Below are 72,089 nucleotides of genomic sequence, written 5' to 3' on the forward strand. Positions count from 1 at the left end.
TGCATGAGGTTCAATTTTTTGCCTAAAGTACTCAGTTGAAGAGTAAAAGAAAGAACCACATTAATCATAAGGTTCATTCGACCTTTCAGTTTACCAGGTGAATGTATGAATGCTGCCGTTAATTCTGAGAAGGAACAGGCAGCCAGGTCGTCTGCCTTGAAACAGCAGTATGTATGCCTTCGCTTCTCTACCTAGGTATTTGTCATTTGAGAATGAGGAGACAAAAAAATATGTCAGATTAGCCCTTTGAGAAAGGATCTTCATTGAAGATTCATACCACCTTCGGGCGAAGTTGTGCCAGATCGACACGAGTGTAGAAAATACGCCGATCAACTGTCAGAATTTAGCAACTGCATTATTGTATTATATCAGGATCGTCGAGGAGAAAAATAGGTAAAGGAAAACAGTTCCATGTTGCTCAGCTTCTCAGCTCGATGTCGCCACTAGGCTAAAACGAGCTCTGACTGAGAGTTCCGAAGAGGGTATTGTTTTCCCGTCGTGTGAGCAATCCGGTATTCAAATAATAAAGAATGTAGGTACATCCATAGGACAAAAGAACAGATCTGACAAACAAGGACAGCCTAGACCAGAGCACAATTGGTTGAATATTCGATAGATGCAATTTAGACGTAAATCTTTACCGCGCACGGACACACTTTACGGGCGGCAAGCGGAAACCTCACCGCGAGCTGTTGAGGAGCAGACCGTGAAATATGGGAGCCGGCAGGCTGAACATGAAAACAGTGAAGTTGCGTCCTGTTTGTGTCGCTGTTGCTCTCATATTTACCGAACAACCCCAAACGCTTCTCTCATTTTGTCCTCCAGTGAGCTACCGGTGTGGCTGACGGGTCGAAGCGTGACAGCGACTTAAATCAACTTTGAATTTTCGCGGAATTTCCAATTATGTTATCGACATGTCCAGTGTTAGTTTTATTCTATTTGTAGAGATAACAATTAAAATCTGTGAACGCGTTGATAATAACGTTTCCTGAAGACATTTTGATTCGGCGCGACCGAATGGCCGTGCTATTGTGTGGCCATGTTGGGTAGCCGCTTACGGATTTGTAACCTATTGAATGATTATCTCTAGCGTATTGCTTCTAACGTACGCGGCATCGACATATGCGTTACAAATCTGTATCGAAATTACTTTAGGCTTATTTTACTATTATATTTCGAGAAATGCTACATAAGTTCTCTCTTTGTGCTAAAATACTATCGTATTATATCAGCTTCGAGCCCTGGGCAATAACAGGCTCAGTCGTTCGCCTGCCGGCCAGATTCAAACAAGGACAAATTTTCTGTTAGATTCCGTGCCTGTTGGCAATGATTTGTCGTAACGTTTCGTCAGCCTCGCTCACTATGACGGCTTCGACTCTCCGTAACGTTCTTTCATTGTGCTAGTAGGGCGTTACTGGAGTTCCGCGAACACCAGCCTTGCTCGGGGAACGTGGACAACTTTATTGAATCAATCGTATCGTATTACCCGCGTTGATAGGCTAAGTGACAGGATTGTAGGCCAAATTTGCGCAGGCTGTTACTTCACTATGCGTCAATCCTACTGGACAATTATAGTTGCTGGATAAAAAGTTATCTTCTTTCTTATAGGAGATGTAACGTAGAACAGTGGACTAATATAATCATATTGCGCCAACGCAAGCTGAAGGTGTGCAGCCAAGCACCTGCGGAATATAGCTTGTAACACGAAAGGAAGTTCACTCTACGTATGGCCCTATTATCGATATAATTCTGGTTGGTTAACTGTCCTAACGTGGTGTTAATTAAAATAGAAAAAAAAAATCAACAAATGACCAAACTAAAATGCATTTGTAAGTGGTTTCCTACTATGCAGAACGGAGTTCTATATATTTGTTTACAAATCAATCAATTTATTATAGCTATATTATGCTATAATAACTTGATAACTATGCTATGATAACTGAGATGGCATACATGCTCTTAATGGTGAACGCCGTCCTGTCCTTGCCAACAAGAAGGAGACTCATGTTTTTCATACGGCCTAATTAATACTATCGTATAATGTTGTTTTTCGAACTACATTTACTATTCAATCGTACAAGGGTGTCCGTTTTTCATCTTCTACAGACAAATTAATATAGCTTTTGTGTGAAATTGGCCGATAATCTGGCGTAGCCCGTACTTTAAAAATCAGTTATTGAAACAATGCGAGCCTTGTAGAACTTCTTTGTTCAGAACTTAAATAGTTATTATTTGTATTAATGATCATTAGTAGAATTAATTTTAATATAACTAACTAGTTCATATATCAATGTGCAAAGATTATCTGACACCATTTTTTACGATATTTCACTGCCATAAAAACTTTTGCCACTTCCCACTGATCCCTGCTCTATAGTAATGACACGAGATGATTCATTCACAGTTCACGGCCGTGCGCTTTCGTTGAAGCTGCCTCTGTGTCGAGCCTCGACTGTCAGCTGGGTCCTTTTTGGAGATCTCTAGCCCTTTGGGACACCGTCTTCCGCCAATAAGATGCCGCACGTTGGGTGGGTGGTCATTTGATCGCGTATTTCGACCTGGCTAAAGTATAATCATCGTATAGTTAGCGGTAACAGGCAAGCGTTAACCCTAGTGGTATTAACTAGCGTTCCGAGAGAGTCCCTCACATTTGCCTTTCTGTTTCCTGTATTCGGGGACGCAAAAGCCAAGGCTCCTCCGAAGCGCGTCTCCGAACGTTTAAATTTGGCGCCGCCTTCGATCAGCAGCTGAACGTTCTCAAACAGCTAAAGGCGTCACAAACAGTCTGTCTGGATGCCTGTGACGGGCCAGTCGTGCGCGCCGACTTTCCGCCTATTCACTGTCGACGATGTCCGATTACGACGGATCTGACACTTTTGGGCCAAGATGCGTTCGGCTTGTCGCATTCAGTTGAGCTCCGTTCAATTCGATTAGCGCTGCTTAGGTGGGCGACCCTCGGGTGGATAAAATAAGTCTAAACATGAGACCACGCGCGTCAAGTTGACGTTGGATCGAACGGGGCAGAATCGCAAATACTCGTAAATAACGACTGCGTGGAGAAAGAAGAAACTCGATGGAGTCCTTTGACCTCAAAATGTATTAACGTATACCAACAAGCAGTACGGAAAGTACTTCTACAGTTTTGTAGTTAGCTACTGAACTACTCGCAACGCAACTTAACTTAGCGATTCGTTAGTTTCTTAAATGGACTCGAGCATAAAGTTATACTGAGATTCGATGTTTCACTACGGCTATCGTAGGACAGCTGTATCACAGAGGCTTGCCGCTTATTTCTATAAACAGCAAAAATCACATCTTCCAAATAAAGAGCAACACGTAAAAACTGCCCATTAGCCATATGGAGCCGATTTGCAAACGTATCTACACGAGCAGTGCTAACAAAAGAGCTAACCTCTCTTGAAGATGAAATAACATTAGCTCAGGAACTAGGGAATAAACAGCTCCAAATTACTTCTCAAATTTATTTGCGCCATTCGTCTAAACGTATACCTACGATCAGTTTTCTACTACGATATTCTTTGGAAACAAAGGATATTGTTAAGCGGTCGACTGTCTACTGCGGTAACCAAACAGCACCTAGCTTTGCTTAATATAAACAAACCTAAAATGATTTGCTATCTTGAAGGGCGCGTAGAACCTATCATTCATCCCCGATGAAAGAGATCAGATCTCGTCACAGTCGGAAACCCCTCCATCGTTCGTAGGTCGGCTTAGGTCACGATTACCATCAGCCGTTCGAAGGGTGACGATGGGAAGGACAAATGCATATTTAAATTTTCCATTCGGTCGACAATAACATGCCAATATCGCCATAGCCAATAGGCGTGACAGAGGCATTTGTAACGCGTGCATTTTGAATTTTACCGCCTTTACGTCATCTTCGCCCAATTACGAAACGGTAGACGCGCCACCTCTGTGGCTGCGCTTTCCGTCGTGCGCCGCTATAACATATGGGGTATTGTTTATCTGTGTGACATGTGATCTGCACATGAACATTGACAAACAGCTTTTTCAGTCACTGGTTGATAAACTTGGGGTTCATCTACTCTCGGAATGTTGAGATTATTCTGTTGGGTTCGTTGAATCTGCAATGGATACAACTGAAACAGAAGTGCTGCTCTCTATATAAGGAAGTAAAAAAGCAAAGGCTGAGGAATAATGGAACGGTTCCAGCATATTTTGTAGCATCAATGTAGCATTTAGCGTTGTATAATATTGATTTGATATGATAATAAACTGGTATCAAATATGAATTATTAGTTATCCTGAATTAACTATCCTGAATCCTATACTAATAATGTGATTTTATTTGTTTTTGCCTTTAACACTCCTAATGCAGATCAGTCTTAGGTTCACAAAATGTTTAATTGCTAGAGACATTCGGAATCAGCAGCCCAATGGGCTTTAAACGTATCTGATTGAAATGGGCCGTATTGTTCTCAACTAATAAATACAGTGCTAACATACCTATTGTAACCGATATTTTTTCTACTCGTTGTCCTACACCTTTAATGAGTCAATTTGCTTATTAATATATTGTAAAATCAACTGAATATGACTTATACAAACGCATAAATACTACGACCAAATTTATCTCAGTGTGGAAAAAAGCAACACCATTTGTGTTTCCACGATCGTTCTTAACGACTACCGCAACGACGGTTCCCAGCGGTTCCTTCCGTTGCAGGGACTTCAACAGAAATTGTCGCTCGACGGGTATTCATAGACGGTTTGAGGACTACCACAACTAGACGGTATGTTATGAATAGATTATAGATATCTGTATTTTCTTACAGCCAGCCATATTTTGAGGCCCAACGAAGATAACCAACTGAGAACTAAGACATTTCTAACGATTGTTTTTGAAGAAGAATCAGTAACGAATATGACAACGCTAAGTGTTCAATGTGAGGCTGCGGTGTGATGTCGCTCTTAATATTCGTAGGAGATCATAGAAATCACTGAAGTAATTGCTACGAACCAAAAACACCCAGTCTTACCGAACGAACACGGACACAAATGTGGCCTGGATTTTGCTGGCGCACGCTCCCACGACAAGTCTTTATAACGACATAGTACAATAACGGGAATCGCTTCCGTCAGATGTCAGAAGCAGTCTGGCTGAGCCGGCCGAACAGAAATACCGCATTCGTCCAGTTCCGCTGTAGCTGTCAGTGTCGATATTTGCGGCGCCGATTGTTCACTAATAACATATGTATATGTACCTAAAGGTACGATGAGCTGCAAAGCTTTGTCGACCAAGAGAAGATACTAAGGTACCCAGCCGGTGCGGTTCGTAGGCTTAACGCCGAATCGGCTGCCATTCTAATCGAAAATGATTGACGACTACACGATGAATCGGCCGGCGACAATCAGGAGAACTTGAAAGACGAAAATAGATAGAAAAATTGCATCGAAACGCACAAAGTTATATAGCCTAAACCACTGCGTTTTCATTCCTACAAATAAATAACCACATGCTATCAAATATTACGTAACATTTGACTATTAAACTTGACTAGATACCTTTGACTTACGCCGTTTAAACCTATAGTGTTATCTGTACAGAAACGTCGCTCACAATTACACTTATCAAGTTCACACGTCGAGCAGAATAATGGACATTGTAGTGAATTCGGGTGTTGCATAACAGCTTGATTCGTACCTACAATACGATACCTTGTGCTATAGACTGTCGAAGGCGGACAACGACGTGATGCCGCAGAACATTGTTAGAAGAAAAACCGTTTCCCTTCCTGCCTGCAGCCTAGGCACCATCGAAACGAACGTTACCGACGCGGCCCGCTTTATGACTTACTTAGCATGTCGGCCATATGCAAGTCACAACATCTTCTTGGCGGGCGAAGAAGAAACGTGCTTCTCAGCGGGCAACCCCCCGAACAACTTTAGGTACTCCCTCAAGCGACCGAGGGAGTCGCCACGGAGGTGACAGCAGCGCCAATCTACGCGGCGGCTATTGTGCTGGCGCAAAATTTAAACACTCGTAACAGTGTGCCTACTACTGTCACTGCCGGTCAAACGAGGGTGTTCAAGTTCTTCCAGAATAGACAGGTCACTAGCTGCGTCGCTTGGCGAAGTTTTACCCAAAAATATCGTAGAATAGCCCAAACATCTACGTTTTCTGGGTTCTGCCAGGGATCTGACTATGTACACCTAACGTGTCGCCGTCGCTTGTATCGGGATACCGTATTAGATTACACAAGCGAAGTTTCTCCTACTGTTAAGTAGATGGGTGTTCTATATAAAGATAAAAGAAGGTATGCTGAACATACGATTCTTCCTGCCGACAACTTCTACTGCTACACCTACAACCATTGACGTTCCACCGCTCTTCGTGCTGAAGAGGGTTCCTTTTAGAGCTTTGTTTAAGAGGGTTCTTCAGGGGACTGACAACCACGATTGGGTATGAGGGACGGATCGGCTAGCCAATCGATCATCTCAGACGGTGGTCGCAGACAACGGACACTTCCGAGGGGCTCAAACCTCTGGCGAAACCCCGCTGTAGCTGGGGGTTAAGCGCAGTTGGACGCAGGCAACGAGTGCAGGGTTATGGGTTAGTCTTATATAGGATTGTATGAGCATGACTAAATTGACCAATGTGAAGCCATTTCCTATAACTAGTGTAAAGTTAGAAAAAAAAAAAGCTAAAATTCTTTTGAGCGTCTTTCTTTGAGCGTTCAACTTTGTGTCCCCGATATCACGTGCATAAGTAGTTTGTGATCAAATTTATTTCGTACGTCTGTGGCATTCCGCCCACGTTAAGCCTTTTTTCCTTAAACCGCGATCTATGGTACGTTTGACGGACACTTTTGGACAAATATTTTAACGTAGATTCCGCAAATATGAACTAGTGTTAATGATTGCTACATGAGGCGTGTGTTTGGCCTGCCTCAGCCATTGATAACGTAGACATCTTCAAGCTGTTATTATGAATCAGAAATACTTTTGACCTAAATTAAGCCAGCGACCTGGTTCACGACTCCTTATAAAGAACCCAAGCTCAACCGAAGTTTTCGTGGGCAATTCTTTTAACGAGGCAGCTCTTTTTGACGCTGCTTTTCAGTCACAATTGCATATCAATGGCCGTCGTCTCCTGGTCCCTTTTTCGGTCTATTGAATCTTTTTCCTTGATTCGTCCTTTCTCGTTTCCCACCGCGATCTTTGAGCGTTCTCCAATTCAACCTGTACCATTGCAACTGCGCTTCTAAGGACAACCGTTCCGTGCCGGCCAAGCTGTTCAACCTTTGGCCCTACCGATGGGGGCCAACATCATTAAGAGATACAGATAAGCTACAATTCTGTCGTTAACCGGGGGTTGGAGGTATCCCAACAGCGGTGACAATGTCTGCTACCCGCTGTAGAGAAAAACCAATGGGTGGAGGAGAGTTCAATTGAGAAAAGTAGCTAGCCAATAATGTGACCATGCGACGAAGCTATTTTCGGTGCGCTCTTCGATCCATGAGAGCTCTCGATCGTTTGTTTCTCAAAGAAGATGTACTGTCGAAGAAAAGGGCGCTCACCCCCGGGGCCTCCATCGTCCTGGTCAGTCCAGTCGCCGCTTTGAGTCATCTTGTTTGGCGATGACTGTGACCATTGGGACAGAAAGTTAACGATGAGATCGCCGAGAATGGTCACAGTTAGCAAGATTCAACGTTAACTCAAGTGGTTTGTACGGCGTTAACGTATGGTACACTAATGTAATAATATTGACTATGCATGGAAGTAAGGGCGATCAGGGATTTTTTAAGAGTTTAAGCCTTTTTGGTAATCAAAACGAAAGAGCTTGTTAATATGCTACATTATGTAATACGTTCTTACTGGCATACCAAATATGTTTTTTCGCCCTGTACCTCATTGAAGTTCGTACAATCCCTGGAGTATATATCGATGAAAACATCCGAGGATCAAACAAACTGTAGTTGGCTACAATCCAAACCCAATTCCGATATTGGCTGGCTAAAATGTGTATTTCACATTATTTCCCATCATTTGTTTAGCTTTTTAGTAGAATCCCTGTAGTGGTTCTGCTCTGAATCCCTCTAGTAAATAAATCTACATAAACAGCGATTTGTAGACGCTAAGGTTTGTAACTATCCGTCCTGACCTTTCTACCTCATAAACTTGGCGTTACTTTTTTTTACTTCGCCTCCAGCATATGGAGCAAGCAAAGTTCTAAGCAAAATGCACACAACTCTTTTGCATCGCCGTGGTGTTGCCTGCCTATCGCCTCCTTCAGATAACAATTTTTTTGCAAACCTCCAACTTGTCCTGTCTGCCCCCAACTAGAAAATCCCATTTCACAAGTTACCCCAAGAACCCTCTTTTCCTGCCCTTTCCTTCCTCTAGCCACTTTTTCGACGTTTTCTTTTTCCACCTTCACTGATATATATATATATATATATATATATTATCTGTGAAGGTGGAAATATATATATATATACATATATATATATCAGTGCTAGCCACATTTTGGTCCGCCTTTCCACCGCCAGGCGCCGCTGCTGCGTAGCATTGTTAAAGAGATTCGTGCCCTTCACCGCTGATTGCTTTGAGTTTCCCTCCAGCAGTAGCAGGAGCAGCTGCGCTGCCAGTTGTTCTTTTTCTTTACACCCCCGCATAACCTCAGACTCTCCGAGAAATTGAGCCACATACACTGCCTTACACTGCTTCACAGGCTACAGCTGCCACAGAAATGGAGAGCTAGGCCGAACTTCTGAGCATTTCCTGCTCTTTCCTTTACTTCACTCGGTTTTCCCCACCTCAATTTACTATTTGCGTCTTGGCCACGTCCCTCTCGGCTGAACCCTCCCACCAACGCCTCCTTTGAAACACCCCCCGTCACCCCCGTCCCTGTCCATAGAAATAGGTGAAATAGATGCCGGCCTCCCAACCAAGCAGGACAACACCCATATAGGCTCACACATATCACCCCTAACAGCTCCTTTCCTTTCGAGTTTGGCCTAAACCCAGCTATTGAAGGAAGGCTAAACCTTCTCCTAGGAGTGAGCAAAACCAGAACGAAGAGTAGCCCCTTATTTCGGACTTCATGGTCTACCCTAAGAAGCCTCTAAGTTTTGCTGGCAATAGCAGAAGCTGTCCAGCAGGTTAAAAAGACTTCGAAATATATAGAAAACCTAGTCGATAAGTACGTGATCCGCGCCCAAGAAGCCACCGGTAACAAACAGTGAGGCAAATGAACCTATTTGTCTTATATATGCTAAACTATTCTGTTAGAAAAACTATTGTCTCCACAGCAAAGCTGAATCAGTTCCTTTCCTTAACGTAGACTCATGTGTAGGCATAAGTTTACCTAATAGTATCTTACGACGAATGATGTCGCACAGAGCGATAATCAACATAGCGGAATGATCATCAGACTGTCAGAGTTTAGCCCGATAGGCATTCCATTTTAGGTTTAAGCTTTCATTATTCTTTCAAAGTGCATTTTCAAAAACCTTACGATTTACCTAAACCGCCAAATCGATTGGTGACATCCTTTTCCGGCCGCCTCATGCTCAAGCTTGTTCCTCCCAGTTGTCAAATGCTGTGGCTAGACAGCATCCATCGCCAGTACAAACGTCCGTTAAGGCATATCGCGCCGGTCTGTCAGGCCAGTTTAAGAGGACGAGCTGACTAACAGCTGAATTGTTGTCCTCTTCAGGGGCTGCTCCAGCAGCAAACTCCAAGCTATTTCGTGAAGCCCCACCGGTGACTCAGCAGCGCATGAAAGAGCTCGCGTCCAGTCAGTCCTCTATTCCTCTCTCTGTCGGACGCGCTGATCAGCGGTCGTTGGCCACTTAGTTGTCCTATTTACATTTGACATAACAGGCACATAACAAGCAGAAAAGGCAATCGAAGTTGTGGCTAGCACCTCGACTGCATCGAGGTAGACGCGTCCAACGCACTGCTCCTGCTGGCAAATCCTTATTTTTTTGCACTTGGCAGATGTTGAGATGCTACTTATTATGTAGAAACGCTTTTCAATAGCGAGATGGGGAATGGAATACCCATTTGTAGCTTTCACAGACTGTGAGGGGACCAAACGCTTAAAAGAAGTTAAAAAATTATCGGATCATAGAAGCCTAACATAAAACGAGACGCGGATGGTGAAGTTAATGGACGGCAATTAGCATTGGATTGAACTGAGCTTGTCTTTCAACAAATACTAGATGAACAGTAAATAAACTTCACTCTATTGAATTTATTTAGCTGAAGTGCTTCATATCGTTGACATTCGTTTCCTGCAGAGTATTTCGGGCCAATTTTTCATTGAAGAAACCCCACAGGTCAGCCAACGAAGCGATAGCTACGATCGCGCCTACGAGTCCCATAAAGTCCTAGATAGCCCGCAGCCTTCATTTGCTGACTGGAAGATATCCCGATGATATCATTCGCCGCTTCGATCATCGGTTCCACCCAATTGTCTCAATAAACGTCAAAAAAATATGTATGAACGTAGATCCACTTTGTACTTTTGTACAGGAAACATCGTACGCTCGTGTCGCTGATTACATCCATCTAGGTGATTTTTCTTTTTGTATTCGTATGTACATAAATGCAAATTACTGCACGATAAATATCTCTATTGATTGATTGATGCTTGTTCGAGCAGCGTCAATCAGCTCGCTGGCCATTAGCATTTCTGGGGCATTCTGCTAGCGCACTCGTCGAACAGTCACGGTCGAACATTACAGGAAGGGAAATGGAATCGCTGGATGTCCGTAATGTTTTCTTGCTTGTTCAACTATTAGCCAGCCGCCTCGTGTACAGGGAACAGCTAGCTAGCTAGCTAGCTAGCTAGCTAGCTAGCTAGCCAGTCAGCCAGACAAATTTTTCTGTGCAAACGTCGGCTGATGGCGTGTCTTTGTTTGTTGTCTCTTAATGTTACCTTAGTGATTGGAAAGTGTCGATATAGTGGCTGATGATGGTAAATGTGTCTTTGAGCCGCGCACGCCATCAGCTGCTCTCTAATCTAATCCCGTGGTCAGAATTTGAGCGGTTGAGTGAACAAAACTGTGTTAAATATTGATTGTCGTTGGCTGGCGACGACAACATCGCTTCCAGTCTCTAAGTGCCACCTGTTTAGTCAATACGGCTGCCTTTAGTCTTGCGAGAACTGTTTCTTTTTGTCTCCTCAACGCGATGCCGCGGGAACGAAACGAAAAAAATTGAGACTACCACGAACCAAATGCCAACTGGCCGCCATTATTGTTATTATTACTATATAATAACACTGGAATATAATATAAACGAATCGCTTTATCACCGCCGTGAATTAGTGGCCGGATTTAGACTGTCCGGCCTATCGGAACATGGCGATCTCGGTTTATATTCAATTCGCAATTTCGAACCGAAGTAAAATCAAATCTTCGCGTGAGTGAAGTTTATCAGCAGCATGAACAGGATATTGTTGAAGACAGCACGCTACCGCTTCCAATTACCGAGACATCGACTGACTGTACTTAGCATTGACATAAGATCTTCCTGCGGCATTTCGGCCAATTCCGGACACAAGAAAATTACCTAGAGGGCCTCGCCAACTTAGCATTTGCCTTACTAAGTGAACGCTTTCTACTAGAATAACGATCGATAGCTAATAAAACGATTGCTAAAGACGTCGACAAAAACAACTAAATGATATAACTAGGGAATTCGGAATTAAACGGAGGCGCTTGATAAAAGCTTTTTTCTATCAGCCGAATTGTTCTATCTAAAATCAGCGAATGTTTATTGTTTGATTCGGGCTTTTGAATTGAACTGATCGACAATAATGCATCTTTCCTTTGACAAATCTGTCGCCTCATCGGGGCCATGATCATAATCGTCATCGAAAGAGAATCTAACGAACATCGGCCCCAGACCCTATCGACGGGCTTTTTTGCAATTGGTTCCTAGCTCTTTTCTTTTCCTTTTTTTTTCAGATAAAATAACGCCCGTGCGCCCAGTCACGCTAGCCTAAGCTGCAGCCTGAAGTTGTGTGCGACCCTTCCCGCTCACGGTTCCGTCAGTGCCCATAGACACCATACCTTTTCCCCTTGCCGTTTTCTTAGGTCGCAGGCGTTTTTTCCTATATGTTCTCGTTGCTATGTTTCCGATGCAACAAGTTTCATCGATCCTTACCAAGGTTGTTGACGGTGGCGGGGGTCCGTCTGTCATTCGTACACCAAGCAGCATCTAAGGCTCTCTACGCCCTTCGAAAACAAAGTCTGTCCGTCTTGAATTCGTGACTGCCTTGCCTAGTTTAGCACAGCTTGGAGCTCAGCGGCGCCATCGACATCGCCGTTGGGAATAGTTTCGAACATTTCGATATGTAGCAGTAGCCAGTGGCTGAGTTAAAGTGGAAGTATAAGCGCCACTCGGGCGTCTTACAATGAGCTTATAGAAATTGCTGTCGCCGAGACAAGCCCGTTTAATAAGCACACAACAAAACAACATTGTACGGATGACCTGACATCGGGTAGTAGTGTCGATATGGACAGGTACCGTGACGCGCGAAAATCACTGCATAGCACATAAGCTGTAAGGGAGCGACTTGCCCAGCGAAAACGAAACACGCAAACGCCTATCGGAATGTAGGCTATTGGAATGGGGGGAAGCGTCGTTGGAGACAGAAACCTTTGTTTGTGTAGGTCTCCTCGTGTAGAAAATGGCCCAAGAGTAGACAGGGCGAATAGCCTGATAGTATTACAAGATGTACGGGTTTCCGTCCGACAACGTGCCAATAATCGACGGTGAACAGCTCAGACGGCAAGCGTTTTTTGCACGTCAAGTGACATGACATCGCAACGATCTGAAGCGTCGCCCCGTGAAAAATCACTAATAGGAGAATAGGCAAAGGAGCGTGTGCAAAGGCGTTGAATCGGACCCTGATGTTTCGGAGCTCATATTCCTCTGCAGCAGTCGCCGTCCCTGTCATCGCCGTTGCAGTTGATGTCCTGCGAGAAGCACACGAAACGCCAGACAACTAACGAAAGTTGGGTTACAGATCTACTGCAGCTACGGTTCGTAAGAAAAAAGAAGGCACCATTATAAATGGTATTATTTTTTTTACTAGCGACCACTTATCAAATTGGCGTTGTGATGGCGTCCATAACAATTCGAGATGATCGATACATAATCTTTAACAGCAGAATAAGTAAGAGTTACAGATGAATAAATGTAACTTTAATTCGCGTTCCCTGTGGTTTACAGGCAGTGTTAGAAGTCATTAAAGGCGGTATCACGAAATCGGCAATACTTTGTTTTTACACAAAGCACAATAGCCGTAATCGTGTTTTTGTGATGTTTTCACGTGACTAAGATCCCAGATTCATTGTAGACAGACGGCCGTAAATGTGACTCTTGTTTTTAGCCCGCTAAATAGTAAATGGCTTCCCAACAGAAACGTGCATCCTCAACGTTAACTGCTTCCACAATGTCTGAGTTGGTGTTATGCAAACAAGAAAAACTGACTCCGTGGCCTATGTCAACCAAGAGCGATGCTTACCATGATCAAATCTCTTTATGCGGCAGGTCGAATAGGCATGACAGTCTGAAGGACGGTCGACCCCTCTGATCTATTTGATCGGAGACAGAAATTGACAGATTCCAGCTTCGAATTCAGGATTTGAATCGATCTTTATAGTGAATCAAGGAGTATGGGTTAAGCGTCATATACTAGGCAAAATAGATACGGAACCTAACCGGGATAAACCGATAACAATAGGATCATTTGGGTCTTGCTCGATCTAGATCCGCACACGAAGAACGGAGCACGCCACACACTCGCTTCAGATAAGTAGTGATAACCTAAATCGGTGCCAGTTCACGGTGACAAACAGATATTCATCCATAGAGAACAATTATAATGGGATAAAAATCGCCAACAATTCAACGGCCGACGTCGATACGTAGAACGTCCATCCGCATCAATTATCGGCATTACGCTGCTGTGTGGCTCGCGTTCACTGGATCTTCTCTATTCGTTAGTTTGTTTGACGCTTCGGAAGAGACGAAGTGCGTTTCGTCGTTGCACTATATCGAAATAGTACGGTCGTATTAAAACGGTTTCCCACTTCGATGTATACGAACACGGCGTTCTTATATCCAAGGTGAAGCGTATTGTGCTTGGCGACGCGTCGTAAACAGCTGGACCCTTTGACGACAACGCTAGCCCGCAATGTGGTATACGTAATTACAGTCAAGGTGATTATTCCGTTATACGGCAAACATCCCGCAATATCATTTGTGATACATTAAATCACTTCGTGTCTGACTACCTCGTTGTAAAGAAATTATTTCTTCGGTGTCCTAATATATGTCTATGACTATGATAATGTGGGAATTTGCATTTGTCCATCTCAACAAACAGGCTCTGAACCTCATTATTGGGGACTGATGACGCCACAAAAAATCTGTAGCCATTACAATATCGACATGGCAAAGGAACAGCAAATATCGTGCAGGCAATGGGTTTCAAGTAGGTGATTTATCATACACTAAACAACTAGCCTATCCACAGACAATTTAGGATTGCCACATATGTCATAACTATATGTGCTTCATAATCATATGTCGTGGTCTTTCGTTAGATAAGTGAGACTCAAATGAGATTATCATCTGTATTAACTGTAAATTAAACTGGGCATTGAAGACAGTTCGTGGAACACTATTGATGTCCTCCATACACAATGAGCGTGCATTAAGCGTTATACTATACTCAAAAATAGCTTAAAAACGTTAATTGACGGTATCTTTCTCCAGCTGGCCATAAGCTTCGGTCAAGCTGTTTCAAGTTGTTTTTTACAACTGAACAAGAACTGTCTGGAGTCTTTTGACTCGCCCTATATATATATATATATATATATATATATATCTATGCTAAACTGATATAATTTTTATGTGTACTTTTAAGTGCCCGTGGTTTTAGGGGTGTATCGTTTAAGACACCATTATATCCATGATGACATCATATAATAAACAATTGATTCATCTAATTCTAAACTTAGCACATTGTAGTGTAATTCAACAGGTTTTACGACAAAGACCTTTTTAAACATTCCGAACGACGATCTTATCGGCCTGATGGCAATGGTGTCGTCATCGAAGATCTGCGTTGTGATGAACAGTTTGACGGTGTGATCAATATCCATTCGAAGCTATGTCTGCTGCGTATGCCAGAGGTGGTGCCGGACTACTCTCCTTTGCAGGACTACTCGTTTTCAACGTATACAAAAAGACAAAGTCAACTCCCTACCTGAGACACTGGTCACCGGTTTGGGCCTGAACATCGGCCATCAAAGCCCACAACGAACTCTCTGGTCTTCGTGGCCAGGTTCGGGCCCAGCCAAACCGAACGCGAAGAAAGGGAAGGGCAGTGATCTCTTCTTTTTACTTGCCAAGCGTAACCAGAGTATCACCAACGCAAACACAAATAAATGTCTCGTATGTCATACCCAGCCCCACTAGCCCATCGTGTTAACTGGCTGCACTCGTTCTTCTTATAAAAGGCTAGCTCGTATTCGGGTTCACAGCAACATACGGCGTCTAACTACATCCGTCGACGATGACTACGGAATGGAGAGAACCGAGCGTTGGCACCGAGCATTTACCGTCAACTTCGAGCATGCGGTCCCAATGGATCTCCGGGAAAAATTAGCAGACGCTGGACTTCTCGTAACGAAGAGCTGGGGGAATGTTTGTTGATCTGCTCTTTTTGGCAAAGCTTGGAAGGTGTCTACTGATAGTGGACTTCTCGAAGCGCAGTGGATCATTGGCTGGACAAACAAATACTGTAGAGCAAGAACCCCGTCCAACAGCTTAGTATTATGATTCCTATTTGTGATGAACATTACCAACGGGTGATAGGTATTGACCAAGAAAATAATAATAATCTAGTACAGAGTACATGCGCGTTTCGACTAACAGCTTTCGTCGATACGATTATACATGTCATACGTGCGATTCCTACTCAAACAGCAGAATCGAACAAATTTAACAATAAATTATAGGTGAAACTCCTAAGGTTACAAAAATACTGGCCTCTTTGTCCGTATCATCTAAAAACACACGATAGAAACAAAAAAAAAATTGTCTACTTCCCGACCTTTAGCTTGCCAAAGTTACCTATTAAAAAAGACGAACATAAATTTGAGAGAGCTTCCCATTACACAACCGCTACATAAATCGCCACTATTAGAAATCCTAGCCGAGCTGTTTATCCGGCCTCCCTACGGGGGATGGTCGTGTCATGCCAACGGCTATAACGATGGCGGGACTTAGACTTTTTCTTGGACCGTGGATCAGCAGCTTCGCGGCCATTGGTTGGTTGCTTGGAACACTCCGCTTGCCTTTATGAACAAGAATCCAAGATAGAGACTTGCGCGAAGCACCCGCCAACTCGCGAGTCGCGCCACTCTGTCTGTTACATTTACCTGCATCTAGCAGGGTGCACCAGCGAAGTCCACATAATTCTCTGAAGGATTCAACTATTCCAAGAACTGGCCAACCCATTCGATGCTAGCGCCCTCTGTGAAATCGATTCCTCAAAAACTTAAGGTGGCTGAGCGAGTCAAGTAAGCACAGAGTTCTTTTGAAATCCTTCGATTACTAAGCTCCTTCACCAATGCTACTACTGATGTTCCGTAGCAAAGAGCACTAAACTGCGCCAAACCCTTGATACCATGCCTACTGCGTTTACAAGTATGGCCTATTTTTCGTAAAAGCAAACTACCAGCTCCTGAAGACTCGCCAACACTATTTCCGCCGCTTGAGCGGGACAGCTCTTCGGTTCTCTTAGTTTTCCCAGGTCCCCCAGCTGCTGGCAGCATCGGTTGGTAACAGAGGCGACTGAGGGGTATTTCACCTCCCGGGAGTAAGATAGTTCCCTCTCCTTCACCTCATGCTTCTACTGTCGCTGCACAAGTATGTGTGCACGGAGTGGGTAGAACGAGGGCTGGCCTACTCTACGCGCTTTCCTTTCTTATGCTGCTGCCGCGGCTGCTCCAGGTTTTATCGAATCCGGAGAGCCATTGCAGGCCAGCATTGGCTGGCAGCAGTCGACAGCCACTTACTGCTTCCACCCAATGTCTGCGTTGAGCTTGGCCAACGGCGTACCTCGACCAGTAGTAGCAGCCGATGTTGATGCTGATATCCATGGTATATTGTCGTTCTTCGCTGCTGTACGATTGAAAGAAACAAGGGAACAACGCGGACTCAAGCTCACCCGTATGGCTTAGTAGGCGACTTGCTTCGACCGGCGGGCGATGGTTGTCTGGCCCAGTTTGTTTCATCTAGTAGGAACACACAGGAGAGAAGAGACGAGGAAAAAAGTAGGAAAAGCGCTGCTGCTACTATCCTCTATTGTTGGGGACTTTTGGGGGTTGTTGGCTGAGGTGACGGTGGCTGCTGCAGCAGCAGCAGTGCCGCAACGGCGCGGGGGTGAAGGTAGTACCGGCGTTGGTAGCAGCGACAGTGGTAGCGGGGCCAAAAAGGACGCAAAAAAGGAACCGACCAGGAAAAAGCCTCTTATGTCGACAGAAGGCCAGCGTTCCGGTTGCATCGAGGCCAGCATCAGCATTAGTTGGACGTTTGGGCTGCCCAGTCGGTAGACGACCATGCCAAACGCGCTGGCACTTCGTCTCCTTTTCCTTGTACTAGCGACAGAATCTTTAGTGCCGGTTGAGGTACAATGGCGGAACTGATGGTAACGTAGCTGTCTTAAAATCTGAGGGGCAACTGGGTGGTCCGTAGGATTGAGTCGCACAAAACGTGAAGAGAAATTCCCATCACTATGAGCATACTGCACTACTACTGCTACAGCAGTTGCTACGAAGGAATTTGCCCTCCCTGTTTCTCAGTAGAAATAGGCATACAATGTTGGTAGTGATGACCTTTACATCAATACTGCCGTCAAACAGCGCAAAGTCCTTATGGGGCACATGTGAAGCGTACATATATCTTATAGAGCAGAGACAATGCTCGTGTTGGCTGGGAAAGGAAAGGTCATATGCGTAAAATTAATTTCGGACATAAGCCTCAAGGTATGTTTTTCATTGTAGATAGTAAAATGGTGATAGTACTTGTTTTTATCTTTTCTGTCGTCACCACGATCGATTTCGCCAACTGGCCTCGTGATCTTATAGTGGTTCGTTCGTTCGAGCAGTAGAAGAGGTTCGGAACGAATGGAGGCTTTCGAATGACACTGCTACCGGCTTGTGCTGCTGCTGCTGCTGCCTACTAAAGCACTAAAGGTGTCTAGGTTCCGTGCGTATCTGGTCGTCTGGCTGAGTGGTGCACATACCACTAGTCGTTAGAGGGGATCAATGTTCGGCATGCACTGCCAGGTTCGCCGGCTGCTGGTGAAGGAAAACAGCGAAATCGGCAGCAGGAAAGATGGCCTTCCGTTCAGTCCTTGCGTCCACCCCCAATAGCCTCCCTTTAATCCTCCAGGTCTCCAAGAAACCCCCAGCAGGCCTTTACAACCCAGACTTCATGCCCTGTCCCCTGTACCTGACTTTTGCTGATGCTGCATTCTCTCGTCGATGAACGGAGACAGAATGACGGGGGCAAGCAACGACGACGAAGAATCACCCCACAGCAACGGGCTACGATGGAAGCTGGTGAATGCAGCGCAGGTAGCAGTAGGGCTAGCGCCAGCAGTCCCCACTAACCTAAGCCGGTAAGGGATAATATTCTACGGCTAGCGAAGTTGTGCCCTGTGCTGGTTTGCGCCGCTACAAGTAAAGTCCCATGACCCCTCGTCTTCCTTGGTTCACGATGACTTGGCTTTCTGAGAGTAGATGGATACTAGGATCGCTGGGTACATGGGTGGCTGCGCTGTATGTGTGATATTTCTTCACTTCGTCTTCGTTCTGCTCTTAGAGTGTCCCCTCCTTCTCACCTTTCGATAGAAAATGGCGTCGATACCAACATCGTTGCTCTTGTCGCTACGGCCTAGTGTCGTACAGTTGTCGTCCAGGCCAGTAAAGGTAGCGACAGTAGCACAGAGCAGCCGAGTGAACGCAGTTCTGGAGGCATCGGAAATGCAGTGTAGCGTCAAGAATAGATTTAGATACGGCTACGAAGGAAACACCAGAGATATCAGGAGACATGGCAGGTGCATGCCAAATATAAGTGATACTTTTAAAAATTAAAGCTAATTTTTGTGGATCTCGTTGACAGAAGTGAAGCCGCGACTAGTGCTGGCAGAATGCTGTAGTTTTTTTACTGGCTAGCTGACAAACGACAGGGTGATGGGAAGATGCGTTGCCGGTCTGTCTTCATATGCGGCTCTGGCAACGAAGCCAGCGTTGATCTGGTGACCGGAGGCCATCACTGTGTATAACTCGTTTCATATCCTGTTCGTTTGGTTGAGTAGCTAGTTTAGGCGTTTACGTCGAAAAGCGACGTCGACGAGGAGATGGTGCCGTCAAGGAAACCAACGGGAATGCGAAGGATTCGCTCTCAGCGTTTATTGACCCCCTTCCATATACTTGCTTCCCCAAGGCACTATCTCGGCCAACCAGCAAACATTACCTCACTCCGTGGATTAGCTTAATGTTTCCTCGATTTGAGTTGTCGCGGCAGCGGCAGTGTGGTTAGAGCACTCTAGTTTTTGCTTATTCGTTGCATCTCCTTCTGACTGATGCTGCCAACGTTACGGTCTCTGCCCGACCTGTTCGTAGAGGAAAAAGTCGCTACTACTGAAAAGAAACGAGCTGTGAGTTTGGTAGACCAGGCGTTACCAGGGATAGACCTGTAAGGAGCGACGGAGGGGCTAAACTAGAACGCGCCTTGTGGAGCAGTCGTTGTCCATGTGAGAAATTGTTAGGCTAAGCGGAGCTGGGTTAGGTGAGTTTAGTAAGTTGTGCCTGCACCGGACAGTCGACCGGCAGCGCGAACAGGAGACTCCACACAGAGGAATAGGCTGACACACGAATGGGGGGGTGTTTCGGTGGAGAGAAGCGAACCAATAGCATTAGAGAGGCACCGGCGACAAAGCGCAAGCGTCGTAGGCGAGGCGAGTGTCAGCGCAGCTAGCTATTGCCTTTAGCTTGTAGGTGACGTGTGCAGGGTGTAGTGCGCCTGAAGGACACGCACAGGCATAAACGCAGCCCTACGATGGCGACTGTGAGCTGCCGATTCGCAATCGCTGGCCAACAGCAGCAACAGCAATGGCGAAGAGCGTTCTATGCGAGTTTCTCTGAGAACCGAGAGTTCTTTTGGGTACGACCAATAACTTTGTTGCCTGCCTCCATTGCCATGAGACAGACGGTGCACCAATGATAAAGGATGCCTCCGAGACCCTTCGGTAGAGCATAGGGGATAGTTCTAGATAACGAATTGCTGTTCGACCTCGAAAAGACACAAAGCGAAGGAAAAAAGCTGCTGCTGCTGCTGCTGCTGGCAAATGCTGAAAGTATAACGAGGATGATGAAAATAACAGGATATAGCTTTATAGCTCTGTTATGCTGAAAGGGGCAGACAACGACGTTGTGCTACACGGAGGTCAGTCTGCTCTTTGTGCTTTTATCGCTTCGTTTGCATACATAATGACCTGCTTCGTGAAGTATAGATTCGAGTTGGAAAGTAGACGAAGCATTTACATACATTTTATAGATGATAAAGTCTGATTGGCGTTATTCCCAACACAGGAGGATAGAAAGATCGATGTTGTATGATGCACTTGTACGTAAATAAGGGCATGTAGTCGATCAGATACGCCAAAACACGCAATCAACTTTGGAGGGACAAGTCGATCGCTTCTGCGTATCGAGGGGATACTTTTTTGAGTTTTCCTTTTGTGTGTTATAGTGCGTCAAGCGTCGTTGACGTACAGTCTGGTAAGCCAATCATTACTATGTTGTATTTCGATTGTACTTCAATTGTACCCTATCATTCATCAGCTCTGTGGCTAAATCTAAATTTTTATCGCCAGTATGATTCACAAAAGCCGTTTTGAATCATATCGGCAAATACAATACGATTAAGCGAAATTTATTTTACCAAATGTATTCATTGAATGACCGCATACTCATCATAACTTTATAGTATATCAGTGTCACGTAATTGTTTCAAGCGTTTGTGTACGTTTCATGTACTTTCGTTTATTCGCTCGAACTCCTACGAATTCTCTTTGTATGTGTAACTTGGGTAGAGAGTGGGGTGTGGCGTCCAGCTCAGCTTAGTTTCAGCTCCCCAGCGATGACGATTCCCTCCTTACATCCTCAGATTAGAGTTCCCTTTCGTTCTTTCGCTTGCAAGCTTTCTCTTTATCTCTCACTATTACAATGAAGACTGTGGCGCTGGCGATCAAAGGAGCTCGCGATGAAGAGGAGGAGTGAGATACTTTGCCTTGCGACTCCTTGACTTGCGTCCATCTACTTTTCGACGAGAAAGCGAGCACATCCCGGAGTTGCCACACGCGGTAGAAGCAGCTAAGAAGAAACCCAACCCGATCAAGCTGAGCCGACGTGGCTCGCCGAACTTGCTGACCAGCTACTCTTACATTGGTCACCCCCAGGGAGTGTGCAAAGCGCAGCGCTAGTGTCTAGTAAGCCATCCCAGCAACGATTCGATGGACAACGCTTCGTCGAGTCTGAGAGCCTCGACTGAAGGCGACCCAACCGACTTAACTACTCCCCCGCAACACTTCTTCTATAGCAGGCGCGTGGATAGAAGGAGCAGGACGACACGTAGCAAGAGTCTCTGGTGCTTTCTAACGCTCGCACCCAAGTTTTGCTTTGGTCTGCACAGCGTCCGCCACTGCCCCGCTGCAGTATCAAGTACACAGGGGCATATTCGCAGAGCGAGGGTACAGTAAGGTTCAGTCATTTCTAGGCGAATGGTGGTGGGATGCAGTGGGGTCGGCACATAATACTAATCGAGACCGGGACTATGGCAAAGGGGCGTTCAAGAGCGAAGTATAGCAGGAGCAGGGGTTTGGGGAACGAGATGGGAAATGAGCCCTTTCAACTCGAGTCGTTTTGGCTCCTCGATGTGCCGCCGGAGGTGACGAAGCTCGACGACAGTGAAGACGATGCACAGAAGAAAAATAATGGAGAAAAGGAAATCGGGACGGATAGCAGCAATGGGCCGGGTAGTCGGACCATGATGAACGCACAGAGAAAATAGGAGAAGTAAGAGTTGCTGGGTAACGGCCAGCGTGTGGTGCCCGCGAAATTGCCAAATCTTCGCTTTCGGTGGTGGGTGCACTCGAAAAAGTATAGGCCGGGATAGAGGGAGCTTTTTAGTTGCGATCTTAGTCACATTACCACTCTGCGTAGTCGTCGTTTTGAGCCCTCTGCTGAGGATGACTGAGCATCGGAGCGCGATGCTACTAGAAAGGAAGGTACTTGTTCAGTATCCGTAAGAGTATACGATTTCGCAAGATGGCGACTACTCAAGAAGTGCCTATAGGTCGACAGTGGAGTCAGATAGTATGCATGCTGTGATCATCGGCTTGGTCGCGGTTACGCAAGTAGAGCATGCACGTCGTGTTGAGAACGGACGTTATCGGCCACTATGCCAACTCTTCTTTTGTGCACTTATCCAAACGCGGAAACAAGTTCTTCGAGAAATCAAGAAATAAAAACTAACTTACCATTAGTCCGACCCTCAGAACTTTATTTACTACTAATACTTCTACCCACATTTTTCCTATATGACCCTTCGTCGTTGTCTTCTCATAATTAATGATTAGGTTCTCAAAAGGCGAATTTCAGAACTGAATGTTGGTAAAATATGTCTTCTTTTAGTTTCAATGAAAATACCAAAAATATTTTTAATGGCTTGTCAAATACACAACCGTGTTTTTTGCGCCGTGTTCGTGTTTTACGTCCTGTACCTACAGTCGACGCTGTCTACTCGTACGCAGCGAGCCGATCGCTACGCCCCCTACCAATGGATCGGGCAGCCCTCAGGTCTGCGCTGTGTTAAAACTTTAAAATGCACCGCCATCGCAGCCGCGGCTGCCGCCGCCGCCGCCGCCGCCGCGCCCAGACGCCCACCCTCTCCACTCCAAAATGGCACAGCAGCGGGTGCAGGAGCGGCGGCTTTTCGTCGTATCGTTCTTTCGATCGCAGTCGTGGGTTGGTTGGCTGACCGGCCGGCAGATCGCCGCGTTGTTTCTAGTGTGTCTGTGTGTGTATGTATGTATGTATGTGTATATCTAAGAGTGTATTTGTGTGTGTATGTGGCTGTCAGTTCCTTCGTTGCTGGTGGCGGGGAGCGGCCGCCGTCGCCGTCGCCGTTGTTGTTGTTGTTCTGATTCGTGTTTGAGTCTCCTTGGCACCACCCCCTCCCTCTTGTTTCCTTCTCGCTTAACATTGCTTAGTCTGACGCGCTGGCGCGGCCGCGGTGGAAAGTATGCGAGGCGAGGCGCGTTACGACGCTGCCAAAACAGGTACAATGCTATTGCTGCTGCGCGATCCGCTGCAGGACGCGCAAAAGGAACTGATGCAGTAACACTGCGCCTTTGGCAAGATGAGTCAATGTTGGGAGTGAAGCATAGCAGCGTAACAGTGAAGTATTGCTTTAGTGAAGCGGTACGATATTTTAGAATGTAGAATTATGTGAGAATTCGCTCACGTGATCTGTAACGTTTGTGCAAAGGCACTAAAAAGCTATTTTTTAAATTCACATCAGTCGTCTGATAAACGATGTGTTGCTATCTTTCTAAAGGCTATCCAACATACGAAGTGCCAATTACCTTCTGTATATGTTACATGTAAATTACTTCCGATACGGCTGCCTATAAAGACCAGTTCTACTTGTTAGAACAGTATTCATTATGCTGTTCTAGATTTTGTTTTTCTTTCTAAGCATATACAAATGTACGTTCTTCAAAGCACACTTACCCAAACCGCTGGGCCGACTGTTATAAAATCACACTTCACCACCAGTTTGTCGGTGTTTTTCTGCTGTTTAGTTTATTGCTCTAACATAATACAGCTGCCTGTACTGGTGCATGGTATCTTCGCGTATTACGGCTTTGCATGCTTGTCAAGCTTCAGTATTTACAAGAAACGTTGAGAAGACATAGCTATAGGTCCCATTGGTAAATCTTCTTTATTCGATGTCGTCATTCGATGATCAGAATGACCCGATTTGCCAACGGAGCAACTGAGATCACTGGACAATGGGTGGGGCAGATGCCAGGGCGACCCAGTTTAGCGGTGTTTTTGTCGCTCCTACGATTGTCTTTCTTGAAATCCGATGAACAGTTTGCTCGTATTGCCACATTCGACTGACTATAATCAAGCGAGCTGCGCGTAAAAATGAAGAGATTTTCTTTCTTTTCAGGGGCGCTTATGCGAAACACACTGATGAAACGATACGTATTACCTGTACACTTAGAGAGCTCGTCGTTAATTGCTGCTAAAGAATCCAACTGAAAGAAGCACAACTCCAGCTAATACCTATTTAGACTTTGAATGCCATATTTACATTTCTAGCCTGGTTTCCCCATAATCGAGGAGAGTCTTCCCGCCGACACCTTCGCCAATAGTTTGCTAGGCACAGAAATTACACGAGCGACAGAAAGTAACAGTCTTAATGCTGCCGTAATGCACGCATCAGCCGACTGGAAGCTTTGTCTGCTGGAAGTTAAGGCAGTCCACCTATCAGATCATTACTAATATATAAACAAGTCGCAATTGTTCTCCACAATATCTCGTCAGCCTCACTGCCGTCGGAAACCGGCACCTGCTGTCTATTGACGCCGCTACTCTGGTCACTGCAAGCTTTCTTTGTATAGACGCTCTATAAAAGTGAACGCCCGTTGGTGTTATATTATCCAGCCAATCAGCCTGCCCGCTCAGTTTCTCAGTCGCCTAGATGTTGTTTCGCTAACGTATTTACGTACGTGACATCGCATCGAACAGTACTACTAACGCTTGCAAAGCAAAAGAGCCAGGACGTATAGCGTAAGCTCAAACGTTAAACGTCAACTTGTGTTGACGTCAAATGAACGCGTTCATCTAGGCGATTAACAGTCCTCCAGATTCTGCATCTAGTTCAAACTAGCCAAACAAATAAGGGACAGCATTGGGCCTGCTTTAGATACGATTTTGAGTGCCTCCATTTTCCTAACTCTGTATGCAAATGTAAAACTATCCAGGCACGATTCATTTCAAGCAAGGTGCCTTCCCTAAAAAGGTTACCGCCCTCTTTTTTGTACGTAGCAGACGTTCGGATTTTATCTAACTATGCTGAGGCCAACTGGCAGGCCTGTGTTGAACAAACGCTATCGAGTAAAGAATAATTTTGCTCATTAATTTCACCAGATGGCAGTAAAATGAATGACGGTTTCTCAGCAATAGGTCTAGAGTAATGCTGAGTATATTCTTGGCTTATTGCGCTAGTGGCTCAACGGACACTGATGTCACGAAGGGACGAGGACTCATATGAAGCGCCTCGTTCACCATTAGTCGACAGAGTTAGTACACAAAGATGTTGTAGAAGTGAAACAGTATGTTAGGTAGAAATGCATCGCTTTTCTAGTTTTTTTTTTACCATTCCGGCACATTTGCTCTGTTCATTTATTTGTCGCGGATTGTAGGCCAGCAGAGCATGAAAATAGTGGGCTACTAGTAAAGTATTTCAACAGAAAGAAGAAGAAGAAAATCACAAGGTGCGCATTACTAATTTTTAACTTAATGCCATCTTTAAGTTAAAGAATAAAATAACTTTAGGACTGCTTGGATTAGAAAAAAAAAGCATAGACTTCCTTGACGAAACTAGGACTTGTTGCTAAAACACTGGTTAGTTTGAGAGTATAAAAAAGCCAATATCGAATGGATTCGAGTCTCTCAAACGGGTCCCTGTCGTGGTTAAACCCGGCGTTCACTGTGCAGTTCGAGTAGACCCTGTTGAGGACTCTAAACGCGCCAAACAATAGGCAACAAGTTTCCCTCGGCCAATCGCACTCCTACAGTACGGAGTGCCTTCCGGTAGCAGTAGAGCTTGATGGCTCTGAGACGACGCGCCCCAGAGCTAAAGCTCTGTGTCCAGCCCCTTCCCCGCTCCTTGGGCTTTCCTGACTCTGCTAACCCCCGGTCGCTTCTCAAGTGTCGTTCAACCAGGGTAAGTTGAGCGCGAGGGCCTATTTCCCGGGCTCTCTGTAGGTTTGGGTCCCAACCGGCGGAAGGCCAGTACGCCAAACCCCGGCTAACTCCAACTCTAGCCGACGGTGGGAGCTCCTCTGAGGCAGGCAAAAGCACGTAAACAGGCTCTTCACTTCGCTCGCCCGCGTTTCGCGTCGACTTGCTTCGCCTTTCCCGTCGCCGACACCGGTGCCAGCATCCCTCAGCCTATGCGGGATTCTCACTATATAGGGATTCTTTTTCTCTTGGGGCAAGATGGGACAGGGGTAACTATGGGCAACCGGATCTTAACGGCTCTCTTACCCGGCTGGTCCGACTGCTCTGACACTCTACAGTAGTTTTAGTATAGCGTCCCAACTTTCTTTCTCTTTCGTGCACTCTCTCTCGACTTTATTTTGCCCGCACTTCCCCAAAACAACGTCACACGCCCCGGCCCAAAACAAACCCCGCATCCTAAACATACATGGGCCCGCACACAGACGCCCGTCGACGTCGACCATACGAACAGGCCAAACTGTCAACTCCAGTAAGGACTCAAGTCCAGGTCCTTAGATCCAAGAAGCCGGTTAGGCAGCGGCACAAGATACTTCCTCTGGTTCGCAGCAGTTTGATGTTGAACTTGAAGGAACGGTCGGGACGACGGTGGGAGCCGACAAAGACGGGCCGAGAACCCTATGTAGGTGATAAACTTTCTATAATTAATAGGTGTTTATATGTTGCCGCGTAGTGACATTCAGCTAAACAAATTTATAGAATCAATCAAAGAATGTTATATATATATATATATATATATATATATATATATATATATATAGAACGAAGCGAGTGAGGAAAACGACAACGAAGATTAATTATGTAGAATTATCAGACAGAGCATTAGCGTCATCTAGCAAAGCTTTGTGAGATAACAGCATTTTTTTGAAGATATTTTTGAAACAGAACTGCAATCATTCTAAAGTTGATTTTTTTTCCACAGGTCAGATAAAATCGTTTATTAACATTAGTCTGTAATATTACATTAGCGTCTGTTTTTAGGTAAAGCGTCACTCTAGAACCACTCTGGGCCAAGTTAAGCATATCGTTTTCTGTTAACAGAGCCGCGCTAAATTGTGCTTAAAAATCTATTATAGTTTTGGACAACCGAAGAACGAAAGGACAAATATGGCTGTTCGACAACGGCGACTACTTTTCCATGTAACGCTTTGAGCGGTAACAACAGTTAGGTTACCACACAATAGAGGGCTGAATTCCGTGGGTACAATGCTTGACGCTTAAACCTCGTCGTTCAACCCCGTCAGCTGAGCAGGTCGTAATGAAATCTCGTCAGGGAATTTCAAGCGCTTGCACTCCAACAACACAACCAACCTCTAAATGAAGGACCTGCGGCAAGGAACGGTTGGACATTGAAAGGATATGCCGGTAACAATAAAAGGTTTATGCGGATTCGCAGGATAATAAAGGATTATGCAGAACAGATTTCGATTGGGGAAGAACGCTGTGAAGTTCCAGAAAGATATACGTCAACAGTTAGCTGGTCTTTCTCGTTCAGACATTCAATAATATGCTTCATTGTAGGCGTTCTGTTTTTCAAATATAAATTTTTAAACTTGAAGTTCGTCATTCTAATAGTCTTGCATTTGACAATAAACACTGAATGGACTGTACTGGAGGCCTTCAACCAAGTATACCTCAATAGTACAAAAAACTTCGCATTAGTCCGTAATTGAGGTACGATTTGTTTTGTGATACCTTGTTTTGATTGCTTCTCTCTAATGCGCTTTATTCGAACCCCAAAGTACGGGACGGCGATACGACGCAAGCCCGTAAACTGGTTTAATTTACTTGGCAAGATTGTCAGCTCTATCCCTTTATTTTAAATTCGGTAGTGTAACCCACCTATTTAAAGGCAATGCAATCTCATAAACTAACGCCACTATTATTTGTAATAACATAGATTGAGCCAGAAGCAACTGCAACCAATATTGGACACGGCTAGAGACCAGTAAAAGCAAGCTTTTCAGTAAATTTTGTCTGCTAGAATCATATAAATAAACATTTTGTTCCATATATTTTTCTCCATTTCATGCTTTCTATACAATTATGAGAGTTACATGAATGTGTACATATTGAAATGCCAATCTAATCCGATAATAGTCTCCATAGAGAGTTGAAATACGTTTATTTTGGCGTTTGTCATTAAAGGCTACAGGATTTGGCTAGTTTTCCCCAGCCTACGCTGTCTCTAAAAATCTATTCCTACGTTAGCATATGTTTGTGTCTTGGGAGAAATTTTTAGAGAGGAAGGGACCTACCAATCCAACAGTATCTCAACGGCTAACCCCTATACTTCCATCCTTTTAGTGCGCAAAATAGGACAACCATTATTATGGCAACTATTATTATATAAAAATCGGGTGATCGGGACGGACCAAAAGTAAGGAAACGTGCGAAGAACAGAAACGAAATTGGGTGATGGTTTGCAGGAGCATGGTACTCGATTCTGATAGAGAACGGGTGGAAGACTGGTGCCACTACATTCGTAGAGGCTGAAATAGCCAAATGGCAGAGAAAGCTAATAGCAGCGGCAAAAGGACATAGATAAAGGCACGAGCATGCAGTTCCGGAGTAGAACGGGTGTCTGAGGATATAAATACACGGCCTCTCTATCGGATCGTCAGCTCGCTGCCTTTAATACGAAACATCAACGGGAGCGCTACGCGGCGCCTTGCCCCTATCCTTGCCCCGGACCCCTACAGCAAACCACCTTCTCTCATAAGCTGCAGTACGGAAAGAGCGGAGGTACAAGGGGAATGTCCTAGAGCCGTGGACTTCTAGCATTTACAACTACAGAAGTCCTACAAAGGGGAACGAGCGGCGGATCTCGGGGGCCGACGGCCTGCGCGGCCAATGGATTGCCTATATCGACGACATGGAGAAACGAACACACAAAGAGAGAGCCAAAAGGTTTAATGGTGGAAGGCACCAACTACTTCGGTGGCATTGAAGTGATTCCAAGTTTCGGACGCTAGGCGTTTCGGGTTGGCTAGACCGAGAAAGGCAAAATCAGTTCGGGATCTTTGTGTAGGTGTGTGCATGTATTAGGAAATAAGTTCTTCTTTGTGTGTCTGTTTGCCTGGTGACATAGACAGAGTCGGCAAACGACCATTGGTTGTCGAATCGAAATAAGAAAAGACAGAAAGAAAGAAGGGACGCCATAGCCATGATGATGGAGATTGGAAATTGGGAACATGGTCAGTTTTGTTAAAGAAACGGGGGCTTCTCTGTAAGGACGGACCCATCAGGAGAAATCAAGTGAAGATCTAGATGTTCCATTGAGTGCTCGGACCTAGGGCGGGTGTGCTTGTTTAGAGTAAAATTAAGATTATATAAAATAGAGCATTTCTGTAGGATCGTAGACAGTTGGCTTGATGGAAGATAGGGAATGTCTAGTTGGAAATCATATACTTTAAATAGATGCGACCGGAGGTTAGAGACTTCAGACATGTTAATAAAAACTATTCGAAGAGTTATTCAACTTTTTAGAGCTTTAATCATTTTATTAAGTCTTGCTAAGATTAGCGTAGCTTTCTGACGATCTCTGCTTGCTTTTGCAGAATATTTTTGTAGGATCAACACGAAACATAAAGGACTGCCTCTTACTAGATGCCCTTCGACAAAATCAATTATGTAGCTTCTAAAATTAATAGATTTCGTCACTTTGTGTTTGCTTTAGAAGCTCGTCTTACTTCACTGTGCATCGGAAATCGATAGCAAACTATTCTAATTACTATAAAGCGTGTTATTTAGTACCTTCGTTTAACCCAAATTGATTAATAGGGTTGATCTAGTTATTAAATCTCTTAAACTTCCGGTTGGTATTATTTGCCCTGTTCTCATAAACAATTCACCCCTATTAGAAAGCAAAATACGTACTTATGCAAGAACAGAGTTCGGCAAAAGTGAAGGCCAGTGTTTCATTCTGAAAGCAGGACATTTTTTGATCATTCGAAAGAACCGCGTTACATTATTTGCTATCGTAGTCGATCACCTCACGAATGTCAATACGACAACAAATAGTAATCCTTTCAGGGCCGGTGTAAAATGTATACAATGTCGATGTCCTGCTGTGTTACGGCTTCGTTCCGTTGCATTTGATCTTCGATTTTCATTCATTTCTATTACTACAAAAGATCCTGTTCTTCAATAAACTTGAAGATATGTAGAATAGTAGGCATTAGTCTGAAATAATGAAGATAAAAATCAAGACAATCGTTTATTTTTTCATTATTTGTGGTTTGTTTTCAGTTTTGTAAGAAAGTTCAGATTAACACTTCAGATATTAAAAAACTTAATTGTCAAATACCTAATAAGATAGTGAATACAAAAAAAAGTTCAATTAGTCCGTATTTCCAAGGTTCCAAGGGATCTTTATCACACGTCACTCTAGTTCACACCGGTTTCTCGCTGGTATTATTTGTTGCATTCCGTTCTATTTTACTTGAGTCTTTCCCAGCAGTTTGTCATTCATTATCATGAAAACTAATCAGTGCCCGTCTCGACTGGTTATAACGAAGTCTTTTGCTCCATTGTTGTCCGATCTCTATTGCCCACTTCCTTCGCGCAGCCCTGCTACGAACCGCTTTCATATATCTGCTACGTCCCCTTTATATTGAAACAGTCTTTTAAATTGCGCTGACGTTACACGATTAGATTAATCGGTCGTCGTCATGTTCTTTGTCATCGCTAACGGCAGCGGCTTGCGGTTGGCGACTGGGCATAACCATTATTCAACCTTGCCGCGTTGTGCCGGCGACCGGTCCGGGCAGTCCGAGCAGACGACTGGACCGGCTGACCGAGCGCCCGCCCGTCAACGCGCGGCAGCGCTCTCAAGGTGTGGTTTAAAACGTGTTTTAAATAAAAATAGGCGGTCTTTAGTGGAAAGCGGGGGGCGGTGCATGTCGCTGCTAACGTCACCATTGCTGCCCTTGTCTATCCGTCGGTCGATGGTCCGTTCGAATGCGTTAGACCCAGCCAGTGCAGCCAAGACGCGCCATCAGCGTCATCGTTTAGCCGGCAGGGCAGTACTGCCGTCAGCTCCGCTGGCTGACTGGCTTTACACTATGACATCTATGGTGAGCAGTAGTGCTACGAACCACAGCGATCGCAAGATCTGAAGCGCTTTAAGGGCGACGAACGATGGCGCGCACTGGTGGAAGTAAGAAGTTGTCGGCAGGCGCATGCGTCGTCGTCAGGATTCGTTGACAATGGGATACGCTGATGATGCCAAATAGAAAATGGCACACGCTCACACATACATACGCAGATCGAGGCACTTACTGTGCTCACGCGGACTACAGAAAAACGAGGAGGAGCTAGAGCTGGCGATTGCCTGGTTGGGCGACGGCTTTCTCTGCTGTCGTGGAATACAAATATTCATGTATATTGTCCCCATGGTAGGTTAGCGGGTAACCTATTTGGGCCCGAATTTTAGAGACACTCTGTTCTCTGTCGTGCTGGGAGCCAGCTTATGTCTGGTGGAACAGGCGATACCGGACGTAAAGCTCAAAACATAGATGCACACGCGAGGTTCGAGACTGGGTGGAGGCATAAGTTGTTTTGTAGTGTAAGAAGCCAGCTACTTGATGCCATGCTTCATTACAGCCGTACCGCACATAAATAGTAGTCATAACATTTAGACAACGCGTACATCGTGGCGTCCTTAACAGCGGGGAACCCGGAATACGGTAGTTTCTAGTTAGGCACACGGTTTACATTTTAGACGCTATGATGCGGACCCTGATGCGAGTAAGACGGCTGTATTAATAGCAGCCGCACTGTCAACGGCATCGCTAACAGCATTTTTCCCGTTCGCCGAAAAAAGAAATCTATCGAAGGCATATATTAAAATACTAACCCGTGGTGTTTATGGACGGTGACGAAACATCGACCAAGAAGACCGAAGAAAAAAATAAATAAAAAGAGATAGCTGAGCCGGCCAAATTAGATCGTACTGGATCAGAACGCTGTATGGTAGTAACAGATGGTGTCACATAGCTATCCGTTATGGCTAGTTATCGCAACGGCCTATGGGAACAAGGACAAAAAACGGGATAACAACGACATTGATGATGGTGATGTGTGGTAAACAACGAATAACTAGTCCTGAATGTCAATCGCAGGCTGTGCGTGTCAAAGGTTTTCCTAGGTTTGTGACTAGGTTGAGTAAATGACTTCTTGAGGAAATTGAACAACGGTCTCAATTAGTAATCCCAATGTATTTACTATTTCGAGTAGCAAATGATCCGCATCGTATTCATCGTGTTTCGGCTGAGAGACTCGAGATAATCGAAACGTAATTGTAACGAGAAACTTGTGTGTACTTTTTTTTAACGTTATATGAAACGTTTAAACAAAGTGGCATAATGAACTCTAACGCACATATCGCATGGCCGTATAACTTGCAGCTCCCTATCAATAAACAAAAATAACTCCATGGACTGATATGACCTATAGAGATGCCTAATTCAACTCTTACGAAGTCGTAAACGTGTCCAGTAGAACTTCCACTGACCGCGAAACAGGGCGGGCTGGGTAACGCGCATTCGTACAGGTACTTCGTCTTGATGAGTATAACCATGCGGCTATCGTTGAATCGAACCTCATCGTCGACAAATATCTACCGTTTATGGGTTGGTGGGGAGACGAGTCTAGAAGATCCAGCAAGACTCGTCTGAAGTCACGTTTAATAATTAAAAAACCGGGCGTAGTTAAAAAAAACCCTCTAATACGGTTCTGCCGATGTTACATATCACTGCAGAGATCGCCACAACTGACAGCCGATAATCAGTGAACAACTTCAGTGAATTTAAGGGCATTTTCTGCTACACCTACTATACGCTAGTTACATTATACTCAATATACAGGCGAGTTAATGAGTATAGTCCCATAGAAGGGCGTGCAGGCTTTGAAACTCATGAAAAGGCTCTACGAATATTTAACAATCCGCGTGCTACCTAAATCACGCCGGCCGCTACGAAGTGTCTGTGTGGCCAGGTCCATCGTCTATAGAACTGTCTTACAATCGCTAGCCCCTTTGTGCACGCCTATCCACTATCGGGAGATGTCCAGTTCGAGCAAACCGTACGTCGATCATATCGCCAAATCAGTTACGCTACAGCCGGCATCTAATTAGAAAAGGAACACCAACAAATAGAATCGGTCAAGGAAATGTTTGTCGAACAATAGGAAGCAGCTGCAGAAGTGACGGGTGTCGCAAGCACCCGCCACAAAGTCTGAGCGATTTTGCCCGTTTACTACCGCTGCGACGGCAGCAGTCAACGGCGCAGCCACCGTCGCACAGAAATCTTCTAGTTATTCACGGATGGTGGCGCTGCAATCGAGCCCGGGTAGCTGGGCATTTCTTAGAACATCACCACGGTATAATATTGTGGATAGTTTTGTATACGACGAGACGGCGTACGGTATTAGCATAATAGTAATAATAATGGCAGTTGCTGCTCATATATAATACATAGTATGATAAATTTTTTTATTCTCTCGACTGATAGTTTGTCTCAGCATTCGAAAGATATGCGTCCGCGGTATGTCTGACAATGGCCAATTCTACTGACGATTAGAGGATGCAATCGATGGGGTAACAGGGCAAGGGGATGGAGAAAACGCGAACAGGTGTTGCCGAAATACGTGTACTCCTACGGTGAACATATCATCGTCTCAGACCGTCAAACTATTATCGTACAATTTTTCTTGCTAAGCCAGAGAACACAGTTGTTGGATTAATTCATGACTGACTAACAGAAGCGTCACAAATACGAATACACGTAAAGGCTGGGATTAGCCAATCGGCCCGATAGAAACAGCCACGTTTTTTCTTTGCGGAATAGACCAGTGTGCCCTAAGTAAGTTAAACGTTTTTACGTTAAATTAACTATTCGCTTGTAAAACTTAACGCAACGCTATCGTGTCCCCTTTCTCGTCACGCGTTAACCACTACAAATTTCTTCGAGGAGAATACTAACGATGAATCAATGGTCAGCGGCGGTGGCGGCGAATCAGTGTCCCGCTGTTGACGTTGGTCGGCCGTTATTGAAACAGCGCCTTGTCCTTGTGTTGCAGGTAATTCTTGTAGCAATAAGTTTATGTGGATGGAATGGAGCGTCAGACACATGAGAGAAATTATGCATTTCTTCTGTGACACCTATAAAACGCTAATACATTGCAGTAAACACGACCGATTCCCTAACTTTATCTATATATTAAACACCTAGAAACAGCAGTAATACCGTTTTGACACGTTTAACATTTTGTACATAAACGTATATTCGTGTAAAACTAATCTATTCATACGGTTGTAGCTGTTTTATGTTTGCTAATTCTAATGTATGGCAAGCCTTGCAGACGTTCCCAACAACCGGGCCCAGCAAACAAGCTCCCGAGGCCATACTCCCGCTGATAATGTATGGTCCTACACAGTTTCGTATTCACAGTTTGGCATCATTAATAAATGATGCTGGGTATTTTTCCCACTTTCGGAATTGTTTTCGCTTGCCCCGCTTCGATTGGCCTGTTGTGATTTTTCCGAAAGCTCGAATTACCGCTCTTTCAGGACGCGCACGGAATTCAGCATGCTTCCGTGCGCCGGCCGTCATCGCCCTTTGCGTCGGTGCTACGAAGGATTGATGGTGTGAAATAGGCAGATGAAGGCATAGATCGAGAAACGGGAAGAGGAAAGGCATACATGAAAGGAAAGCAACCGTGAAATCCTCAGACTCCTGAAAGAACTACTACCTCTATACGAAATAACCTAATCGGTGCAGTTAGCCAATGTCAATATCGGCAGTAAATAGTGACTTTAACAGTAAATCAGGAATATGGCTGGCGCCGCAACGAACGCGTAGCTGATACCGGATGACGCCGACGTTCTCGCACCGACTGAACCCCCGATAGTCATAATGTTCGTCTAGCTCCTTTTAGACTCCTGGGCGGGATGTTTGTATTTAGCGCATAGAAATCCATTATGATTGACAATGAATGTTCTTCTTTCAGTGCACAACTATTGGCACTTGACCATCGCTAATATCGGCAGGAGGCTGTCGTTGCACCTCTGGTAGGCTGTCAGAACGTTGCTATTGAATAGTACATATTTGCTCGTATCGCACACGTGTAGACGCAGGGTACTGATTGCGGTAGAAATATGTTAATATATACGATACTGTTGAATCTCCGACAGAGATCGAGCGAAGTGCTCATCTTAAAGCCACTGAAAAATTCTACAGTAACATCTGTTTCGACGGCATATTATTGACCTGTAAATAACATTGTTTCAGCAATTGATTTCAATTTAATTCTGACGTGCCTTTCTTATCCGACAGAGTCGATCCATCGATGTTTATTACCTTTCACCTAACTACTCGGGGATGAGCTTACGAAAACTCCTCTATTGCTGCTGAAAAGCCTAGATCCTATCAAACGATACCGTACCAGCGAAAGCATTTGCTGCTATTAATGAACGGCGTTTCTCGGCATTTCGTGCGAGGCCGCTCGCTTTCGAATGGTGGCTGTAACTGTTGACTATGTACTGCAGCGTTACAATATACCGCAGCTTGACCTTAGCATGTTGTGGCAGGACTAGCTAATTTGTTAGGGCCTTCAACGCGTGGGCGCTCTCCGCCTCTCGCAAAGACAGCAACGGATGCCCATTTTTGTATTGAATATCAAGACGAATAGTTGAATTTGGTCGGCAAAGGGCATAAACAACAATCTAAATGATCATCGTGGTCGGTACTCTTCCATGGTACAGACACGGGTCGATAGCGAAAATCGCTATCAAAGATCGACACCAATTTTCGTCTGCGTGTCGACGCTTCTGTCAGCAAACGTTTCGTTTAGGTCTCGTTATTCATTAAAAGCTTGTCGCGAACACAGACAGGTAGCGTCATGCCAGCTACATGAATGTGAAGCGGGCCAATTCTTGGTCTGAGGATGCTCCGAATACTCGATCAGCGATTACCACTGGCAAAAGATGTGTATGTTGCCGTTAGTCTGGTTTTCTGTGCTTGTTGCAGTGGTAAAATAGCTGCAGCACTCAATGCAAAGCAGTACTGCGCCAATAGGAACGGCGGAATACGAAAGAAGATGGAAGCGAAATGACGTGAATGAAAGGTCTTACTTGTCTTCAGATAGACGATCGCTTGCATCGGTCTGTTTATATTATTAGAGGATTGTTAGGTTTACTTCGTTTGTTTAGAACGATACAGTCATAATAATAATGATTATAATAAGAGAGAACAGTAATGGCTAGAAGAGTTATTATATACTAGTTTTTTTTCTTTAGCAGCTTTATTATTCGCTTGGATCCAGTCAAACAGATCATCTGTCGGCCAAGATACTTTCCATAGTTACTCCAGTAGTGTTTAGATAAAGGCCTTAAATAATGCCAAATAAGGAGTCAAATCGCGGTCACGGCTCGCGTCTATAGTGACTAGTCTCACAATTTCTTTCTTTTAAGGTTTAAAGAGTATTTGCAGGATATCACCTAGAATAAGCCTATAGAAGCTCAGCCCCGGTTCGCGTCGAACTTACGTATCAAACAACTACAACACGTTGACTCTCGCGAGTCTGTCTCATGGACGGCGTTTGATCAGCGCGAATGTCATCGAAGTTATCCGTGTGTTATTCGAAGCCGTCCTTAGAATCCTAAGGCCGAACGGTCGCTAGTCGACGCATTGACTCTAACAGGTTTTCGTTTGCCACAAATAAAAAGCTATTCATTTTTAGCAACAGAAACATGTATCATATCGACACAGATATTTGAGCTAGTTTACATGTGATAAAATGGGGATCTTGTCAGAAGCGATGCCTTTCAGAACCTTCGCATGGTAAAAAATAGCAGTTGGCACCCTTCCAATGCAATGATTTTAGTCCACTGTTATGTCATAGCTAGAAAGGGCATGCGTGCCCCTCTCTCGAGAGTGGACTCGGAATAAATCACATTGGACCTCACTGAGTTTTCTCCGGCATACATCTATGAAACGGCGTGACAGTCATACAAGTAGCTAATAGTACCTCATCCTTTATAATTTCATTTGTTTCTTATGACTACCTGATGACAATTTTTGCCAACGCTGAGATTTAGCACGCTCGGCTATAGTTGTCATGCCAATGCACTCAAGGAGATGCACGTTAATTGCCCAAATTACCCCGCCCTTTGTGGCGAGGCAATAGCGACGAAAATGTACCACCATATAGTTAATGCAATAGGTATATGGCAATATGGAGCGGACGTCTTGCGCTCGTTTTGCGTTCATGCATATGACCAGCTACAATATCACAGCGAAATACCATACTTCTGTCTTTTCTTCTTGTATTCTATTGTAGTTTTTCTTGTCTTTACACAGAAACTTGGCTTTACCCTTTACATCCAACTGGCCAAAAGGCCGATCCTTCAAACACGACGGCCCTGTATCTACGCCGGTTCAACCCGAGGCAAATATGATCCCTCTGTAATCATTCTTGAATACAATTAACAGATCATTTCATTTAAAACCATAGTTTACTACAATCACGACGACGGTCTGCGTTTACGATTGTAGCTCTCACCTCGGTGTCACTATACGCGCCTATACTTTTTTGTCTCAACTTTCTGTGGCATTGCATTCGTTCAATCTTTCATAGCACGACCGTCATTTTTTAACGCATGCGCGGTGAATCCCATGTCTGCTTCGTTCTAGAAAGCGCTGCCGGCCGCACCGCCGTTACCAACCAAAAGAAAACACCAATTCACATATAATGGGCATTAAAGATAGTGAGTGAGTCGGGGAAGCAACGAAACAGTCATAGCTTCCTCGCCGACTGTTGCTGATAGCAGCTGAAGCAGTCGCCTTTAACGTCAGGAACATTTCTCCCGTTGTACACGTAGAGAAAAACCAACGCCGCCGCTATCGAGAGCAGAAATCGCTGCTTTGTGTCCCACGAATAGTCAAATAGTCATTGACACAAACAGACAGATAGAGAGCTGGGTCACAAATCATAAGTATATGCATTCCGCACGATCGTCATCTGCTCGATCGTGCTTTCTCTTCGTTCCATTTCGAACGCTCGACGCGCTCTCGTGTATGGAACACTGCCATTGACGGCGGCTTCATTTAGCTTGGCCCCGCTCCGCTAGCGAGGCTGGTCGAAGCGAAGTCCGTATCGTCATCAGTCCATTTCTGATGGCAATTGCATTTGAAATAATTTCGAATAATTTTGTTCTTTCCTATTCTCGACCGCTGGCTCTACCCGTCGCCGTTTGCCAGGCCTTCGGCCTTAAGTTGCTTCTCCTGCTGGTTTGTCTTTTCTCGGCTGTTTTTTTGCCAAGCGAAGATCGACGAAACGAAAGAAGTTCCCGTAGTAACTGCAAACTCGCCGGCCACCGTCACAACTTGAGCTGTGTTCAAAACGCTAGCTCTAGGAAAGACAACGGGCTTCAATGGTACGCTGCGCGTTTCCTCTATCGCGGTACGGCGACCGCTGCGGCTGCTGCCGCCGCCGCCGCCGCCGCCGCCGAAATAATGGCGGAATCGGATTCGCCGATTTCATTGATTTTGTTGGTTGGTCTCGTTGGCTTGGCTTCTTCGGTTCGTTGCTACTGCGGTTTGTTACATGCTTTTGTTTGTAAGTGTGGCATTTCACATTATACAGTCATCAGCAATAGAGGGAACGTCGACGAAATGGGTAACCAATAAACTACTCTTCGTTGATATGAATCTATCTAATGTTACTATTAAGACAGTAAAAATGGAGGTCCGGCTCTTCGGATTGGCCAGTCTGATCTGTTTTTGCCGGTGGGGTCGAGTTAGTTACAATAAGAGATGATACAAAAATTATACAAATTATACGTACAAATCGATGTACAAAACTGAACAGGGCATACCATGTTGGCTTTCGTGTGGGATGGAATCACACAGTCAATAATGCATGAAGAAAGAACCTCGTCTTCCAACTCACTTCTAGATTCAAAAATGAAACCCATAATGGTAATAATTATCTAATACAGAGGCAGGGTGAAACTAATTATTCTTATTATGTTGCGTTGTTTTAAATTCATCATTAACCGTGTCGCGCTGCGTACGATTATCGCGTTAGCCTGATTTTTGGTGAACTAGACGACCAGCTTCAGATCGAAAAATTGAATCTAAATAATGCGATTAGTGTTTTTAGTGAATTTTTTCCAAAAAATCAAAACAACCGCGTTCGTTCGATGGGCAAAACTTTTGAGTCGTATTGCATTTCATTATAGTTCTCATAGAAGTTAAGGTAAGTTGAAGAGTGGAACGTGCACAAAGCGAATGCTTGAAGATAACAGACAATCGGTAGCAGAGGCGGATACTAATGAAAGATAAAAACCTGGCGCGTGTCAACTTGAAATAGTTTTAATTTTCAGGGTACAGAATTACCACGATACGTTCTTTCATACGATTGCTTCTACACGGGGAACGTTTTTGTCAAGCAAACCAATTTACCAAACTACCGGTTATGTTATGTTTTAAATCGCCACTGCTAGTACACAAATGTAACGGAGACATCATAATAGCAGGGGATCTCATAGAAATCCGTGTTCGCAACATATGACCGGTACAAAAGAAATCGGAAACGGATGGAATTGTTTACACTGTCCAGAGACAACGTTTCAAAACGACCAACGATATCGAACTAAGAGAAAGTATTGGAAATTTGCAACGGTTAGTTTAGGCTAGTGTAAGACAACCGACTGGTGAGTTTGGCACTAGAAAATAGATGGAAAGGTACATTTTAGCTATAGTAAATGCCATTTAACCAATCAGACCTGAAAAAATATGAACAGAATACACGGTTTTCAAACAAAATTGATTGCTACCTTCAGAAGATACTCAAATTATTTGTCGCAATAAATCGGCAGATCTGAATTTACAGGGCAAGTGAAAAAAGGGCTTCCGTATCGAGGCCATCCGTATAAAGCGTACAGAGGGTCTTCCAAACAGATGGGTGGGATGAAGGGGTCGTATAAAGGACCCCCGGTCGTTTCTTGAACGAGCTGTCTACATTTGATGTAGATTCTTGCATAATTCAAATACTAATTATATGTAAGTAAGCCTAATATTATAATCATACAAGCTGTATGTACATTTCAAGTGTCCTTTACATACATTGACATTGAGAGAGAAAACGAGCGTCCTTGTCAGGCTGCCACAACAGAAAAACCATAGAGAAATTGGCCACGAGAGAAAAATTTGCCGTAACTCGTCTCTCAATAAAGTTCAGCATTGCAATGCTAACTATAGCGGTAATCTCTTTCAATTTTCTGCAGCTTCCAGTGAACCTTTTGCGACTCGTGAAGGCCGTTAGCAGACTCTGTAAGTGCAACCAGAGAGCTGTCGGTCTTCCATAATACTGAAATTTATGTTGCTCGATCGACGGCGTTCGTATGCTAGTAAAATGAGCGTCTTATGCAATATATAGAGGCTACATAAAAACAGCCTATTTGTACAGGTGCTTTTCAACAACTAAATGGTCAAAAATAGGAATGGCCTCATAATATTTCTAGTGGTGCTCGAATCCTTTTTTAGGTCCATTCTAGACAGACCCAATTTAGACTACACAAGATAATCTCTCGGCCTTTGTCGAGCGCATTTGTAACATATCAGTCAGTTAGTCACCTGTTTTAAGTTCTATCGTTCGCTACTGCCCTAGGTAAGCGTGGCTTCACACTACCGGTTCCCACGACAAAGCGAAGTATCTGCGTCGAGTTTTCAACTCAGATCAGTACGTGTGCCTAAATTTATTACGCCCGCTGCGCCATCACGGGTAAACGTTAGTCACTCTTGTATCAGCAGTTTGGCGTATATTTTCTGATACGCTAACGAAAGACATAAAAAAAAACCGTACTGATCACAAACGTTAATACTACGTTTTCATTAATGAGTCCACTGATTGACGACCGTTTCGTCACTCTGCGTAGCATAATGTAGAGTTGAATTATCGACGCATGGGCTAATGTGTCTGCCTGAATGGCTGGGTTCCAACTGACGCCTACGAAGTTCAGTAGAATTAACAAACTAAATAGTTCGAACTTGGCCAACCCCCCGAATGGCTCAACTCCTTGTGTCACCTTTACTGAGCCTTGACGGCAGCCACAGATTTCGCGGTCACAGTACCGCATTGGACTAGTAGCAGCTTTATCTAGAACTCGTCACGACGGTCACGGTAAAAGCCTGAGCAGTGTCCGATCAAACGCGAGGCGAACGGCTGACTATAACAGACATTGAGAAAAATAGGCTTAGGTATGTAATATTATGCAATTGAGAATAGAAACGGTAACATCTGACTGGTCGAGGCCGATGAAATTGGCTGATAAGCCAACCTTTCTTGACATAGTTCACGACTAGAAATACGTTTCGATACGCTTTGTACCAACTTCTCTTTGGTGTTAGGCACAATGGCTACCTTGATTATTGTACATTAACGGCAAAAGGCTAGAATAGCATGGACAGATTGTTTGGAATCAGCAAAAAATCGGCTATTTCAAAATTAGGTTCACTTAACTCAGTGATAGAAGATCAACGCCGTTCGAAGACTCATCCTAAAAGCAATGTCACATATTAAACAGTACCAGCATAAGTCAGAACGACCAAAAATTGTGTTTGTTTCAATGTGTGTATGTTTCAGATACGTTATTCGATGCCCCCAGTTCAAAAGCCGACTCATCGCTTGTCGTTTAAAACGACAGGTTACGTAACGAATTACTACAGGTATAATGTTGTTCGAGCTTTTCGAGAGGTCTTTCCAGTGTATGAGAACACGATTATTTGAAACAAAAATTCACAGGAAATAAATATGTCCACGTTGTAACATTTCAAAATATTTATTTAGAGAATAGCTTTATTGAACTTCAAACCGGCCAAAGAATTTTAATGAATCCCCGTTTCAACTGAATTTAATGTGAACTCGAATCAAGCTAAAAGAAGGAAAGAAACAATGATATCCCTAAACGGCATCGTCGAAAAGTCCCCAGTTCCTTGCTAGGATCGCCATTCATACCTCACCACCTCAGCTAGCCCCTCACATGACATGTATATCGCTAGCATCCCAGCATCTAAGTAGTTCAATTTGCTATTAATTTCATTGTAACATTGTCGGTTAACGTGTACGACAGGGGTTGCTTTCACAAATCTCCCGTTTCGCCATCTTATTGACTGGTATCCTCTTTTGTTGCAGTTGTTTTCAGTGGATTTTGTTGACGTTTATCACCGCCGCCGCCGCCGCCGCCGCCGCCACCGCCGCCGCCGCCACGGACCACAACTAACAAACGCCTTGAATACGACTTGAAAGGTCCACTTCGACATCATCCGTACCGCTCTTTCGTCGTCGATTGATTTCTCACAGACCCAACTGCTATATGCGTCTGCATATGCTTCGAATGTATATATCTGTCGGATTAGGGCATATATCACCATTAGTGTTGGGTGTGGACGAACAAACCGAATAACGGACGGACTGATAAATGGATAGCTTTGCTAACAGGGGAGAAGTAAAAAAATTCGAATTCTACCGCCGCAAAACTTGATAACAACAACAACAACAACAAGCGGAGGAATCCCGCAATCACATCTCGTCAGCACTAGAGTCACGTAGGCGATAAGGGACCACAGATGCAAATCGCAGAAGAAGCATTATTATTATTATTTTATATTTGTGGGTGTCGGAGTTGGCTGGCGGTTCAACTGCCGATGAGTGGCCTAAATCAACTCTCGGCCTGCTTATATGTTCATCCCTAACAAACGTCCTGCGGTTGATATCTAAATAACGCGCGGTCTGCGCTCCGTAATCCATGTAAGTAAGCAGAAACGCCTTCGGTCTTACGATGCGACAGCGCACTTCGAAGATTTCATCATAGGCGCTGCAAAGCATTGCCATGAATCTATCAAACATATTATACTCTACAGATGCAATATTGAAAACGAACTTTTCCCCCAACCGCATCGACATGGTCCATCAACTCATCAAGGATACGTATCTGCAAAAACATGCTTTTCCTTTAAAATTCAATCCATAGAAGCATTTGAATGTTCTTTCAACCCATTTGTTAGTGCCTTTCAAAAGAATGGGACATGCTCGTCAAAAAAAAACTTAACAAATTCGATGAATTGAAAAAGGAAGTGGTATGTTCTATTAAAAATTGGGGGCCGACCCAGTTGAAAAATTGTGTCTTAACGTTTAGCGTTGCATACATGTGTCGGACACATGGGTGCTTATAGTTGATGGGTGTCGACGGGCGACGACGAGATCCTGAGTCAGTAGTTTGACAAGATGGACGCACGCGCTAAGTGCCGTTAGTTACGGCATAAACTTAAAAACTCGACAAGAATCATACCAGCTTGTGTCGTTGGTTTTCCGTAATTCATGTCATCGTATTGAATTACGGAAAGGACACGTCTGTGGTCTCTAATGCGCAGCGGTCCAGCATAACATATCGCCGTAACAGTTGTTTCTGCTGTACGTAGAACAAAATATCTCTACCCATTTTTGCCTGTATTTAGAATACGAGCTGCTCTCTACTCAGCCACTGCAAACAAATAGGCTCGAACTATTTTCAATAACAATTTTTGCTGAAAACCTTCTCATATTTGTCGTCGACCCAAGGACCTCGATGCCTTGTTCCGTTATGTGGCGATTATCGTTGCTCCGCTATTTCGAGATACTGACACGCACGTTCGTCGTTCCGCCAACGGACGGCAGCTGGCGACGGCAGCGCCAGCCCAAATCGTCGTTGTACAGGTCTCATTCATTGACAAACATATCGGACATCAGCAGTGCAGTAGCGTCACGCTGTGCGCCGAGTCTCGATCAACGCTATGGCTTCGCCCTTGCAAAACTGAATCGGGACGCAGAATCGGTCCGTGACACGTCTACGCGTATCGATGACAATGGACAACGCAACACTCTACAGGTTAGGCGCTGCCATGCATCTAGCAGCAGGAAACGCAGGGTCGAAATCTATACAAACCGTTGCAACTGCGGCGGCTGCTGCTGCTGGTGAGGAATAGCAGTAAAATTGAAAAATCCCCTTCATGAATACCTTCTGCGTACGTTCCGTGCAACAGAGTAGCCATAAGGAGACGCAAAACGCGCATAGTAACGCCAGCCGTCTGAGACGGTTTTTAGCGATGACAGGGACGATTGCTTGTGTCTCGTGCAATCCTTAAACATACTCACACACCGATCGGCGCGACAGACGCGGAAAGCTATGCATACAAATATATCGACGAAAATGGTCACGGTGATAGTGGCCGTTGTACGTGTGTGCATCTGGCTAGATGATTCCCATTGCGGGTTATCTGTAACGGTCAACTTTCGTCAAATGTATATTTGTCTTGATCAGCAAGCAAAGTAACTTTGATACGATTCTTTATCCAGGTGGACTACACGGAACATGTACGGGCATAACGATTCTTTACTTAAATACTATGCCAATATGCTTTTTTTCTGTTTTGGAGGATATAGATCAAATAGTAAGTATAATGCAATTGTACCCATACGTCTTTCTTACTGGATACGTTATACCATTCGGTCAGCGGCGTTGTTGAATTTATCAGATGCTATAATTATATCGATGGGAGAAAAAAAAGCTTCAGAACCAAATTATTTTCCGTTGTTCCGTTAGTGAATGAACGATACCTTAGCTAACGTTGCCCACCCACTATCGTATCAAACATGTACGTTTGAATAGATAAACTTGTAAAAAACAAGGTTCCATTTTTAATTTTTTTTATTTCGCTCCTGGCCGGACACAACTTGTTTCAAAAAACAAGCTTTCGCGCCTCCGCCGCCGCCGCCGGATACAATCCGACAGCTCCGATTACAACCGCCGCCAACCGTTCAGATGCCCTGGGGCAGTTTAGCGTCTTGAGCGGCGGCGCCCCGCTGTAGGCAGCGACGCTGGCGGTAGTAGTTTACAGCGCGATCTACACCATGCAACGCCACTCCCCCCGCGTTTTGGCCTCTGGCTTTTCTTGACGTCATGGGAGAAACAAGTTTATAATTCGTTCAATTGGTATATCAATGTACCGATTGTTCGACTGGCCGGGTTTCGGGCGGACGCTGCAATTAAAAAAAAGGGAATTAAAAACGTCCCGGCACTATGATCAAAGAGCTGGGGAACGTGTCGGACATTGTCTTGCACGTGCGATTACCATTTATGTATAATAATAATAGTTAGTAATCGATCGGTAAACGTAGGCCATAACCATATCATGGCGCAACAATATAGTAGTTCAATGTTACAGCATTAAAAGCTGCTTTTCATGAAATGCGAATTAATTACGTGAAAATGAAGGCTCCAATCGCTCAGGACTGGGACGAGGAAGTTCCGTTATCGTTATTTTTTCACGAGATGGTTGGGTACTCTTAGATTTCGGAATCACCCAAGTTTGACGCGTCCTAACAGAACTTTTCGTGTTGTATCAAACATTTTTAGTCACGAGTCGGGCAAGTTTGGTACTTGGCATATCCGCTTCAAGTGATTTTCATCGTCTGTTGCGTAAATCCATAAATGGATTACTTACAGCTAAATTAAACGTAAAACAAAACGAAAGCAACCCGGAAAATCGTTTCTTAGATAACACCAAGCTCTGGCTGGACAAATCTCCGATCGCCGGACCGACCTTAACCGAAGCTTGACAGTTAACCGCTCTCGCTTTTCTCGATGTTTTTCTTAAATTTTAACCTAAAAACAACTGCTAAAAAAAAACTGTCTAAATATGAATTATGCAGAATGAGGACCAGAAATGATCTTTCGGAGCGGTTATTTCTTGCTTCTTCTCCCATAAGGTGTCACAGCTGCCCGAGCAGTTTGTATGCGCAATATTCTAGGCATACATTGTTAACAAGTTGTACCTTTTCGTCTATTTTGCCAAATGTCATCCCTAACATGTCGTCGCTAGTCTGGCTGATGGCGAGAAAAAGGAACAACATCGTCCGCTGTTTTCCAGACACAGTTCTGACGACAGTCAATTTCTTCTATCAGTTAGTAAACATCTAGAAGGGTAGCTTATTATTTCATAATAAGTTTCGTAATAACCCAGTTCTCTTCACAGTCGGTCTAGAGTTAAAAGATACGCAGACTAACGTCGATTAGAATCAATTGTTGCTGGGTAATCATATTGCCTATTTATCGAACGTGCGCAAGCAGCTCAAATGGCCGGCCGTTACGAAGCCGTTCAGAGTTCGTAGCTTTTCTCCTTGCAGATACGGTTTTTTTTTTAGAGGTATACTAGGATGGCACGAGTCGGGAACGGATATTGCGAGTGCCAGCTGACGATGATCTGTAGCGTTCAAACTGTTGGCTTCATAAACCACAATATAATCTGCCAGCACTTGTTGACCGTTTCAATACTCGAAGAGATTACGGGTTGATCGACAAAAAAAACGTTCCTCGATGTACCTATGTGAAATTACATAATAACGATACATTTATTTACTATAACTGTGTATCATTGTTCAGTTGTGAGGGTTTGTGGACATTGGCCAATTCACACTGATGCTGTAAAAGGTGGACGCCTGCGTTCACCTTTTACAACATCAGTGAAATCGCTAAGCGATGAAATCCCCAGTGACGTAGAGATGAGCATCAGCAATTATATTCGTTGCCTCTACTTGATCACACGGAAATACAGCCTTAGATGTTAACCTTTATTTGAGTTATTATGGATCAGACTGAAAAGGTCAGAGAAAGCACTGTGAACGAAAAAAAAAAAATCAGACGAACTTCATGAGAAGAACTAGATCAAGAGTATCTACAAGAAAAAAGTATCGATCAGTATCAGTAGCGGACATTATTGACACATTTCCGACGATGAATTACTTGTATATATATATATATATATATATAAATAAAGAGTACTATAACTAATCTGAACAATGCTTCCATCCTTTTAATATGTCCTTTTAGTAACAGTTGGCATTTTGGCCTGCACGGTACGGATTTGTGAATGTGACAGGCCCTTCATTCGATGCAACTATCTGCTGTTGAAGTTTACTTTTGAGCCTGGCAAGCAGAAAGCAGGAAAAGTCGCCAGAAATGTCCAAATCTGATGAATAAAGTGGATGGATCTCGACTGGTAAATTTTTACCATGGCAACCATTAAAGTGTTAGCCTAGCGCCATCTTGGTTGGATAGCACTTTATTTATTTTTTTTAAATACGACCGTTTTTCCGCATTTTTTGTCCTTCGCTTGTCCGATTAGGAATTCGTTATTGTTTCGCTTTTTTCCGATTATTCGATTAACACAACTTCATAACTATCTTCATGAAGAATTTTTTCCGGCGGATGAAGCTGCCTTTGTCTCCACGAAGTTCTCTGAACTCGACTGTTTTAACTGTACTTTGCCTTTGGGCGTATAGGAATGAGTTTTTTCATGGTCAGTATCTGATGAACACGTTTTTTTCGGAACGTCGCAGCCTTTACGACGCCACTAATCTCTATTCGACGTTCGTCTGGGATCACAGCTAAAGTTTTCCGATGCCGTTTATAGTTGTTGAAGTTTTCGCTTGCCCCACAAGTTCATCGTGATCATTCAGCTAATCAGGTTGTCTTTTAAATTGTTGCCCGACATTTTACGAGGACAAACACTAATGCAGAATGTCCATCTGGGTTTTAAGTTGGGTGATACCTTTTAAATTCGGGTTTTCAATGGCGGGTTGATTTTCGATAGATCATTAACGTCGTCTGGCGCGAACACGACCGTTCAACAACGGCTCGCAGTCGTTCAATGTCAGCCACCACTACCACAATATTATTGACGAGTAATAGTACCTTTATGCTGAGACCGAAAACTTTTCAGACCATCATTACATATATATATATACATATATATATATATATACATATATATATATACATATATATATATATACATATATATATATATATATATACATATATATATATACATATATATATATATACACATATATAGTTTCAGGGTATGCACACACGATAGCAGAAAAGTTCAGCAGCAGCAGCAAGCAAAAACAACACAAAATGTATTGTTTACTAGCAATTGTTTTGTTAGCATTGGTTATGCGGTTTTTAGTACGATGATATTGACATCGACAGAAATCTATGCGGACCTAGACATATCAGACTAATCCGCCTTCGAGAACCTTCCAGAAACCATTCATTACGGATCACCTCTACGTTGCGTAGATCAAAATACGACAATGAGAGGAGAAATAGCGTGCCAGACTTTCGTCGTGTTCCACCGCGTCGCGTTATCGATACGCGCACAATGGGCCGCAGCGCAGATCTGCGATTCGGTTCCGCTCTCGTCTTTGGTTACCGTTTCGCTGTTAATCGAACCAAAGTCGCCAGCAGCAATAATAATAAGCAAGAAGTCGCAGTGACCGCCACAGTCTTCGACGTCTGCGCATGCCTGTTTGTGTATGCCTGTTTTTTTTTTTTGTTTGTGTGTGCATACCTATCAGTTTGCTGCTAAGAACGAGTTAATGGCGGGGTAAAGTTGTGGCTTTTCACCACCGTCCACTACGGCCCTCCTCGCCCCCGGGCTCCGTTCGTGGTCCGTGTAGTCTATAACATCGCGATAAATGAAAATAATCATTGATAACGTGCATGTTGATTTTTCTTTTTTTCAGTTCACTTGACGGCAGTTTGTCGGGTCGACTCGATAGTCAGTTCCGCGCAGTTTGTTTGCTCTACGAGTTACGCCAACGTAGATCGCACGTCCAGCACCATTTGTACCCGCACAATACATTGCTGTAGAACTTCGACTATGACGATACCGTAACGTTGGCAGTGGAACAGCTGTGACCAAGACAGCCGCGTCCGAAGCTGTGTGTCGTATACGTTCATGTATTAGCTTTGGCAATATGGTTCGTTCGTTCGTATCGATCACTAATAATATAAAAGTTTATTTCGCCTCGGGCCGATCGAAGCAGCGGAAGGATAAAAGTACTATGATTACATAGACCCGTTGAACAAAATGGTTGCCACCTAACGGCAATCGAGAGCTGGATAAACGAGTGAGTGTACGTGCGAAGCCGCAGTTGTCGCTGCAGTCACCGCCGCCGCCGCCGCTGGCGCCACCACCCCCAGCGCAGAATTGAGTCTTTAGTTGAAATTGTCGCGTTCGTTCGGCGTTTCAATGGTCGCCGTTAGAAGCGGCGAGCTTTCGAATGAAGCTTCGATAGGGGCTACGGTGAACGCTACACAGATCGAGTCATACGGCCGCTGTTTAATTTAGATGTCAAAAGTAGTAGATCGTTTTATATGGTTAACTTTCACAAAACGCTGCCACAGCAGCTTCGGGCAGTCCTGTGTTTGCGGCAAAACCACCTGTAACGGCCGTTTAGGCGAAACGCTCACCGATCGTAACCGTTGCTACAAATGTCGCCTAAAGATGGTCAGCACATGGACAAAATAAAACAAAACAACGTACCGACTCGTATGACGGTGAATAGTCATAATAATTAATTTTATGTTCTAACGTAATTATAATTTTGTGTATTTTTGTACGCATATACCCGTCAAGCAAGGCGAACGCAGACAACTAAAAACAACGACCTCGACCAAGCGGTGCGTTGTGGGTGAATACGCCGCTCGCGTATCGTATCGCATTGATATCGCGCGACAATAGCGTAATTGATAAGTAGGTCGGTATTAAAATAACTATGCACTATTAAATATGGACATTGTGTGAAACGGGGAAACCTTTTCGCCAAGGTAGAACGTTTGATTTCCTATTTGGAATAGAGATGTGTATCGCTGCGAAGTCCGCTCGGGCATCAGAAGCGAACAGTGCTGCTAATTCAAGTACTCTATTTAAACGGTACCGTTAGTCCAATCATTTACGGTACGTTGAGGAACATGCGAGAAAGGGCCCAGGTCCGGGATCTAGTGAAGGCGGAGATATGCCTCTCTTTGCGTAGGGACGGGGCAGATGTTTGACACAGTGCCTAACGGCAAGTGAAGCTCATGCAGAATTTTGGTGCTTTTTTTTTTCTTAGAAAACAGCTATGAAAAAAATACGGAGACTTTTTTTTCTACAAATAGATAGTCGATTGACTTCGAACAGCTGGCGGAAATGCCTTACTCAAGGCAAGTAGCTTACTTAAGAGATAATAGCTTAATTTATCAACATTGGATTTTATTCATTCGGGTGCTTTTTTCAGCGTTGCTCGTCAGTCTTCCGTTGCCTTTTTAATGATCGCCGGGTCAAAATGCCGCAGACCGTAGCCACCACTATTACTTTCCTTAGTTATGACGAGGTTTTTTCTACTGTTAAATATCTGCTACTTTCACAGCTGTACTCACTCGATTCTTCATACGCATTAATATAATGATAGATACGTTTCGTTCTCTGGGCGTCGTATTCGAGAACTCACCATTGCATCGCCATGCTGATATTTATCTGACTGTAGCCATGACGAAAAGTCTCAAGCACAGCTCACCCGCATCATCATCATCATCGATAGCATTTTTTCAGAAATAATTTTCTCATATTTTTTTTTTCTATTGTGATCTTCTTTTTTTGGCAAAAAAAAAGGTCAGCATTTTCTACATCTTTGGTTTTGTTTGGTCCGTGTGGTTGTTTTTTTTTTCGATTATTTCTTGTTGGCCCGCCAAATAGCGATTGCGTTGCAATAAAATTCCAGGCCATTAGTGGAAAATCAAAGATAGTATCACCGAGTCGATGCCATTTTCGATGAAGCCAATGAGCCGCCGCTGGACCGGGCCGGCTTTCGCTGTCAGAACCGTTGTCGTTGTCAATGAGCCTACCACTCGTATAGCTACCGCTGCAGTTCTATGGATGTAATTTTACAGTTTCTTTCCAAATATATCTCACTCCTTTTGTCTTTCTTTCCGTTTCGCTGACAGCTTCTAGAGTAAAGCAGCGGCTCGCTCCGGGTGTCCCTTCTGTTGGCGCGTCGCTTAGCGTCATTTCTCGATCAACTAAGGTAAGTGCTCCGACTCAGCCGCTGGCGTTGACGTCGCCATCGATGACTGCTTCTTGCAGGCTTCGCTCAAATTTTTACGGACACGACGCGGACACTGCCTAATTACATGAAATACATTCACATTGGGAAGTGATATGGGCGGCATGTGTTTTCCTCGCTTTTCGAAAATGTTTTGCTCTGCGCTCTTTCAATCCACTTAACTCCCTTAGTCGTGTCTGCTAACGCAGACGGCTACTGTTTTTTTGCCTCTAGCTGATTTCTGCGGAAAAAATAAGCGTATAACTGAACAAGTAAAAGCATGGACGCATTGCATCAGTGCTAAAAGCCCTTTCAGAAGAGCAAAGAGACCTTAAAATAGGCACAGGGCACCGGAAAACGGTAGCAGCAGTAGTAATAAAGCCCGACTGGGGCCATTGCTGCTAACAGCACCACGTCCATGGAAGTAAACATATAAGTTGTATTATATATTGAAATGAATATAAGCGATGAGATCGCTGTTCGCGCTTATATTAAATAGGGACAGTATTGCTCAGCATGATCAGGACGTCCACACATAGGCTTCTCGTCTATGATGGTCGCGCTCACGAACGCGCCAGCACTAGCGGATCAACAGCCTGCGGCAGTACACGGGAAGACAAAACGGAAGAAACAGTTTCTGATACTTGAAAAAGTAATAATTTTTGCTCGTCCGGCATGTCTGACATCGACGGTGATATCAGACAATGGAACTGTGACGTCGGAAGGGGTCAAGTCAGTCGTCATCTACCGAAGTGAACTAGACGAAGATCCGAGTTGCTGCTGTGACCATTTCAAACATTTAGACGGCATGAACTTGCGCGAAATTAGGCCAGGTACATGTACGCCGTTATAGCAGCGGTAAAAGGGTCATAATGAAAGCAAAGGAGTCATTTTTTGTGATCTTAATTAACGCGCCCATTTTACCATGTGCCTGAATTCAATTATGGGTAGGTGAGAGAGTGGCTTCAGAAGGGGAGAGTAGCTCGTGGCGTATAGAATCTACGTTATATTGATACACAAAAGCTGTTCTTAAAAAAAAAAGATTATTTCGATTATAATTTTAACAATTGGTTAGATAATAAGCAATTTAATTGGGCATTGCCCATCCTGTACACATGTACATCGTAGCACACCAGAACAATATATTCTGAACTTTGTTTTTCCTCAAACAAATGATTCTGTTATTTTACTTGTTTTCATTTTATAGATATTTTTTCCCAGACAGCTCCGTTGCTTACGACGAACATCGGTTTCGAAATAATCACTGTATACGCTCCGATCTCGCGTCCTTCACTGCTGACGTCTGACATAAGTAAAGATGCTCGCAGGTATATGTATGCGTCCGTAGGCCGTCCTGCTCGATGGCAAGTCTGAACTGTAGTACACAGGATGTGCTAGAAGTCTGTTACTAATTCTTTTAAAATAATTTAACATTTATATGGGTTACATATGTTATTTTTTTGTTTTGTTATACTTGATGTTAACAAGGAGGAAAATGAGATAAATATGGCTCGAAAAACGTACTACAATTTTATATTCAATGGCTTGATAACATATCCTGGTCGTGAAGCTCGACACGAGGATTCAGTACGCAAAGCATACAGGTTAACAAGTATATACATATATATATATATATATATATATATATGTGTGTGTGTGTGTGTGCAAAATGAAGCCTTTCTTCAATCTGTCGAGAGATTTTTAACGTAGTCGTCATAATTGGCTGCTTTCTGATTCATTCATTTTTGGCAATATATCTAAGCCTTACGATCAATTTGTCAACTTTACCCTTAACAAAATAAGATTAGTATATGTTTCCGTCCTTATATCGTTATTATAGCAACAGCCTTCCCCGTCGCGACTGCTACCTTGACTACAATCATTATATCGCCAATTTTTGCACCTGCATCAAATTAGAACGTGCCTTTTCGACAGTGGGTCCTATAGAACGCCCCCGCAAGTGACCAACTGGGACAAGCTTCTTGACAATTACATTGCTGGCATGCGACACAGCTGCGCATGCCGGCATGTTTCCTTAGTGCCATGTGTTAGGCGCAAAAGGCATTTTGATGTCAGGGTAGTATGACAAGAGGATAGCTGAATAATCTTTCGAGGTGATGTTTGCAGGACACTGTTGGTTTGAGACAACTGGATAGCTCGTATATGATCGAATAGAAGAAGTCTATAATATGGGTTGAACGTTCACAATCTGTGGTTTATGGTAGTAATGCCACAGATTTATGATTACCATATATATATATATCGAGGGGGTATGTCACCGGGGGTAACTATTTTACTACAATGTGGCTTCAGTTTAGCCTCGATGGTACAGGATTTGGCAATCATGCTACTGTCGAATGCCGCGCACGTCTTGGTAGAGATTTTGTGAGGGTGCCGCTACTTGTAGAGCAGTGGAAAGTGCCCCGTTAACTGTTCATTGGTGTTACGGTCTTCGGCTGCTCTGATAGATAAGAAAGCTTCGAAACGGATCGATCAACCTTAATACCTATTTATGACCTGCGATATGCGAACTGTTCAGGACGTTCGTGTTTTGCTGAAATAACTTATGTGTTATTCTAATCTTATCATAAACTTGCGCTATCCAACCGAGCTGATCACCGGAAAACAGAGTACCCGTGGGCGTTTTTGTCGACGATGGGCGAGTACAAACAAATGGAGGACTTCAACGATAGAGATAGTACCGTCTTGCATTCGTGCAGGGTTTGTTTGTTTCTTTTTTCCAACGCGTTCACTCAAGGAGTGGATACGTTTATTTCTCGCTTCGGAATTAGAAATAACGAATTCCTAGTTCCAGTCTGCCGGTGCTATAACGGAAGTGGCCAGTATATTTCGAGCTCTGGAAAATTTTGGATTAGTTCTTGATTTAGCTTAAACAATGATACCTTTGCAACGTACAAAACAAATTGAAAAGTTGCTCCGAACGTCGCTACTTGTGATAACTGTCGGTCTAATCTACATATTTCCCCACCGTTTAGAGGTATCGATGCCCTTTGTGAGCACATCATGGCAGCCTTTTAATTGTATTGCATTTTTTTTAGTATATATTATTTTCTAAGCTTCGTTTTTTTCGCATTAAATCCGCTTGTTTTCCAAAAGTTTTTTTTATTCAAAAAACTACTTATTTTCTATGATGATCTTAAGGAAAAATGAACAAGGTACTTTTTTGTCTCTTTCGTCTCTTCCACACGATTTTTCCCCTCCAATATTTTTAATTGTTTTTCTTTTTTACTTACCTTTAAAGAGGTAGTTTTCCCCGTAGGTGACTCACTCATAATCATCTTCTGACTACCGCTAACGTGACTTTTGGTTTTTTTTTTCTATTCGACCGTTCCTGTCTTCTGAGTTCTGTTTATCTGTGAATTTTTACTCACTCACTCACTCACTCACTTCGATAATTTTTTTCTTTAGCATTCCTCTTCAATTTTCTGCTCTTCGCCTTTTAAAGTCGTCTTCGGTTTGGAGTAACGATTCAGCCACGGCCACTTTTCTGTTCCCAGTTTTGTTCTATGCTCGTGTTACTTTTATGCGCGATTATCAATGGCGATATCTGTGCTCATCGGCCTCGATCGACAACAGATCGATTGCTCCATCGGCCGGCCCAGATCTTACTACTCAGGCAACCGCTTCGACCAGTAACAACGACAGCAAGCACAACGATATACGGCGTCAAGCAGCGACCAGAGCGATGCCAGTCGTCATCATTACCACCACCACTGTCAACATTATTCATATGATCACCATAACCATCCGGCACTGACGCCGGGCAAAAAGCAGCAACTTCACAAATCATTGCGGAGCGATTTCGACAACGACGACGAAGTCGAACAACGAAGTAGAGGTGAAGGGAGGAGCCGAGGTAAAAATCAACGCAATACGAATAATTCCGTTCGTCGGCGTCAGTCGAAAAATACTTCGTCTCTGTTTGGATTTTTCTATTTTGTTTTCGCTTGCCATCTGCGCCTGCGCGTGTAGCTGCGCTTTTTCGACTTCCTTATTTTGATATTTTACTATTAACAAAAAAAAAAAGAAAAAAAACATAAATAAAAACAGAAAGAATCTGTGTGTAATGTGAATGTGCTCGTTATGTGTTAGATGTACGTGATCACAACAGACGCGTTCAGATATATCAGCATTGCAACAGTAGAAACGCTTACTGCGCCGATTGCCACCCTCGTGCTGAATTCTCATCCAACCTTTCTACCCCTCTTTCTTTATGATAAAATCAGAAAATGATCAGTGATAATAGGCAGTCGCTGGCCGTTCTTAACGCTTGGTCAGATTCTGTTAACGTCTTCTGGGTCTGGCCGACCGGCTGTGTAAACACTGTGAGCATGTTTCCGAGTCGTAGTGCGTGTCCGTGTCACGCTAAACCGACGTATATTCGCAAACGATTATCGCTGGCTGACACTTAACGTACTCACATGGGTTTAGCACTTGTGTTTAAATTTAGTCCATTTGTTGAATCTACAATGGATCAGACTGACACACCGGATCTATCCGTATCAATACTTGGCACTACTGAAGGCGCCAGAGGCTGGATCCGCACGTTCGCACAATTAAACTGTGCTGCTGACGCGTCACCGGCCGATTGAGGTACAAGGGCGCTTTATGTATAACACTGGTCTAGAAAAAAAAAAAAGGGTTGTTTTCGTAGAAGTGAAGAAAATTATGGACATTTCGCTTGAAGTCTCCAGCTCACGCTTATGGCAGTAAAATACCATAGAATAGGTTTAAAAAAACACTCGCGAAAGATATAAGGGACTCGATTTGAATTCGGTCGTCACGTTAACACCTCTTGTTTAAGTATCCAAATGTAGAACTCTGTTTGTGATTGGCGTCTTTTCCAACAGATGCTGCATCCTCAACAAATGCTGAGTAAGACAGACGAGAGGCAACAGCAGCAGTACTAATGGTAGTATTTGCAGATTTATTTCGTGTAAAACTCTCCATTTTTTTTTCTTGACTTCACAATTTCTATATAATTTAGGCCAATTTGTTAGCGATCGTCAATCCGCTACATTATCCCTGGCTAGCAACGTTCGCGAGTCTTAATGATGTCATTACCGAATCCGACTGTATATAAATGAGGCTTGCATTATTCCCCCTTGATCCACTGCCTGATGATAGAACTATGAGGACCCGCACACACCTAGATAACAACTGAAATCGCAACGCTAGCGGCAGCAGATCGTGAATATCGGTACTCATCAATATGGCCGCATACGAATTGCCAGAAATAACTTAAGTGGTGTTAAAAAAGTTGAATTCGGCCAATAGACATACGTCAGACAGTGTAGTTCGTCGTAAAATGCCCTTCATTTTAAATTAAAAAGAAAATAATAATAATAATAATAATAAAACTTACCTTAAAAAAAGCTCACGAGTTCAATTCAAAGATCGATGCCCTCTGAGATAAAAGAGTATTCGCCTTTTTCTTATTTTAAGATGAACCTTACTATCTAGATATGCGTTGAAGTAACACACGATGAATTGCGCGAAATGCTGGCGTGGATATATTGAACTTTGCTTGCTTTGCCCTTTCAAATGCTTTATAGCATCTGCTAGCAGACGAACCCAGTGCATTAGCTGTATTAAGTACTACGAAAAGTTCTGTATGAAGGTTCTAACTCAAGCTAATACCGCATCAATCAATCGTCGGTCAGGTGTCGATATTGCTTTAAGGTCTTAAAGGACAAAGGAGCATCTGCATGCAGGATGCTGTTCACAATGCCATGTTCTTGAGCATTGGTCAGCAAAAGTAAACCTGAGGACACTTCGACCCGTTAACCGATGGTGTTCCAACAGGGAATAGAATATAGAGGAAAATCTCCATAGCCCACTTTATGTCTCCTTTGCGGCTAAATTTGTTCCGATATATCAAAACCTGCAAAAAAAATACTCTGAGCAACACTACAGCGATAGTCTATTGGTCGTCAGCTCTGCGCAATTTAATCCAAACTTACATTCCGCTTATTTCCTTTTCCATCCAGCTTCGTTCTGTCATAACTAACCGACAATTTCTTTAGCTTTCTTGTCAACTCAACAAACTCTTCCGCGCACACGTCACTAAGTATTCTGATGTCCGTTGACGCTTTTCAGTTGACACTGTCCTCTACGGTGCCGTTCTTTAAGGTCGATTTTCCAAAGTACCCAACGTGCACCTTCTCCACGAACAATGCGCACCCGGATATGATAAACGTAGACTCAGCCATGCGCTCTGCAGGACAAAAGGGAGTGCATCTGTGTAATAATCGTACTGGGAAGAGAACGGAGACGATCTGTAGGTTGCACACGCGGACACCGAATGTCGAAATGGCCTGCAGCATGTGCAACGGTCACCCCTTGAGTTTGACCCTTTGCACACATGATGATGCTGATGCTGATGATGCAGAGCACATCGTGTGCTTGTAATAACGGCAGCGGTCAAGCAGCGGCAGAAACCGGGTGATCGACTACCCCCGATCGCCACTGGGATACCGTTGTCACACGGCACCATTGTATGATTACACATTATGTAGAAGTACCAGTTAGCGCAGACATTTCTTACGACTTCCGGTTGTTGTTCGTGCGACTGTTAATACGGGTAGTGCCGCGACTGTTGTTTTTGTTCTGTTATTGAAGTCTCTCCATTGTGCCTACACGGATTAGTTTCGTGTACGAGCTCCCTGTGCATACAGGGAGCTCGTTGACGAGCTCCTCTTTATCATATGGTGCTTATGGTGATGACTGAGCACTATCATTCGCAGCAGCTCATGCCAGCCGTAGTAACAGCCATGACAGCGTCAGCGGTTTCCAGCAGCTACCGAGAGGCTTCGTTCAGTTTTCTCCCACCTCGCCTCGTGCAAGTTGCGTTATGGTTTGTGAACTTCGACATAAGCGGCAGCAGGATTCGAGGATTTGACGGGTCGAAGAGAGGGAAGACAAAGATGTGGAAGATGGGCTTGGTTAAGTTAAATTAACGGTCCACCCGGGTCAACTCGGCTCAGCTGTTGTAATCGTAGCGGCACTCGCGCTATGGAAGGCAACGGCTTGCATCTGGTTAACGACCAGTGAGCAGTTGGTGAGTGATATGATGCTGATTTCCGAGCTTCACCTCCGGCCATCACCTCTTCCTTGCTTGAGGCAAAGGTATTCGAGGGTGCAGCGAAAGTTCCGGAAACACTGATAGAGTTTGTTTGAGATAATGTTTTCTGCAAACTTTCCTGAACTACAGTAGCAATTCTCCGATTACAATGACCTTACCACGACCCCATCACCTTGAATGTGTGGTTTCGAACGAGTGGTTAGTACACTGAGCTTCCTCTTTCATCGGCCACCAGCTATCACTATGCCAAGGACTGCTAGTGGCGTTTGATGAGTTAGGTGTCGGCCCTGGTTCCGTCTGCTAAAATCGCCTGATGCAGAACACCTTCGAGCTGACGATTCGATCGTGCGCAGTTGTTTCATGGCGGTTTTGTGTACAGTTGCGTCCGTGTGTCCGCCGGTGCGTATACGAGCCCATGGAAGTGCATGGAGGATGGTATAACCCACGTTGAGGTTAGAGGTTGCAACCTTTCCTACGTCCTACCTAGAACCCCTCTTCAACTCGGTTTAGCATAGGATGCTTCGTTTCAAACTACAGTGACCCATACCTGACTCGTTAGCTCTACTGCATTGACGATAACGATAGCAAAAAGTGTTGATTCTATTCGACTAGATCACATTCTGCTTCGCTATACCGAGTAATAGACAAAACCACATATGCACACGATTGTACACACATACAAACATAGAGAACCAATCTCGTAACAATGGAACAAGCGGAACTGACTTGACCAGGGGTTATCGCCGAATATTTGTGAAGCTATCGACTCTTTGGAGCAGGACGCAGCACCCCTAACAAGGCCCATACTTCGACGATGGCGGCAACGGCAAGATCGAAGATGCCGACGACAACAACGAAAATCATGAGATTACATAAAAACTCTTCTGAGTCCCACACCTCAGATGGGGTCGGCCGAAATGGAGAGTCGTCCCAATTCATCCTTTTCTCTCATTTATCTGTTCCTAGCCTTTTCGATGTCGTCGATAGACATGTGGCGAAACGTCTCCTCCCACACTCCAGCCACCCCGGGGTTTACCAGAGTCGGCGGTCACTCGACTCGACCTAACTTAAGTAACTTTGATTAACAACCACGCTGTGCATCATCGTGTCCGAGTGCAGCATTTGTGGGACGGGTTCTTTGCGTTTAAGAAAATGAGTAGAAAGGATAAAGGGTCCGAGTCTGTGGAGTATAACACGGACGTCTGTGGACAGCACTTGCGATCTCAGCAGGGCGGTAAGGCAATGGCAAAACCATACGGAGACTCCTCGGACCAAAACTCGCCGTGAGAGTCAACAACAGTCGAAATGCTTTGGGTGCACCGGGGGAAAAGCTCGAGAAGGGTTCTCTCTCTCGCTCTCTCTCCCACACGCGCGCGTACTTTTAGTACCTTTCATTGCTGTCACGAAGGTTACTGTTAAGCTATGGTTGTCCGAAGCGGCTTGTAACAACTGCTAACTCCTTGGCAACACCGGTGACGGCCGCAGTAAGCGCTCAGCAATAAATTAGGCGCAAACAAAGAACGAAGCCGACCCGCACTCGCAACCCGCACTAACGACAGGCATCCAGTGCACAAATATAAGTCCGTCTGGACAAGTAGGCCCGTTTATGGCGAACGCCGACCGGACATACAGGCAAGCAAGAATCAGCGAGGATTGACACTTGGAACACGTGGCCCGTGCGGGAGCTACGAGGCTGCGAAAAGCGAACTATTCAAATCTCCTGTTCGATGCAGCCGCTGTCCTGTACTCTGGACTATCAGTATTCGATAGTCAAGTTCTGCCAATTAGAAACGGGTGCACAAAGAAGAACTGATTAGGTCTAGTCGCCTGTAGATGTACCATTTGCATTTCCTCCTATTATGCCTACCTGCTTCATATAGGCCGAAGTCCCTCAAGGTGTCCTCTGCGTGCACGACGTCGACGCTTATATTGAATAGCGCTAGGTGAAAAATCCGTCAATCGTCGGTCCACATGTGAACTGGGCAGAGCGACGAGCAAATTTTTCGAAAAGGACGTCAGCATTTTCGCATTAGTGTTTTACTACTTGGTTCGCTTTGACCTTTTGTGCAAATGAACGGTACACTCGCCTGTTCCTCGTTACTTTTTCAGTGAACTTCTCCTACGCCAAGATTGAAACGTTAAGTTTGTTTCTCATACTTATGTTTTTTGTAGGGTGTACTCCAGTCTGCGGCAGTAGCGGCAGCCGAGATAGTCTTTGCTAGTGCTGACTCAACGTTTGCTGCTAATCAATTTACTCTGTAGCAATACATGTAACCCTGTAGACGGTGAGTTCTTTCAGTGGACTCTTTGCTGGGCAGTAGAAGCATGGCTCAACGCGACGAGTAGTAGTTGATTCCCCAGTCCATTTAGATCACGCTTGCTTTCAGTAGTTATTGCTTGTACCCCATTATTTCGTTGTGGGTGAACGATGAACGAAGATGTCCAACACTAGCAGGGTCCACCTCGGATCGTTGACAAAGCCATTTTTCGCAAAAGGTCCTTTTGGGCGAGCAAAACGAAATCACAAAACGTTTATCTTAAGTATTTAGCAATCCTCTCCACCACAACTTACGATTACGTAAGTTTAGACGCATGTGCGGCAGCTGTCGCTTTAAACCAAAAGCTGGTAGATTAAATTTATAAAGCAAGGTATTTCTACGTATGCCTTATACAACGGCGAAAAATATGTAGAGATATGGTGAAATTGGTGACATATCTATTTTTTCCATCCAAAAAAAAATCTAAACGATAAATCCGAATTGAAGTGTTAGGTCTTCGTATCGTATATTTGCTTTATATACGTTATTTCTTATCAGGGACACTTCTGGACTCAGTTTGGCTATCTAGGACATCTTGGCCAAGAGATTCTAGACTTTTTTGACACGACTCACTCTTATCCCAATAGCTAACCATGCTTGTTTCAAAAACTTAACCTTTCTTAATTTCCCGTTTCATTTTAAGTAATATTTATATAGAGAATAAGTCTTGTCTCTATTGTCACGCTCATATATAGGATAGGTGGCGCTTTTGGCGAAAATAGCTACGTTTACTTTAAATCGAGAACATGGATATATTGATGCAAATTTAAGTTTCGAGAATTTGACGCGTATCTTTTTATTGAGATGAGTCCGACCGGTTACGTCTGGCACAGCTAGGCTGGTTATATCTAGGTGGTTTATAGAAAAGATGCGTGCTCTTATTTTGCAAGCGTCGTTATCAACGTCGTAGAGGTCGCAGTAACTTGTTTGGCCCGCAGTCGGTCTCAAAGCGCGATGTTCCCCTTGCTCGACCTCACTCACAAATTCTCAAAAATAACTGTCACGGAATTAAACACATGACACATGTCATCCTTTTCCAAAATGGAAGGACCATCATGTGCTGTAACTGTGCACCGGGGTCCTTCGTTTTCTTTCGAACATAATCCTGCAACGACAAATCAAATTCGAACAGGAGGCCATAATTCCATTCTGCATGGGCGTAAACAAACGGCCTCCCTGCCAAAGACCCTGATAGGTATACAAAACACACAGAGCAAAGCACCCGCGCCATTTTTCAAATGGACGCAATTAGTCCTAACTGTTATGCTCCAAATAATGAACAGATGAATACGTAAATGACGCAAAACATACAAATGACCTATTGTTTCTCTAATCCAGCAAACTGACCATCACTCATCGCTCACTGTCGACTGCATACATACTTTCAACTATTATAATAATGATTATTATTGGAAATGGTCGGCTGCAGGCACCCGACATGCGTGATAAGGAACAGTACAACACATATACAACATTCACCGGCTTCTACCCCCTGCCTAAGCACGAACCTAATGGCTTAGTCGTCCATTTCACGCTTATGATCCTCACTGAACATACACAAACCGAATCCTACCAAACATGAGCCTATAGCCTAACCTAAAGGGAATTCAGGCCTGCTTGCCCTGAACCGAGCTTGAATTCTGAATCCGAACTTGATGCAGCTATATTACCCTACTGCAGTACCCCGATTAGCTTGGTATGCTTCTCAATCTAGTGCCATGTTTTCGCTGCAATCTTCTTTTTCGTCCTGCTACTTAAACTACTGCATAAACTGAGCTATTGCATTGTCCTACTATCCATCCTCAAAATTAACCCCTGACTGTCCTATTGTTGATTGGCTATTTCTTGCCGGTCGCAAGAGCCAAGGTTCAAATAGACAAAGCAAACTTGCCAAGCTCCTTTGGAACTTGAGCCAGGAGGCATCGTTAAGCGACACGAAAAAAAAAAAAACAGTAATGAAAATTCCTCTATCTACAGTTCGCTAGCTTCGATTCTGTGACGGGGGATGCTAAAGTATAACGTGATTTAAAGCGATGTCCCTTTTGCAAGCCCCTGCCGATTACCATACTGTCATCTATCTCGGACAGATTGTAACTGTAAAGTTGTTACATTATTATCATATCATTGTTTGCTTTTTACAAATGGAATCATCAAGTGATTTTTTATTAAACGTAGCTACTATTGTTCGTCTGTATACTAGCTAAAATTTCTTGCTCGCCCCATCATATTGAACACTACCCCAATCAATATAGCCGATCGATCTATGGAAAATAGTCATCGAATAAAATGAATAGAAAACGTTTTTATCACTTTTTGGCGGTACCAAGCAACCGATCGGCGACCATTTATCAGCTCCAACTGGGGGAATTCGCGTAGCGAAGCTTTGTAACAGTGGCTATTTTTTCTAGTTGCCAATGCCTCGCTGCTAATATAGCTTAGACGCCCATGTGTCTATCTGGGCCCTACACCGGATCCTTCCTACGGGACTTCAGCAGTGAACACAGACATGGCTACTATGGATAGCCTACACATCGTTTACAGCTGGCAGGATCGAGTAGCGCTCATAGTGACGTTTACGTACAACCTATCAAAAATCCGCTTCCTTTCGCACGCTATGTATTGCTCCCCCTCTAGCTCTCTCTCCTTTTTAAGATGGTTGTAATGACTGCAGTCGTGACGCTACAGATGTCGCTAATGGCGTTATATATATATATATAATATTTACTGTTTGCAATCGCGACCAGTCTTGTGAACGTGTTTGTGTACAACGTACCATCTCTATTCTGTGATCCACCAGTATGTGTGCGTTTCCATATGCGTATAATTAAGAGTGATTTCTGCTATACAATATGGCCGGATTGTACGTAACGTAAATCGGCTTGAAATTTAGCGCGAGGAGTATATATAAATGAAAAACATTCGACAGCGTACTAGTTTTCGACTGCAAAAAAAGGAAAACTCGGATTTTTTTCTATTTTCATTTTAGATGCAATCTAAAAACTGTGTGCGCAGGACAACAAAAGACACGCTATAATTTCGAAACGCTTTTGCAGGACAAGCTATCCGGCGATTATAAATTGACACGGCCTGTCGCCGTTCGGCCCTCGTCTTTGGATTTATTTCAATATTATTTTTGCTGATCCGCTCCAAGGGATCAGGTTACGTGGTAATGGTGGGCTTTCGGAAATATTATTTCGGTGTTTTCGTCGCTAAGCTTCATCCGACTCTTCTTGTCATCTTTACCAGTCGATATTGCCAAGGGATGGAGAATCAGCAGAGGGGGTTTCAGAACCGGCAGTGCTTTAGTTACCGCATCGATGCCAATAGCGCGAAGAGCCATCGCCACCGCGACGCCAGAGCACAGGAAACATCCGCCATAAAACAAATTCATAGCTACTTTGGTCAGTGATTAAACAAGATTTTACAGCGGTATTTGATGCGATGCATTTACACACACACAAAAATCAAAGAGCACCCACGACGACGCTGGAGGGAAGGCCAGGAACTGTTGAACGAGCGCGGAAACGCCGTACATGCAATCCCGCAAGACGAGCACACGTACATTTCGCAGCCATGCGACCGTGCGACTATCTTATAACAGCACGGACTTGTCGGTGTTGGTTACCCAATCGGTGGAGGGACTGTTGTACAACACATTCTGTTGCCATTGACTATAGACTAGAACACTGACTATATATATATATATATATATATGTCTGAGCGAGAGAGAGAATGTCGGACATGTATATACTAAAAGTTAAGACAAAAAACATGCTGAAATTTGCTGCAGTCGTTGAATCTTATCTGCGAGATCTGTGAAAATAAATTGTGTAAATACTGTATTGTTTTTAGTATGGTCCATAAGTAAATAGGGTCACACGATATGTAAGCACTGGTCAATCAGACAATGACGCCTAGAAATTTCACACGTTATCGGGTTGGATCGAAGATAGCTCCGCATCCAGACGAAATATCTGTTACTACCCAAAATCTCAAACTGTTTTTTATCTGTAAAGCAGTGTTTGTTCTGTAACCTTGGGATTATTTAGCTTATTTGAAATTGATGTACAGTTTTGCTGGGTTTTTTTTTGTGCTACTGGCTTTACGTATGCCGGTAGCCCCACAAAGAACCCCATATTTGAGAAACTATTACACATCGATAATTTTCTAGCGCGGTCACAACTATTCTGTCGTTTTAAATGTTTGTTCCTTATTTTTTTTTTTCCATGACTATCTATTGTTCATTTTCTAGGCTTTATATTTAGAGGTTTACGTCTGGTACGAAGCTTAGCAGCCAAATACGTTGCCCTATTTTCTAGGCTGCATTGCCAATTTCTCACTTGGACGTTTAGCCCCGCTGAGCTTCGTTATTGCTCTTCTTTTTTCGAGTACCCTAATCACAGTTAGGTATTGTTCGGCAAAATTTTCCCGCAATCCCGGTACAAATACAAAGTAGAGCCACAAAAGTACGAGGGCAACGACGCCGCCATTGTCCATTACAGATCTAAAATGTATCTTTAATTTGGACGTTAGTTGAAATAGATTTTGCAGACGAATGCACTAGACGAGTTGAACGCAGCTCAAGTGAGCTTGAACAATTCTATCCAAATGTTTTTACGAAGTTAGTATTAACAGAATTTCCCGTTTCGTTGTTAACATTTGGATAATTACAAATCAATGTTATTCTATAACAACATATATATATATATATGAGCGGAAATGGCGCGCCATCATTCAAAAATTTGCTAACGGCAAAGGTATTCACGTCTTAGTAATAACATACAATTATCACAATTACAAGAGCTTTTTTTCGGAGTATTCTATAAAATTCTGCCAACTGGCCTCTGAATGGATCATAGTGGACGTCGAAGTCTATGCTTAGCTTGTAAACGCATGCATAGCAATAGGTTTAAAATTGATTTGTACAATTCTTTATTCAAAAAATGAACAACGGCCAAACTTTAATTCAATATTTAAGTCGGCGAAAGCGTGATCCGTAATGCCTTTAACCGGTCTTTAACGCAGAGGGGCTTGTAAGCCCAGTTTCTTACGCTGAAGGGGTGCTGACATCTGCTACGAGAAGCAAATAAACCAAATGCGTCCAGGTATTTTTAAAATGTACATCGAACAGGGCTATTTATTTATCAGATAGTCCGGCTGAAATACAATTGGCCAGCTACTTCGTTCGTCGCTCAAGCCACCGCTATGCCATAGACATCAGCGAAAGCAGCAAGCTTGACACCGAAGACTAAACCTTTCTAACCACTACCATTAATAGAAATACTCGATGTATCAAGCTCCAATGCTCAACTGAGCAGACGGTCAGCGTGCGGTTTTTTCACATCTATCGATCGGCCACCACATTCAAACGGGTCATCGGGTCCATATCATCTGTTTCCGTCACTAACAACGTAACACACTACAACCTAGTCCTGGACGTCTATACGCATCGACGTAAACACTATTGGAATCACCGTGAAACAGCCGCGCCGTGGCTGTTAGATAGGCCAGGTCAAAGCAATTCGTAGGTCTTCTGGCTATCCGGTAGGTTACACGCTGCGAGAGATTACAGTTATACACCGGCATTTTCTATCGGCAGCCACGGACATGGTCGCTGTTATTGGCTGTGTGACATATCGAGTTTGGATGTATCCTAATCGTCGAGCGCGTTCAAAGACGAGTTCAACCCCCGTCTAGGAAGGAGGCACGATGGGGATCGGCGGTTTTCTATTTCGACTGGTGCAGTTGCGATGTGATCTTGGCTTTTTTTTGCTGAAGCCTCCTTTTTTCGACACCCGAACGTCTCTTTGGCTTTACAGAAGGTGTTGAGCAGTCGCTGTTCACTGTCGGATCTCATTAAGGTCCGCGACCTAGTGAGGCTCAGGTTTCCATAACGTGTTATATTTACTGATCATAGCACGTTTAATTTTTCTGGCTGACTTGTCAATACTGGATATGAGGTCAAGGAGCGAACGAATGCTTCATATAACGGAGGTCTCACGGAGACACGAGCTTGTCCGTTATGTGCAGTCATGTTTTCCCCGCCATTTTGTATCGTCATCTGTATGGCGTCTCAGCGTCGGATCTTAAGCGCTAGGTGCGCTTTGAGGGCATGGGTACTGATTCAAGCTCGAACCAGACGAAGTCAGCAGAAAAAATGTGTCAGATGAACGTCGTAGTAGAGTAATAGCAGCAGTATCTACGGCTAAAGACTTATTTTGTTGATTTCGCTCACGTTGTTGATGTCTGTCACGATGGCATCGTTAGCTGCTTTCAGTTAATCAGCAAAAACTTTTAGTAGGTTATACATGCTAGGTATCGATGATTGTCTAGCGGAAAAAATCATTTGATCGTATCAACCACCAAAAAAACTAATTTACAAGAACGAGACATGCGCAAGATGTCCTGAAGTGCTTCCCGATCTGTTTGCTAGCACTGAACTTTCCTTAAAGTGTGCACTTTCGTAGCTTATTGTGCGCATTGCGCACTCATATGATCCGAGCGCGTTCCCAGTTGAATCTCACCTGGAGAGCTTAGACCTCCCTCCTTTAACTTACCTAGTCGATGGGAATTGGCCGTCGAACGAGTCCAATCTCTCGGACCAGAACTATAACAGAAGGATTTAAGTTATGGGTCCACCCCCGCCGTCACTCCTATAATGACTGTCAGAATAACGAGTGAAGATTATTCGGCAAATAATCTAAAACCATACGGGACTTCCTTGTCCGTCCATCTTCCGGACTGACCCATTGGCTCCAACAGTGTCACCTGATGGCTGGGGGTCGTTGGTGACCAACTGTCGAGAGCGACCACCCCCCTTGTATGCGAAAGGATTTAGATGTAGTCGCTATCTTGATCGTTAGTATTTAGTCCGTCTACGCACGATGTTGTTTGGCCGACTTTGATGAGGCCCTCGGATGGACGCGGCAATAAACTCGAAGTTCGACGTTCTACCAGTCATAAAGTCTAACTGAACATCAAAAGTTAAATCAATTTAGCTAAATGTAAGTGGATGGTACATCTTTTACACAGAGGTATAACTGTCAAAGGAGGTCATTTACTCGATACAGATATGTGTATATTCCTTACATTCATTTGATAGTGATCCGTAGCTACTCGTGTCTTATTTATTCATTAGTTAATTCAAATACTGGTGAAGATTCGTTCGCCTATCGGTGAGACAACAAATACTAAACCTTGGGGGTTTCGAACGATGATGCTTGCCGGAAATGCCAAAAGTGCTCGCACGTCTTTTAATCTGGCAACCCACTCTTTGACCTACCGGATCCACATTGGTTCGCCATTCTAGCGTTTTTTAGCGTCCTCCCTCCCCTTCTTATGGCTATTGAAAAAGCTCTGATTCGACCTAAGGTTCGGAAGTAGCGGATGCTTTCAACGGGTTTACAGTGTTATCATCGCCTCACTTTGCTGTGCTTCTCATTGAACTAAGTTTTAGCGTACTTTTAGTTTACTGCAACCCTTATAATTAGGTTTTCTTCATCGACTTTGCTCAGCGAGAACAGCAGCTCTCAAGCTTTCTCTAGCAGATTTAGTTTAATGGTTAGTTTCCTATAATTTAGACTAGCCGCTGGTAGTATCACTATCTATTTCGTTCCGTAGATAGCCGGTCGTTGGACACGTTAGATCCGTAGCCTCGAATCAAGTCTACTGCGGCGCAGAATCAGCTCATCGATAAGCTTCATATACGACCAGTAGCTACATCTAGTCTACCTAACCAATAGCTATTGGGCGATAGCTTGCATGCTCGACAGTCGAGGAAGGGGAAGGATTGAGTCAGCGGGTGAATTCGGGATTTGGGACGACTCGTCGCTGCAGTCGCGGGTCACCCGCGGGCCGTGTCTGTTCACATCTGGACCTTTGCATCTGGGAGCGACAAAACCTCTTGGTCATCAGTGGCGGAAGCTAGGCGCATAGATGATTGCTGTTATCTCGACCATTTATTTTTTGGACTTAAGCGTTCCTGTGTACGGGAACGAAGGAGAGAACCTATAGCAAAGACCCACCATTACAACTTCTATCGAGAAAGGAAAAAATTGATAAGGTGCTTTTTACGTGGCCATAAAAATTGCGTTAACAGCAGCTTTCGGTAACATTCCGTTAACAGTAGAATTTAGCTCAAAAATTAACACTTTCATTCCACGAAAAATCAAGTTACTTGCATTTTACGTCCCCGTTCGTCATATATTCGAATTCATATAATTTGATTGCCCATCTCCCTAAATAGCTCATAAGCCACAAGGAAGAGACCTCCTGAGACATACAAAGTACGACACTTAAATTGGAACTATTTTCTATACTTTTTTGTTTTTTTTTTCTTTTTCTAGACTTAGCTCAATAGCGTTCCATACCTATTAATTTAAAGGGTTCAAATCTGAACGGTTCGCCGGCCGTGTGTATCCAAACAGTTTAACAAATGTTTGTACTCTTACACGACCTTTGATTGGTTTGTATGAATCAATACACACTGTTATTAAAAGATGCAGGGTCTTCCTTCAGACTTCCTTGATTAGCTATTCTCCATTGCGCAATAGTTTATAGCGCATGCAGAAAAACTTGTTTGGTAATTTTGGAAGAAGTGTAATGACCTGACGTTTCCTTCAGTAGACAAACATGAATTTGGCTAAAAATTTGCTCCTGCTTACAATAGCAATCATTTTTGGCGTTCATTTCTATATCGAGGATAAAAAAATTTTTCGTAAGAGGAATATCGAAGACGATTTGCTGCGATTACTTTAAAGTTCGCCTTGTCTTTTCTTAGTAGCCGATATTCCGTTCTGCTATATTAGAACCTGCTTCTACTTCTTCTGCAGCCATACACTCGTTTGCGACCTAGTTCACGGTCGGTAACTCAAGAAATTTCTGATTTTGAGCCTTTGTTGACCGCGTAGATACTCGATAATAGCTGATCTTCGCTCAAATTCCGTCTCATACTAGGGTTAGCAGATAAACATATGATGAGAAGAAGCCCACCAAAGTCTCTCCTGATCTAGGTGCGGCAGCCAGTACATAATATTACAGAAATATGAGAGACAAAATCAGATCTTAAGACTGTATTAACGAAAAATTAGGAAAAATCTGTTCCGAATAAAAATTTACTATTATTGTCTGCGCCCATAGCGAACACGATAGATGTTTATCGGTAAGGACAGGGTGGTCGTCTCCTCTATGAAAGGGGTCCTCTAATTCTAGCTATAAGGGAAATGCTCTTTACTTCTACTGGTAATGCTTTAGTTGCTGTCACTAACGGCCGAACTGGTTGAAGTAGAGAATGAGCACTCGCAACATCCAATTCAGCTATGCAAACTCCCCCACGAACTGACCGGAACTGACCCGTCCGCTACTGAAATATCATTCACAGTCACCCCTGTCGGACCCCCTTTGCAAAACAAAAATCGGGGTGAACCACAGCGAGAGGGGAGGAAAGAGAGAGCAAAGGGAGAAGTGATAGAAATCAACGAAAAACTGAACCGCTCTTTCTATCCGGCTGTCTGCTAGCCAGGTTCTTTAAACCAGACAACGTGTGTTTGTATCCACGAAACGCCAGCGTCTTCGGATGCGCTCTTTTTAAAACGACACGTCCAGCAAACTTCCTTAACCCACCTATTTAGGTCGTTGCCTTCTTTCTTTCACATCTATGACGATTCTTGCATGTGTCTTAGTTCATCGCCATGGCGATTTTCATTGCTGGCTATGGTCATGCAGCGTGGAGACAACACACCCCTGTGGCGGGAGTGCGACAGAACGACAGCGTCGAGGTAGTCGATCCGTTTGTAGCGCAGATCGGACGCAACAAATTGGTGCGGGTCGCACAAACATGGCGTACACCCATCGTAGCTAGAGAATTTTAGATAAATATCTGTTCATTCGTTATTCAGCATAGTCAATCCTATCGGATGGGCTGGTAGAGAAAAGCCGGTCCATTATGCCTGCATCTTCGGCCCATATTCGAACTGTATTCGCGTGCATGGGATATAGACCCAACAAGCGCTTGTATCCACGACCCAGCTGACCTCTGTCAATTCTCTTAAAGCACGAAGATCTCTATTGGCCACTGTCTATGAGATGGCCATTGGCTGCGACAATGCATAGCTGCACTGGCTACCCACGCGTGTTTCGAGCCTTACTGTACCCAATGTGTTTGAGAAGTACACATTGGATTTAGTGAGAAATATCGGGAGCTGGCAGTGTTCGCCAGCTTAGCCAAAGCACAAAAAACAAGGAAATGACGGTTCCCGATTGACCAGTAAGAGGGTCATCTCTTTCAACGAAGCTGTAGATCGGTCTAGGCGTATAGGCGATTGGTGATTTGGATATGCAGGGCTAGACGGTGGGAGGAGGTGTCAACCAACTGGTTATTTGCGTAGAATAAGTGCGAGAGCGTGATATTGTCCTCATTTGGTAGTTTATTGGTTCTTTTATATAGCTTCTGTCTTTATCGTTCCTCTTACGATTAAAATTAGGAAGCGTGTTTTGTTGTCGGATCGATCTAATCTTCTCCTTTCGGTGTCTAGGCCTGGCCAAACTGAATCTCTTAACGCGGTATCTATAGTTATATGTAGACCTACTATGAGTTATATATATGAGTTATCTATAGTTATATGTAGGCCTATTATGAGAATCATAGAATTTTGGCTCATCCTCGTAACAGAAGCCACTTCTACAACATACAGCCCGATAACGTGTACACGTATCTCAAAGCCAACGTGATAGCTATCAAGGGCGTACTGCGTTCCCCGTTCCATTTTGTTGGTAGATGTGTGTGCTCCTGAACTTCAAAGCATCAACAATATACTGGTGTTATATTGTGAAATAAATTATTTACTATATATGCTCATAAGGAAATTACCGGCATTGACAACCATGTCGCAATATATACACCCTATGCGTGGTGTCAATCTGTGTATAAATTAGTAGCGGATATGCCGGTGTTTATGGGGAGGGGCTTCGAATGCCGATGTGGGGTGTCAGTTGTGGTCTTCACCGCGCTGTTGCTAGCGCGCTGGCAGCAGAAACAAATGGAGACAATTACTAACATTGTGCTACGTAACAACAAGAGGAAACCTCATCTGCCATAATTATGCCGTTTAAGTTGCGTCCCACTCAAGCAGCAACTAAATGATGATAATAACAATAATAGAATAGTGACCCTCAGCGTACGTTGTCACTTCGTACGAGTTACAAAGGCCACCTCTGTCTGAATTTTGCAGGCCGCAGCAGAGAAGACTCATTGTAGATTCTGGTTGAACTGTTCTTTGCAGTAACGGGGCGTTGGCCCAAGGCAGGCGGCAACGGCCTTAGCAAAATCGAATGGGGGTTTTATATTTTTGACATGTATTTGGCTTACCAGGATTCCGGGTGATACTGACCCGTCGACGCGTTCATTGGTGCCCGTTAGAACTGGCATTAGAAAAAAGATCAATAACCGTTACCAGTTGTTTGCGCAATCCTTGAACTCAATGGATGTTCATTTCGTCACAGGAAGACACGGTC

Source organism: Varroa jacobsoni, unplaced genomic scaffold (genome assembly GCF_002532875.2).
Source record: "Varroa jacobsoni isolate VJ856 unplaced genomic scaffold, vjacob_1.0 scaffold_647, whole genome shotgun sequence".
NCBI classification, from domain to species: Eukaryota; Metazoa; Arthropoda; class Arachnida; order Mesostigmata; family Varroidae; genus Varroa; species Varroa jacobsoni.